At 37.4% G+C, this 72,089-nt stretch overlaps 4 protein-coding genes across 4 annotated transcripts in view; 1 reads left to right on the forward strand and 3 right to left on the reverse strand.

Moving 5' to 3' along the window:
- The first annotated feature begins 5,076 nt into the window (after positions 1 to 5,076).
- Positions 5,077 to 8,425, forward strand: LOC143565499 (putative Histone-lysine N-methyltransferase ATXR5). Its single transcript, XM_077052457.1, has 6 exons — positions 5,077 to 5,335; positions 5,415 to 5,495; positions 7,219 to 7,439; positions 7,576 to 7,676; positions 7,973 to 8,185; positions 8,266 to 8,425. Exons 1-6 carry the CDS (start codon positions 5,077 to 5,079, stop codon positions 8,423 to 8,425), a joined length of 1,035 nt encoding a protein of 344 aa, XP_076908572.1.
- Positions 8,426 to 10,029: 1,604 nt separating this feature from the next.
- On the reverse strand, positions 10,030 to 16,853 carry LOC143565509 (DNA gyrase subunit A, chloroplastic/mitochondrial-like). Its single transcript, XM_077052468.1, has 27 exons — positions 16,459 to 16,853; positions 15,703 to 15,772; positions 15,540 to 15,605; positions 15,277 to 15,378; positions 15,118 to 15,162; positions 14,941 to 15,039; positions 14,776 to 14,862; positions 14,360 to 14,430; positions 14,152 to 14,260; positions 13,980 to 14,042; positions 13,828 to 13,893; positions 13,644 to 13,732; positions 12,846 to 12,894; positions 12,570 to 12,656; positions 12,388 to 12,481; positions 12,238 to 12,308; positions 12,079 to 12,168; positions 11,873 to 11,998; positions 11,642 to 11,799; positions 11,470 to 11,551; positions 11,219 to 11,383; positions 11,041 to 11,142; positions 10,820 to 10,956; positions 10,621 to 10,738; positions 10,481 to 10,535; positions 10,298 to 10,397; positions 10,030 to 10,185 (listed from the first exon to the last, which is right to left on the reverse strand). The coding sequence occupies exons 1-27, from the start codon at positions 16,827 to 16,829 to the stop codon at positions 10,080 to 10,082; spliced, it is 2,778 nt and encodes a 925-aa protein (XP_076908583.1). The 5' UTR covers positions 16,830 to 16,853; the 3' UTR covers positions 10,030 to 10,079.
- Positions 16,854 to 32,502: 15,649 nt separating this feature from the next.
- Positions 32,503 to 38,365, reverse strand: LOC143565500 (uncharacterized). Its single transcript, XM_077052458.1, has 7 exons — positions 38,121 to 38,365; positions 37,409 to 37,491; positions 37,161 to 37,169; positions 36,512 to 36,600; positions 36,240 to 36,364; positions 35,330 to 35,406; positions 32,503 to 33,050 (listed from the first exon to the last, which is right to left on the reverse strand). The coding sequence occupies exons 1-7, from the start codon at positions 38,315 to 38,317 to the stop codon at positions 32,503 to 32,505; spliced, it is 1,128 nt and encodes a 375-aa protein (XP_076908573.1). The 5' UTR covers positions 38,318 to 38,365.
- Positions 38,366 to 71,516: 33,151 nt separating this feature from the next.
- The window catches only part of LOC143565501 (type I inositol polyphosphate 5-phosphatase 10-like), a 2,892-nt gene continuing 2,319 nt past the window's right edge, over positions 71,517 to 72,089 (reverse strand). The window contains exons 7-9 of the mRNA XM_077052459.1: positions 72,032 to 72,089; positions 71,684 to 71,806; positions 71,517 to 71,594 (exon numbers count right to left, since the gene is read on the reverse strand). The exon at positions 72,032 to 72,089 is cut by the window's right edge and continues 91 nt beyond it. Coding sequence (XP_076908574.1) covers positions 71,588 to 71,594; positions 71,684 to 71,806; positions 72,032 to 72,089 — 188 coding nt within the window. The 3' untranslated portion in view covers positions 71,517 to 71,587. The remainder of the gene's footprint in view (positions 71,595 to 71,683; positions 71,807 to 72,031) is intronic.

The following is a 72,089-nucleotide window of genomic DNA, read 5'->3' on the forward strand; positions in this document are numbered from 1 at the left end:
TTAGATCGGCCCATGTAAATACACAACAAGTTAGGGGTGTAAATGAATGTGCCGGCACTCGAGATTGGATTGCTAAAAGTTTGAATTAAGCCGTGATTAAATGGTAGAGTCCAAGCTCAAGCCTAAACTAAAGCTAAATAATAGGGTTGAGCTATGTATACCGAGTTTAACTAGGCTCGGAAGCATAAAGAAACCTAGCTACTAGATGTGTAAGCATAAAAATTTTCATTTAGTATTACATAATGAATATCATCGTACATATAATTACGACAAAAGTAACTAACTGACATAAATGTAGGTGTGTTTATAGTTGTAAATAACAAAAGAATTCAATAATCAGTAAATAATAAATGAACCGAGTTTGAGCTTAGGCAAGCTCACACTCGGCTCCATTACACCCAACATAAAGGAAATCAAGATCATGTGAACATAAACATAGCTTAACTTTCCAACTTGTAGCGGTTAGCCACTTATCGACATGTGTGCATGTTTAAATCAATGATCCAGACACGAATGCCTCCGAATGAAGATTGTATTCAAGGGAAACACAAATAACCTCTTCATTCTTCAAGTTATCAATTATTGACCTTCTGACCTTCATTCCCTTAGTGCTAGTATCCCATCACCATCATAAACATCTTGAAGGACATCACTAAACTGAAGTATCTCCACATTTTGAGGTTCATGTTGTTACTTGTTAGTGACCAATCACTTGTTTTTATTGCCATCGGCTAGACTCCGTTTGATCTGTAGACCCAAGCTAAAGCCTTGTTAAAAAGCAACCGGGTTTGGAAGTCATACACCATGGGGAACCATGCAAGTATGGCCATAGAGGTGAATATCATCACCTCCATAAGATACTCACATTCCCAACCCTTTCACTGCTGGCCTACATGCTTGTGCCATCTGTATTTACAAACATTTATTATCCACCTCATCCTTAACCAATCCAACTTCAAATTACCTTGTGTTTTTTGCACCTGTAAGATTGCCCATCCGGTCCGGAAGAAGTGTGATTACAAACAAGACAACTAGACAAGCATTGCCCATCCTTTCCAAACATTAATTGGAAATCTGCACTGAACTTCTTTCCACCCCGTGGCACATGCAAAAGCTTACATCAATTTAAGGGTCTTCCAGAAACCAAAAAAAAAATGAAATAACCGAACCCAAACAAAAAAAAAACGGTATGTGATGATGATTAGTGGAACAATGAAATCCAGCACACATAAACAAGATCATAGCTTATTTTGAAATGAGACATTCAGTTAGAAGTTATATTAATGTGCATGAAAGTAAAGTACACAGACATGCAACGACAAAAATAGCTATAAAAACATATAAATTTAAGAGAGAATTACATACCAGGTATGTTAGAGTGGGATAATTAACAAACACGGAGGTTTTCAACAATTGGATTATCTCTAACGTGTATGAATCTCCATTCATGTACATTAGTTGGACAGAAAACCATAATATCACCAAATACACATTCATTGTCTTGAACAAATTCCAGCCATCCAAAAGCAAACATATATTTTTGGTTAATAAACTGAATATCTACCTGCCATTGGTTGTTTAAGTGGTTCAAAAGAACTGTTTGAAGCATCGAAAAGGATCACAAAAATCATTAACCTGAAATTTAAACAATGATGCCTTTTAAAGGGATATAGCACATAAAATAAAATGTGTTCGTATGACTACGGTATGAAATTAGTAATTAAATACCAACTTACCATTTCCGTACGTTTATAAGAACTGATATCCAATTTCGCCTACTTCGCTTCCTATATTCAATTAGGAACCATCAATTTGCATAATTACTTTAAGCAACTACGGTAACTTGGTGATATGTCTATACCATAAAATTGATTACGTTATTTAAGTAGGAAAACAATAAAACTTTAATAAAAGTGGATATAGGGCCAATTGGCTCTATATTTGGGCCTCATAATCTTACTAAATGGTACAAATTTTACCTATCAAATTAGGCCAGAAGAAGACCAACACTTTTGCTATAAAATCATATTGAAACTAATCTTTGTATAACAATTCCTTTATTTTAACTTATAAATCAAACCCTCGAGGTAAGTTTTATATTTTATAAACCATATACTTACAAATCAAAAACTAACTAGTATTTTTACATGCCGCGGGACACCTTATCTGCACGAGAAAGTTTTGGACACAAACACAATAAGGTCACTAACAAACATCAACTCGAGAATGTTGCCGACAGATGTACTAAATACATGAGCCAAATTTAGTTACTACTTTAAGAGTGTAACATGTAGATTACGTAGTAAACATGCTCTTCTTTCCATGGAAAATGCACTTCTAGGATGAATAAAACTCATGAAGTTTCAAAAAACGATTGTAATCATCCAAAACAAATATGCATATTAGATTACCTTGGAAACAAGGCATAAGAATTATTTGTGGTAGCTTTGGTTTGCCTCAGCGTAACTTAACCCTTGTGGTCTCCGTAAAGTCCTGTTGTAAAACCAAGAATGTAGCATCAGTATGGAAATTCTCTTACCCGCATCGGTTTGTTTAGAGGTATTTTGGACAAACTAGATTAATAGGCAGATAAGCAATTGTTTGTTGTTTTCCCTTAATTGAAAATTGTTTGTTTTGTTCAATTTCTATGTAGAAATAGTCACGCGGGACAGTTTTGGCATTGGCTCATAAAAGTTTGGTTGTTGTTTATGTAGATTTAAGCACATAACATTTAAATGAGTTTAAAAGCACTTTTAAGGAAGGTTTGGGGGATGAAATTTGTTGCAATTGCATCCAGATAGTTTGACTTTGTGTCAAAAGCAATTTACAATTTTAAAATTGGGTTCGGTTCATATCAGCTAATTAACAACTAAGCAAGATAAGCAGGTGTAGTTTAAAAGGTTATTTGTGATAATACCACATTTACATTTATGCTTACAAATCAATGTCCTCTCTTTATTGCATTCAACTTCGCCTTCACCTTCATCTTGCTCTTGGTCTTTGTCTTGGCAATCCTCTGGCCCGTCTTAGCCTTCTTCTAAGAATTGGTGCATGTCTTGTACCTTATCTTGAGTGAATCATCTCTCGGTTTGCTCTTTGTCTCTCTGCCTTCTGCATTTGCATGCTTTCTTTCACCTTTACTTTAGATGTGGTGCTTGATGACAATGTTTAGTCATTACATTGACCCGAATCATGTTTCCACGTCACAAGATTTCCCGTTCATCCATGTTACCGTTGTCTACAAAGTAGCTTTCTTTAGACAATCACACGGTCTGTGTGGTTCCTCACATAGAAAACACCCTTTATTAGCGTACCTTTCTTTTTCATACATTGGTGGCCTTTGTGCTTCCTCTTTAAAGACATGGTTTATTTAACTAAGATGGCAATAGTTAGAGTTCATCCCACCTAGAATGAATTACGCCTTTTTAGTATCGTGTTGGTCTATAATTGTAACCCATTGAGAAAATTGAATAAGTAATCTTTGTTCATAAGATCTGATATCTCGAGAGTTAAGATCATAAACTATTCACACACTCTTGGTTTATCCCGTCTTGTTTGGGTTTAGGTAAGCAACGCTTTGCTTCATGCTTGGCATTAACTGAGTAGACTTGCTTCTTAAGCTCTCAAATAAACACATTCCAAGTTTATATGGTGCACGTACCTCGTTTGATGTCCATGTGTCAATGTTTCCACCACAATGCAGTGTGGTAGTCTTGATCTTGGTCACACCGTCCAAGATTCATACATTAAATCTCTAGCCTCTAGTTTTTTTATCTTGCCAAGCAATGGCAAAAGTTTGGGGACTTTGATCCTTGGAGTGATAAGTTTAGTATTATCACTTATGCTAACTATGGCTTTATTGCACTATTCACTTTGGCTTCTAATCCTAGGATGTTTTTATGGCCCTCCACTTGTTTCACAACTTAGTGATCTTAAATTCTTTTAACATCACTTTTTGTTTCCTACTCAACACATCAAATATAGCTTTTAAGGTGTCTCTTAGTAGTCATCCTAAATAAATTAGCGTACTCTAATGTCATTTCTCAGTCAGATATCTTTTCAGTTTTTCTACAAAACTTAGACACTCAAAGCTATCGCGTTGTTTCCACAAACAAACCTCCTAGCTTTAATTTACACTAATTATTAAGTATAAGTAGGGGTGAGCAACTTAACCGTCATAACCATTAAACCGAACCATAACCGACATAACCGAACCGATTTTAACCGATAACCGACATAACCAGTGGGTCGGTTACTGAATTTTTAAAACCGCCAAATACGGGTCGGTTTTGGTTAAAGATAATTCCAAAACCGGCATAATCGAACCGACCCATTTATTTAACCAACAATATGTTTGGGATTAACTTCCACCAAAGATATTGTTGGATTATATCATTTTAAAGTTTTTGGTTCAATGTTTGTAATCAAATTAAGTTGAATTTCATTGTTCGATTATATAATATCGTTCTTTTTTTGAATATTTAGTATTAATATTATGGATTATATACTTTGTAAGATTATGTCATGTCATTTTTTGTAATAATTGGTACCAAACCTTTAAGCCCAATTATATTTTCTTGGTTACGGTTAACCGATCCATAACCATACCTACAAAACCGATTAACCATAACCGCCATAGCGGGTCGATTATGGTTATCCATTAACCGACATATCGGTTATGGTTATGAGTTTAGCTCAAAACCGTCCCAAACCGACCCATACACACCCCTAAGTATAAGCGCATACTAATCATTGAGTATTGTTATTTAATGGCAATACCTAAAATACTACAACAATTTGGCAACCAAGCTAACCACTTTCCAATCTCCATATCCATATACCAATTAAGCAAAAACATCCAAATAAGCTCACGACCCGACCCATTTAGCTCTGCATGTATTGTACATTGACAATAGCCAACGGCTAAAACCCATCCCGAATATTCCGGCAATGGCATGATCAATCATTCGGCGCCACGTCACCACACCTTTGCCCTCGACTAATTCATTCCTCTTCTGCTGCCACCACCATTTTCCATTATTCCCAAAATACCCCTCCTCCGATCCCAAAATACCCATGAAGCGGAGAGTGAAGAAATACAAGTCGATCAATGACATCACCAACAACGTCATCAATCGCGCCGTCGTTGAGTACGATGACTACAAAGACACCTTCTGCGATGAATGTGGGTCAGGTGAGCGGGACCACCAGCTGCTGTTATGTGATAAATGTGATAAAGCGTTTCATATGACGTGTCTCCGGCCAATCGTTGCCCGTGTTCCGATTGGTCTTTGGTTTTGTCCCACATGCTCCGATCATCCTCCGCCGCCTAAAAGTATGGCTTTTTAATTGATTAATTTGAATGTATACATTGTATGATGAATGATGAATTTTTGGTATGTATATTGTTTTAGGCTTTACGCAGACGAAGATCTTTGATTTCTTCAAGATAAAGAAATGCACAGCTTCTGCTGTGAAACGAATCTCGCCACAAGGTCGGTTTTCGGTGGTGTTATTATTAGCTTAGGGTGGCTGCAGTTTCTTATACCCCTTGATTATACCTGTTTTTAGAATGTTATCAATAATTAGGGTTGTTAGTCCTTGTTAAAATTAGTTTTGTGAATTGGTGAATTGATGATTAGATCACATTTAATTAATCTTTTTTCTGTTTTTCGGTTGTGATTTATAAGCAAAAAGGACAAATTGTGTCTTCAGTTGAGTCGCAAAATCCGCTTATAAGCTTAATTTGCTGTCATGTGCATTTGTTAAATTGTATTAGAATCCTGAAGCCATATAGAAGTTTTCAACTAGTATGATATTGAACTCTATGGGCATCTTTTTATCCCTCGTGCGTGTATTAAACTCGCATTATAGAATACAACAAGCAATAGTTAGTTACATTTTCTGAAATTGTGCTGCGTTCTTTGTTGCGCGTTATGCAAGTTTTCTCATCTTGCAATTACTCCCAAGTTTTGATTTTCTTTTTGGATATCATAAAGTGCACTTAATGACACTAGTTTATAAGAGTCAAACAATTTCTGCATGTGTGGTTGTATGATAGAAGTTAAAAGATTTGTTACTATATACGATCTTTTTTAGTAATATATCGTCGTTTATATTCTGCCGTCTTCAAAACAATTTTAACGCCAATAGAATATGATCAGAGTACACATATGATCATGCATGTTGTATTATGTGGACCATAAGGTGAGAGATTCTTCCAATGTTTGTCCTTTTCTCTTTGTACAAGTTAATGATATAGTTTTGTTTTTCTTCATATTGTCGGTTAAGAGCCAGAACTCCAGCTAGGCAATGAAGCAGTAGACCTGTACGCAATTCCCGTCAAAGTTATTACTTTTGGTTATAGTCTCTAAGCCGAAAACACTTCTCATTCTGGGTCCAAAATGTTTTCATTCATCTTTTTTACTAACCATGTCAGCAAAACTTTCTATGCAATTTATCTTGCTCTTAATGTTATCTCTAGTTGTTGAAACATATTAATATCATTCACATAATCATGAAGATCTATTTTTGTTAGAATATGAAAAGCAAATAAATACTTTTATAATTATTAAATAACATTTCTAGCTTTATAAACAGCGCGGTTACTCTTATTAATGTTTAGCATTAACTACATTAGGTGATGATTCATCTCTCATTGCCTAGTTATTTGGCATTTCTTTTATAATTATTAACAAAGGATGGATCTCGATTCTCTATGTCAAACCATAATAGTATCCCGGTTGAAGGTTTAATCTATATTTTTAAGCCAAAAAACTATTCTTTAGGTTCATAAAGCATAGAAGAGATAAAAGCAGTTCCTGTTTTCATCCAAACAAAAATGTAAAATTTAACCCTTTTATGCATACATAAAGTCATCTGGGAAGTTTATCGTTTGCTTAAATGTTGTTATAGCATACAAATATTATTATCTGGGTATCAAAGTTTCTGAATTGCTTTAACATAATGTGGAAGGCAATGAACATTTCTTATAACTATCAAATCTTAATAATTTAATAAAGATGTGTTACAATACTATTGGCCAACTAGCTTTGTATGTAAGCTATTCAACAAACGTCGGTTACTGTTTAAATTTACACTTCTATGCATTATCAATTAGCCATGGCTGTTCACTCTATTTTCTCGTATCCCCAACATGTAAGATGTTTTTGCTTGTTTTATACTTCTTTTAATTTTGTATATTTTTGAAATTAGCAGATTCGAGGAAACGTAGGAGACGTATGGTGCATCATAAAAAAAGGAGGAGGTTATTACCATTTATTCCAAGTGAAGATACGGAACGTAGGCTAGAGCAAATGGGGTCTCTAGCTTCTGCTTTGACCTCACTCAATATGGAATATAGTGATGATCTCACTTACTCCTTTGATATGGCTCCAAGATCGGCTAATTTAGCTACCAGTGAAAAAGGAGGAATGCAGGTAAATAAACTCAAAACTAGCAATATAATTATATAAATTCATATGGTCACACAATCCTCAGTGAACTATCATTTTGTACTTTTAACATTATTTTTAACTTTGAGAAATAATTTTAAGTTCCATTATATCATTTAAGGTTCTTACAAAAGAAGACACAGAAACCTTGGAATATTGTAATACCATGTTGAGAAGAGGTGAATGCCCTCCACTGCGTGTCATCTTCGATTCTTGCGAAGGGTAAATAAGTAAATTTAATAAAACGAGCTTCTTATTCCGGTTAGAGGTGGTAATCTTGATCCCTTAATTTATAAATGGGTCGATCTGGGTAATGTTCTATTCCTAACGGGTCAAATTTGTCATATTGGTTGAAAGTCATCTAAAATGTATCCAAATGAATAAAAAGTGGATAAATATTGTTTTCGTATCACACGCTAAAATTGACCCGTTAGCTTTACATAATCTACCCGGACCACCCATTTTAACACCTCTAAATTGCCATTAAAGTATGGTAACAAAATCTTGTTTTGGTACAGTTATACTGTAGAAGCTGATGGTCCTATAAAGGACATGACGTTGATAACCGAATATGTTGGTGACGTGGACTACATTAAAAACCGTGAACATGATGACTGTGATAGCATGATGACTCTTCTATTAGCATCGAATCCCTCAAAGAGTCTCGTTATCTGCCCTGATAAACGTGGAAACATTGCCCGTTTTATTAACGGGATAAATAACTTTACCCCGTAAGCTTGCCAAAAATACTTCCATATTTGCTGAATTATATTATTTTTTATTAATAATAAGGTGGTTAACTATTTTGCAGTGAATCAAAGAAGAAGCAAAATCTAAAATGTGTGAGATACAGTGTAAATGGAGAATGCAGGGTCCTGTTGGTTGCAACTCGTGATATTGCAAAGGGTGAACGATTATACTATGATTATAACGGGTATGAACATGAGTACCCGACTCATCATTTCGTATAGGATCTCGAGGCATGCTAATGTAGTTTTAATTAACCTATTGATTTATATTCTGTTACTTTTTATGTCCCTTTTTTTCACTGAGCCAAAAGAGTTTTTCTGTAAACATTTTATGATATCTATTAATTATTATTTTAGGTATCAATAGAATCTGAAGTTTATAGATATTTTTGTTAATGTTGTGGAGCAACTGTCGCATAGGTCCTTGAAAACAGACTTGCTCAGGACCAGACCAGTTTTGCGCAAATTTGGACCCTGCCATACCTTCATTATTGATCATACCGCTCATTATTTTGCAAAGTGAAGTGTCAAATATCTCTAAAATCGATTATTGTGGCTATTGTGATGCATAGAATACTTTGTGGTGGTAAGATGGGCGGATCATGTTGCGAAAAGGGTTCGAATTGAACGAGTCTTTTGTTAGTGGGGAGTTTTGGCTCTTAACACTTTTATAGTCTTCCGTTTTTAGTTTTTTAAAATGATTACTGTGTTATGCTGTTGTTTATGATCACGACAACAATATCACTACAATGATATCCAAGTCCTTAAAGAATATGATTTAGGAGATTGTGTTTAAAAATGAACTTCAGATATCAACCCGTTCCACTTTAAGCTATTTGACATATTTAAGATAAAAACAGTCCAAATCTTTTCGTATGTCGGAATTATCACCTCTAAAACATGCTTATCACTTGAAGACGATCGTTAAGGGGGCGAAATGAACATTGTGACACATGGCTATCGAGTAAAACGAGTACCTTATGACTCATACCAAGGCCTCTTTCACATGTGCTATTAGTATCAGATGCTAATTAAACTTCATGGAAGTAATATTTTGCTCAAAATATTTGTCAAGAGTTATATTATTAAGAATAAGATTTTAGGGTGTAATAATACTGGAGTCTACGATAAAACTTCATGGAAGTAATATTTTGATCAAAATTGATTTCTTTGATTTTCCTTGATTTGATCATCTTGATCATAGTTGTTTGTAACACACTTGTGCTTTCCATTCAGTTCTTTAACACTCCCTCAACTTGGTAGTGGGATTTCACATACCTCACTTGATAAAATTGTGAAATGTCTTGCAACATACTGCTTTGGTTAATATGTTAGCCAACTGATCTTAAGATCAAACAAACGGTATGCTAATAATCCTTTGTCAAGTGTCCCTTTTATGAAATGCAGCCTGCCTCTTAACAGTTTTTGTTCCTTACATGTTGAACTGAGCGATTTATATTATCACAATAGTCAAATCATATGGTAGGCAACCTAATTATGTTTTTTAACTTTTTTATGCATTACATAAATGGACACAAAATGCAAAAGATCTTTCTCTCTTCAACACAATGAAGAATGTCAAAACTAATTTAATAAATGACATGAAATTGTCAACTCTTAATTAGATATATTAATGTCATCACACATGACTCAGTCATACAAAATACTTCCATGCTTGAACCAAACGCCATGAAAATACGCGCAATCCTACTATACCATTAGTGCTACAAAATAAACTCACAAAAAGAGACGAGACTGTTGCAGCGCATTTACAGAAGTTTCATGTTGCAAAATGCTCAATCATGATGGCCATATGCATCTCTCATGGTTAATCCTTTCACATGATCATGAACCATGATTAACTTGGTCTAAAATCCTAGACGGCTACAGCTTCAACCTCCTCGATCTCTTTTTCTGAAGCTGAAATCAAAGAAGCTGATTGAATCTTCCCAGCATGCTCAAGCCTCATCAGTATCACCCCCCTGGCATATAACTCACAATTAGAACCATGAAATTTTGCAACCAACAACCACAAAACGAACAATTATTCTAACAAAAATTATATAACTTCAACCACCACATATAGTTGGTTACCTTGCATAACGCGACTGTATAGGGATATCCCTCACTTTAATTCGGTTCACCGTACCGCTCTGGCTCACAAGAACAACCTGCTCATCACTTTCACCATCATCTGTAACACAAAAAAGGATTAACTAACTACATTACTGATGGTCCCGGTAAGTCAAAAGATTGAAACCTGAAAACCATATTTACCTGCTGAAGTAAAACCAACTACAAAAACAGCAGCCAGGCGGTCTTCAGATGAAAACTTAAAACAATATAAAAGAAATCTGTCAACAAATAAACTATAAAGCACGGTGAAGATCTTTGCCTTTAATACTAAACTTGCTTACCTTGTAACCAATTAAACCAACCCTATTCAAAGGAGACTGACGAAAGCGACTTAAAGGAACTCGTTTTCCAAAACCATTTTCAGACACGAACAATAACCATGGTCCATGTGGCCGCTTACTGCAGAGTATAAGTTTATTAGATGTAACTAAAGTTACATATATAACCAAGTATAGAATTTATCAAGGTTAGACAAATTACTGGGTGTGTTCAGGTCCAGGTACATGCTCTATACCATCCTGCTTAGCTGCAGGTATAATATCAACACATGCCATTCTATCCCCTTCTTTCAATCTCATTGCAACCGAACCTCGAGTATTTCTTCCAAGTGCTCGGATCTATAAATACCAAATTAACAAAAGTAGTTAAATCCAAGACATTTGATTTGATAACAATAATATAAGAAATAAAGTAATACTTACAATCTCACAAGAACTAAGAATAACAAAGCCATTTTGTGAAGCCATTGCAACATAATCTTCATTTGTACACCGACGTACCCATTTAAGCGAATCACCAGGAACCTACAAAAGAACAGCCAAAGTGAACCTCTAGAGTCGAGAGATCATATATTTTTTAATATAAAAGGCAAAGAAATACCAGTTGAAGTGCTATAATCCCAGATGACCTAATGGATGAAAAGTACATTAATGAAACTTTTTTAATGTAGCCATTCGCAGTGAGCATTAGAAGATACTGATCTTCAGCAAATTCACTAACAGGGATTATAGAAGTAACTTTTTCACCATCAGATAAGGACAAAATCTAGTTGAACACGAAAATAACTAGTCAGCAGATGAGTATAACTGTCAAATGCCTTGCAAATAGTGAAAGACATTAAGCAAACATACCTGTATCAAAGGTGTACCTGCAGCTGCACGAGAACATTCTGGAATTTTGTATGCTGGTGCAGAATACACAATACCCTTATCGCTATAAAAATATTTTTAAAAAATAAGTTATCATCTCAAGTTAACTATTGAGTTTAGTCATTACTAATAATATAAAAAATGTGTAAAGCACCTGAAATAGAGGAGACGATCATGTGCACGGCAAACGAGAAAGTCAGACATTGCATCATTGACTCTCAATTTTCCAACTGATTTACCAATCGTTCCACGGTTTTGTAAATTAAACGTGTTGGGTTTCATCCTTTTAACATAACCCTTTTCACTAATTGCCTGCAAGTGCAGTAAAAGGGTTTTTTAAATTAAAAAACCGCATAAATTGTATATTTAATTATTTTCTAAGTACCAGTAGCATTTCTTCATTGGGGATGACATCTATTTCATCAAGCGAGCCATTATCAGTATCCTCTAAAGTTGAACGTCTTGGAGTTGAAAACTTATTCTTTATCTCACTTGCTTCTTGTTCAATTAGCTATGTATAAACCACAACTTATAATTTATAAATTTATCATTTGCATTGAATAAAACTATTATATAACTTATAAGGTATACCTGCAATATTTGTTTTCTACTTGATAGAAGTTCCTCCAAATTAGAAATCTGTTCCATTAAGGATTTTCCTTCACTAATGTACTTACTTCTCTGCATAAGTAAGACAATTAAAATAAGTAGAATTTAATTATTTTGGCAAGAAAAAAGAATAGACTTCACCTCAAGCATTGTAAGCCTCCTTAAATTTATATCTAATATTGCTTCAGCTTGTTTTTCAGATAAATGAAACTCTGCAATATGCATCAAATTAAGCAAGTAAGAATTTAGAGCATGTCACGAAATAAATAATAAAAGGGCAGTGGGGCCTACTTTTCCTCAGATCTGCTGATGCTACTGAGTTGCTTGAAGCTTTTCTAATTACATCAATCACATCATCGATATTATCAAGCCCAATTATAATACCCTTGATTCAACCAAAAGAAAAAAAATGTTGACATTAGCTGGTCATTTGGCTCATTTCTTAGTGTGTTAAACAAAAACCTTAAGCACACCTCAACAATGTGATTCCGGTCTCGCGCATGTGCAAGCTTGAACCTTGCTCGTCTTTCAACCACTGAACATCTAAAGTCCAAGAAAGCCTGCATGAAGCAAAGAACGCAGATGTTTTACAAGTATGTATCAAAAGAAGCCATGTCAGCAACAAGAAGCTACTTATTCAAAAAGAAAACAGCAAGTTAACTAATGAGAATGTCATAGATGTATACGACTATATGAACCAAACCACTAATTGTGATCATTTAAACCTTATTAATAGAGTAAAGGGATACCTGAAGCAATTCCTTTAAGCCCATTTGTTTGGGTTGTCCATCAAGAATACTGCCAAACAATCAAACATGAGAAGTCCATCAATCTATATTTGTCTAAAAATATTATCAGGAAACCCATAAATAAATGAACAGATTTGTGTCACAAAAACCAAAGACATTTATTCATCACGAATGTTGTTGAAAATCAGGATTACACATTTATTCAACCTAGCCCGTAGTGATTTTGTTTTATATGCATAGCCATGCATGGTCCACCTTCTAACATACATATGCATGTGTACATGTACATCAGTACATGTATATGTATATGCATGCATAGATATGTACGTATGTACTGTACAGAAGAGGGTTCTGGGCAGAGCACGATTTTTAAGAGATCAAAAGAAACAAAATAAATCATTCAATTCTTGATTTAAAAAAAATACAAAAAAAATGGTTAAAGCACAATGTTTGTTCACCTCTTCTAATATTCTAAAAATAATATAAACAAAATTTGCTTGTTTGTAAAACCTGCCCAGGTGCAAAACAGGTGTAGGTTATGGATCACATGTGTAGGTAAACCTTTAAAAAACAAAAAAATAAAATATGAAAAAATAAGTTTAATAATTCTTTATATACATAACAGACATTTGTACGCAAGTAAAAGTTTTAAAAAATACGAACCACTAATAGAAAACATTTAATGATTTAGGTTTATTTTTTTTGTTCTTGCAGTAAGTGCTTCATAATCAGTATGTACATATACTTGTTTTTTTATCGATGACGTTACTAAACTATTTGCAGCAAGAAACCACTCACCCAACCATGTTACAGCTAAAACTTGACTGAAGAGCAGTGTAACGATAAAGATTATTCAGAACGATGGACGGGTCAGCCCCCCTCTTGAGCTGAAAAGTTTAAATAACAAACTTCAATCAGTATAAAAACAAGAAACCTCCCAAAAGAAGAAGATTTATGAAGAACTTCATAATAATAATATTACCTCAATAACAATCCGCATTCCCGATCGATCACTCTCATCACGAATATCACTTATTCCTTCCAAAGTCTTATCAAAACAAAAGAAGCATATATTCTGTATTAAAAATGTGACAAAAAATGGTATAACTGATGCATAAATGAAATGACTAACACCTTGTTTTGAATTAGCTCAGCAATTTTCATAACAAGAGAGGATTTGTTGGTCTGATAAGGAATCTGTTCCATATATTAAACAGAAAACCATAACAAGTTAATTAATCATTTGATCCAGCAACTTTACATCCTATATAATATGATAAATAGTCATAGAATAATAGAAATTAACCTCTTTTACTACAATTGATGTACTCTTTGTTCTGGAATCAGATACTTCAATCTCTGTCTTTCCTCTTACTACTACACGTCCTTTTCCAGTTCGATAAGCGTCCAAGATTCTGCATTATTAACAGTAGCTATTAATGAATCTTCAATTCTTTAAATAGAAACATGATTATCAACATATATTACATAAAGAATTAAAAGATAATAGATACCCGAGATTGCCCATTATGATTCCTCCTGTTGGAAAATCAGGTCCAGGCATATATTCTAGCAATTCTTGCAGCTGTTACAAAATCAAACAGATAACAATATTAAAACTAGGGCTGGCAATTCGTGTCTTAACAGGTGTAGCAGGTTTGAACCGGCGCGCTGAACAGAAGTATCAAACATGAATACAACTCGTTTAACTACTTTACATGTCATGACTATAAGACAGTTTTAAGTTTCATGTACCAATAAGGGAATATGATGGAATCTAGCCTACTAATTTCAATTATTTAAGAAAATTAAAAAATCGCATACCGTACTTTTTTTGCTTAACAGGTCTTACCGTGTATTTAACAGGTACCCAATTGCCAGCCCTAATTACAACTAAAATAAATTTGTTATGAGACAATAGAATAAATACCGTGGCATCTGGATTATGAATTAAGACGGATAAAGCATCAACCAACTCGCCAAGATTATGTGGAGGAATATTTGTTGCCATTCCAACCTAAAAAAAACTAAAAATTAAGATTTGTTTAGATACCTAATGTGTAAAAGTAAAAATGCAATATCTAGAAAAAGTCACCGCGATCCCAGAAGAACCGTTCAATAGTAAGTTCGGGATTCGTGCTGGAAGCAGTGATGGTTCTTTTAGAGAGTTGTCAAAGTTTGGCACAAAATCAACCTGTCAAAAATTGAATTCATTGCATGAGAATTATGTAATAATATTAAAAAAAAAACTTGTAGACCGAACAACACGTACTGTATCCAAATCCAAATCTGATAGAAGCATAGTTTCAGTAAGTGCCTGAAAAAATGGAGCGAAAATAATGATTACCTCTATATTCTTATTATTTATATTGAAAGAAAATCAATAAAAAACTAGAAACAACTAAAACTGATAAACGAAGCATAAACATACTTCCAATCTGCATTCTGTATATCGCATTGCTGCAGGATTATCTCCATCCAGTGAACCAAAATTCCCGTGACCACTAACAAGTGGACAACGCAATGAAAAATCCTGGAAAAAAAATTGTGTACTCAACAAGGGATGTCTGTATAAAGCAAACAGCGTATATCTGAAAATGAAACTTCAAAGCTAAAAACAATAGGCCGCCCTAACCCACAGTACCCCAAAAGTGTTAATTTACATATTTGCCCATGCAATGCATGTTTAACTACCTGTGCCATTCGAACCAGTGAATCATACACCGCATTATCACCATGTGGGTGGAACTTACCTAGAACCTGAGTAAGAAAAAACAGTCCAACTTACATATACAGTATGAAAATAAAAAAGAACTAGACAATAACAAATAAAGAACAGGTATAATCAGGTGATAACCTCTCCAACAACTCTAGCACATTTCTTATGAGGTTTACGCGATGAAAGCCCCAATTCATGCAACGCGTATCTGCAATTACAGTAAAAATGAGGTTAACCTGCAGCACCATTAATAACATCAGCCAACATGTCAATGCAATTTCCCCCAAACCACCACTTCATATGTTCATTAGTAAAAAATCAAACCTAAGTCTTTTAAAGATCAATGTTATAAGTAAAAACAGTAATAAAGTAACACAAATGGTCAAAATTTAACATTTATTCTCCAATTATCTCTAAAAAGTAAAAACACATGCAAACCGTTTATTATAAGCAAACAATGCAGTTAGTATCGGTGGGATATCGGTTATCGGTCCCCATGTGAAATATCGGTAAAAATATCGGTGATATTGACTGATATATCATCAATTTTCCAATATCAGTACCTTTCTTCTTAGTTCTTTCATTTGTCTTTCTTCTTATTGCTTATTAGTGTTTTAAGTCTTAATGGTCAATCGTTTAGTGTTTTAAGTCTTAATCAGTTCCTACTTGCTACATTGTTAGTGTTTTGTAAGTTACAGAAGGTTAATTTGTTAATGGTAGAAGAGTATACTGAATTGTTAGTGTTAAACTGCTATATATACAAAACCTATATCTCAAATATCGGTCCTTGTCCTTGGCCGATATCGGACTTTTTAAAAACAATGACTTAACAAATACAACAAGTCAGCAACTATATTTCAAGCCAATAACAATTCAATTAACAAAAATGCTCACAATATCCGTCGGTGAACAGGCTTCAACCCATCCCGAACATCCGGCAACGCCCGGCCTAGCAACACGGACATCGCATACGACATATACGCTTCTGTAGCCTCTTTATGCAGCTCCGTCGGCACAATCCTTCCATCGCCGTTACCTCCGTTAGCCGCCGTTACTAAACCCCCATTTCCGCCGGCGTCCAGACTCTCGGTAGCCGAAACCGGTCGCCGCTTCGAGTTCGCCGGTGTAAGACGATTAGACCGTGACGTGGCGGACAGGAACCGGAGGTTAGTGAGGGTGGTGTGTGTGGGTAATCGGACGGCGGAGAGTGGTAATGGGAGGTGAGTGTAGCATGGGAAGAAGCGAAAGCCGGTGGTGAATGACATTGGTGAAGTGGTTGGTGTGTAGGATGATGATGATGATGATGATGATGATGATGATGATGATGATGATGAGAGGTTCATGCCATTAGAGTGTATGTGTGTGTAAGGGTTTATGGTTATCGGGTTACTGGATATTTGGGAGATTCTTAAACCCTAATTTCAGGGTTTCTTTCTGCGCGCCAAGTTGTTTTGTGTATTTGGTGAAATAGACTTGGGCCCCACGTGGCAAGTGGGTGTAAACTTACGGACGGAACGTATTTGACGAGCCATTCGTGAACTGTTCGGACAGGACGTTCGTATGTAATCTAATTCTAATAAATAAACAAAATGAACACGAACAGGGCTCATGTTTGTTCAGTTGTATCCATGAACGTTCGGTAATGTTTCATTGTTTCAAAATAAGAGAGGGCGAGGGTGGGTGTAGCTTTTGGAATGATTTTGTTGTGTCGATTGAAAACACGGGCATTATGTATGAAGTGTATTACTAGTCTGCTACTGCTAAGGATCACGATAAGTGTAATATATGAGAGAAACGAAATGTGTGAATACACTATCACAACAAATATTATTATCTGTAGATTTCAAGTTACCAAAAAGGCTAGTCAAAAGAGTTGAAAGGCCGAAAGAGTGAAAATGGCAAGCAGCAGTCAACCCGTGCATTAATCATGATCTAGCGACCCTTTAATAAAGTTATCATGATTCTTCAATCGTCATGATAAGTACGTAACTGATTTTAAGCTTTTTCTCAAGCGTTAAACACCGAGAAGATCGATTGTAATTAAATGGATTGAGGGGGTGTTTAGGTGAGCTACTAGAATTTGCTTATTTGCTTTTTAAAAAGCAAAATGTATTTAGCAAAGCTCATTCAGAAACTTCAAATTAGAGTTTTTCAAGAGTATTTTTGTTTTTCAAAAAACAAATAAGTAAATTTTAGAAGCTCATCCAAACACCCCCGAATATAAAAAATAAAAGACAAACAATAGTTGGTTTTGCTAAACATCTTTCTTACAATAAATAATATGAACTTGTCCCTTTTTACTTGGGTTAATCCTTTCGTTTAAACCATTTACTTTTTACTTTGTAACTTTGAGTTTACTTCTAAAAAGATATTGTTCCACTAATCATTCTTTTGAAATATCCAGTAACTTTTATTAATAATAAAAAAAACTTGGTTGTAATAAGTATGTCCAGAAGTTTAATTTCCATTTTGGTTTTATAGAAGTGTTTAAAATCTTGAACATATAATAAACATTTTGTTTTACTAAACTCTTATGAATTTACAAGACTTTGTTTTGAACACATTATATTTTTATAAAACTTTGTTTAAGACTTATGAGACTCCATTAAGCAATAATTATGATATACCTTTTGGCTTTTATTATTTTCGCACTTTATCATTTGATATCTTACTTTGTCTTTATATCGAGACATGTGAAAATAAGACTGATTTATTGGTTTTTAATAATCTCTATTGATTGCTATTAGCCGATAATTATCCCTACTCATTTTATCACCACTATCGATCCCAAATTTCAAAAAAGTTGCCCCCCCCAGTAGTTCCCCGTTAAAAATGACTTAACGACGTTATACTTAATTCCGAATTTCAAACTAATATTTTAGGGCTTTTGATCCGAATGAGGATACGAGTCGACTGATGTAAAACTTAGTTCGAAACGGTGCTCCAAACGACTTGATTTTTGTTAATTGGAAGTTCAAACACACGAATTGAAGCAAAAATCAAGTCGTTTGGATCACCGTTTCGAGTTAAGTTTTACATAAATCAATCCGAATCCTCCTTCCGATCAAAAGCCCTAAAAATTTAGTTTGAAATTCGGAAAAAATTATAACGCCGTTAAGTTCTTTTTAACAAGGGACCATTGGGGGCTAACTTTTTGAAATTTGGGACCACCAGTGATGATAAAATGAATAGGGATTATTATCGGCCAATACCAGTCAATAGGGATTATTAAAATCCAATAAACCTAAATAAAAGAGAATTTATTGTTATGTGTGTGTCGTTCGTTTAATTGTGTGCGTGTTTATAAGGCCATTTCCCCATCCTTTCACCATTTTCTTCACACAACACACACACGCACACCCTAGAACACACACACATACTCTCTCTAAAGACCGAACCCAAATCCGGGTTAAAGTAAGGAAGATTTTGTGTGCAAGAGTCTTCAAATAGCAAGAACACGTCTAGATCTACGTATTGTCCAGATCTGAACTCGAACCCGCAAGCAAAAGGTGGGTTTTGGTTTAAAATGTTAAGTTTTGTGGTAGAATCGACATGCAAAAAGATATAATGATAGATCGGGTTGTGAAATGTAAGAAAAACATAAACGTGGTGAGTTTAACCCCACGGGTGTGTTTTAAAACAAAAGGTGATGTTCGAACCTCATAGAACTCGGGTATACAAAGTTGGTACAACCCAAAAACCCATAAAAAAGAGTAGAATCGGGTCTTAAGAAAGAATATCGGAGGAAAAATGGCCTTAAAATGGTAAAACGAAGTAAAAAGGGGTTTTTTGCATTAAAAAGGGCTTCGCATCGCATGCCATGCGAAATCCAAGAATTTCGCATCGCACACCATGCGAAGCGAAATCAGCATGCGAAGCGAAATTCTCATGCGAAATTCCATGCAAAATTTCATGCGAAATTCCAAGCAAAATGGCCATGCGAAATTTCATGAAATCCATTTTCTTATGCGTTTTTGATGAAGGACCTGTTAACAAAAATAAAAATTTTCCGAGCTGACCTGGCAGCTCAACCCCAGCCAGAGGCTCTGCCTCTTGGACCCTGTTAGGGGATGCCGCCCCTAGACCCCGCTACCAGGGGCGCTGCCCCCGGACCCCCGTTAGTTGAGGGTTCAGTAATGTAGATGTTTGAGGTAGTGGTGATAAATAATTGACACTCGTTATGTGTTGCACAGTCAGCCGCGCACAACTAAGGAAGGGCATTATCATTAACGGTGAGAGAAACCGGCTTCAGGTGAGTTCTAGCCCTATTTCTCTTGAATTGTTTTCGGGGCTGTGTGCATACTTGTAAGACTAGTATCATATATACTTATATGATTAATGCAAGAATGAAAGAAAAATGTTAGAACTTGTATGTTTTAGTTGTCTAACTTAACATGATTGTAAGAGTCTAGAAAGAATATAACGTAAGAGTCAAGGTTGTAACACCCCGACCGATGGCGGATTATACATCGGGGCGCCACGTATTGTTTCATTACTCGCGACACTATTTGGGTGTCAATATTTAATAAATACATTTCATTGCGCACGCGCAGAACACGACATAAAGTAACATAAATCATATTATAACTCAAAATATTCAAATAACATAAACTTGTCTTGTTACATTTTAAACTAGGTCCAAAAGAAAAGAAAACATCCTATGTGTCCTCAAGCTTCCAAAAACAGCTACAGCAAACCTGAACATGTGTTAAAATAAACGTCAAACACTTGCGTGTTGGTGAGAAATCAAGTTTAATAGATATAATTAGATAACATTAAATCTGCGCGCAACACATGTTAATCTGGTATTTAACAAGGGTGAAATCAGATTGTGACCAAGCCTTAGATTCATAGCTCATAGTTCAATCCGTGCTCCCAATTGAGCACAAAAACAAGAAATCAACTGTGCAAGTGTAAACAAAAGAAAACCGTAAACGATAGGTCTCCCGTGTTCATCTAATGGATCCATGAAAACTGCGGAATAGGCCGAACACAGCGGTTAATGATTCACACATACAAATAACAGCCAAGTAAACATCCATAACACATGGGATACTGCGCGACTAAAGTTCATAAACAAGTTTAAGACTCAAGTTTGTACGAACACATGAACATCCCAAAGCATTAAAAATAAAAAGGGATTAGGTATGAGATAACTCACTTGATAGAGATGCGAAGAAAGGTAATGCAAGAACCAACTCTTAAACAAGCAAAGTTAACCTATAAATAAGATTATTGTTTTAACGATTTGTTTTAAGGCTTGAATATAAGTTAGCATAATTAATAAGTATCTTAAATAAATTATTATAAACTATATATATAACCGGAAATCTGGGCAGGACAAGGGAAAAGACGGAGGCAGAGAGAGGAGGAAGGAGACGGCTGGAGAGATCACGGCAGAGAGCAAAGAGAGGATTTAAGTGTTTGTGTGTGTAGTGTTAACAACCAAGAAAAACAATATTATTTATAGGGAAACCCTAGGAAACATAATCCCTAGAAAAGAGGAAAAGATCTCAAAAAGCAAAAGATTCCAAAAGCAAAAGATACCAAAAGCAAAAGCAAAAGATACGGCAGCAGGAAAAAGGCTGACAGGGTATAGACAAAAGCAAAGGAGGTGTCAGGTAAAGGTTCTGGAAAAGCAGATCTCAAAAGATAATGTCAGTCACTTTTTCTGCCAACCAATAGGGTTGGTGCGCATGCTGCGCCGAAAGTGGCTTTTCAGACATAGGGCAGGTTAGGTCAACAGCACAGAAGATAAGATATCACAAAGCAAACAGGCTGGATAAAACAGAAGAAAAGACTTGAGGTCTAGCGCGTGAAGATTCGAGCGTACGCGCGAGGGCGAAAGCAGACAGAGAACAATCCTTAGCGCGCCGCGGGAAGAACTAAAATCCTCAGCGCGCCGCGGGAAGAACTACCATTCTTAGCGCGCTGCGAGAAGAACTACAATTCTTAGCGCGTCGCGGGAAGAACTACCGTTCTTAGCGCGCTGCGAGAAGAACTACAATTCTTAGCGCGTCGCGGGAAGAACTACCGTTCTTAGCGCGCTGCGAGAAGAACTACAATTCTTAGCGCGCTGCGAGAACAGTTCGCCTCGCGTATCGCAGGAACAACTGGTCTTCGCGCAGGCTTCCTTGTAAGGAGTCTGGCGCGTGGAGCTGCGCAGACATCCTTAGGCGGGAAGAACCAAAGGACAAGCAAAGAGTTAAGAGAAAAAGGGTTTCAGGGCTCAAGGGTTAAGCAGAGGGGCGGGACGGCGACAAGAGAGAAAAAGGGCGGGACGGCGACAAGAAAGAGAAAGAGGGCGGGACGGCGACAAGAAAGAGAAAGAGGCGGGATGGCGACAAGAAAGAGAAAATATTATTGTTAGCAAGTAAAAATATATATTTTAAATGTTAAGTTTACAAAGATTAATAATCAAATTTTAAATCATAAAAAGAATCGGATTCGAAAACGGGTACCTGGGTCGGGTCGGATAGGGCAGTTGTCACAGTCTCCCCTACTTTAAGAAATTTCGTCCCGAAATTTATCTCGAAGTAGGTTGCGCAGAGAAAAGGTGCGGGTACTTGATCTTCATCTGATCTTCCCTTTCCCAAGTGAACTCGGCTCCGCGCTTGGACTGCCAACGAACTTTAACAATTGGGATGCGACTGCGCTTGGTTTGCTTTACCTCGCGATCCATAATCTCAACAGGCTTCTCAACGAAATGCATAGACTCATCAACTTGAACTTCATCAAGTGGTATGTGAAGGTCCTCGTCAGCTAGACATTTCTTGAGATTGGATACATGGAACGTTGGATGCACATTGCTGAGCGCGGGCGGCAGGCCAAGTTTGTAGGCAACTTTTCCTACGCGCGCGAGAATCTTGAACGGACCAACATAACGAGGCGCAAGCTTACCTTTCTTCCCAAAGCGGACAACACCCTTCCAGGGCGACACTTTGAGGAGAACAAGATCACCAACTTGAAATTCGAGAGGCTTCCGCCTGCGATCTGCGTAACTCTTCTGTCGGCTTCTGGCAGTCAGCAGATGATCACGGATCTTGGCGATTTTATCGGTTGTCTCTTGAACTAGTTCGGGTCCTGTGATTTGAACTTCACCCACTTCGCTCCAACAAATCGGTGAGCGGCACTTTCGACCGTAAAGTGCTTCAAATGGGGCCATACCAATGCTGGAATGATAGCTGTTATTATAAGAGAACTCGATCAGAGGTAGGTGTGAATCCCAATTACCTCCAAAATCAAGAACACAAGATCGAAGCATATCCTCAAGGGTTTGGATGGTTCGCTCAGACTGTCCGTCAGTCTGAGGATGATATGCAGTACTCATGTCCAAACGAGTTCCTAACGCAGATTGGAGAGATTTCCAAAAGCGAGATATAAAACGGCCATCGCGATCGGATATGATGCTCAAGGGAGTACCATGACGGCAGACAATTTCCTTGACATAGAGCTGCGCAAGATGCTCAACACGGTAAGTTTCACGAATGGGCAGAAAGTGGGCAGACTTGGTCAATCGATCCACTATTACCCAAATGCTATCATGTTTGCTTGCGGTCAAGGGTAACTTGGTGATAAAGTCCATTGCTATACTTTCCCACTTCCACGTAGGAATTTCAGGTTGTTCGAGCAAACCAGATGGGCGTTGATGTTCAGCTTTTACCTTAGAACAAGTCAGGCATTTAGCTACGAACATAGCAATATCCTTTTTCATACCAGGCCACCAATAAGTAATGCGCAAATCCTTGTACATTTTATCAGCACCAGGATGAACGGAATACCGAGTTTTGTGCGCTTCTCTCAGTATGACAGAGCGAAGATTCTCATCATTGGGGATCCAGATGCGATTGAGATAACAGAGAATTCCATTCAGGTTAGGGACTAGATGTACTTCTGCACCACACGCTAACTCGGCGCGAAGGTTGCCATTGCTGATGGATGCGCGCTGCGCGTCACGAATGCATGATTCAAGATTGCTTTGAATCGGCGCGAAGTGAAGCTGCGTGCGCGGCAAGATGCAGTTAAGTTGGCTGGGTTTTCGGCTGAGCGCATCAGCTACTACATTAGCCTTTCCAGGGTGATATCGGATCTCACAATCGTAATCGCTGATGAGTTCGTTCCATCGGCGTTGTCTCATGTTAAGTTCCTTTTGATCAAAAATATGCTGAAGGCTTTTATGGTCGGTGTAAATGATACACTTAGTCCCATAGAGGTAGTGTCTCCAGATTTTTAAGGCAAATACAACTGCACCAAGTTCGAGGTCGTGAGTCGTATAATTCTTTTCATGAATTTTAAGTTGCCTTGACGCGTAAGCGATAACCTTGCCTCGTTGCATAAGTACACAACCGAGACCTTGGTTGGAGGCATCACAATAAACGACAAAATCATCATTACCCTCAGGTAGCGCTAGAACAGGAGCTTCGCACAGCAATCGCTTGAGCGTCAGAAAGGCTTCTTCTTGCTTCGAGCCCCAAATATACGGTTTGCCTTTGTGCGTTAAAGCTGTTAAAGGAAAAGCGATCTTCAAGAAGTTCGAAATAAATCGCCGGTAGTAACCAGCTAAGCCCAAAAAGGAACGGATTTCGGTAGGAGTAGATGGCGTGATCCAATTCTTGATTGCTTCAATCTTGGATGGGTCGACATGGATACCCATCTTGTTTACAACATGGCCAAGAAACTGTACTTCATCAGACCAAAATTCACACTTGGAGAGTTTGGCAAAGAGTTGCTCGGTTCGAAGCTTTTGTAACACCAACTGAAGATGTTGCTCATGCTCGGCCTTGGTTTTGGAATAAATCAGAACGTCATCAATAAACACAATCACGAATTTATCCAAGAAAGGCCTACACACCCGATTCATTAGATCCATGAAAACAGCGGGTGCGTTGGTTAAACCGAAGGACATGACCAAGAATTCAAAATGGCCATAGCGGGTTCGAAAGGCAGTCTTAGGAATATCCTCTTCGCGGATGCGCAACTGGTGATAGCCAGAACGGAGATCGATCTTGGAGAAACAAGAGGCACCTTGGAGTTGATCAAAGAGGTCGTCAATACGCGGTAAGGGATACCGGTTCTTAATGGTGAGCTTGTTCAGCTCGCGGTAATCAATACACATGCGAAACGAACCATCTTTCTTTTTAACGAACAACACCGGAGCACCCCAGGGCGAAGAGCTAGGGCGAATGAATCCTTTAGCTGTCAACTCTTGAAGTTGGCTTGCTAATTCTTGCATCTCGGCGGGCGCAAGACGATAAGGAGATTTGGCTACGTGGGAAGCACCAGGGACAAGATCAATACGAAACTCGACTTCCCGAACGGGAGGTAAACCAGAAAGATCATCGGGAAAGACTTCAGGAAAGTCACGCACGATGGGAATTTCAGAAAGTTTCTTCTTTCCTTCATCAGGTTTGACCACATGGGCTAAAAATGCCACACAATTCTTCCGCAAGAGTCTTCGGGCTTCAGCGCAAGACATAAGTTTATGACCGTTAGACGGTTTCTCGCCGTAGATATGAAGATCACCATTTTCTCGAGGGATGCGAATCAACTTCTTGGCGCAAATAACTTCAGCGCGGTTTTGCGAGAGCCAATCCATACCAATAATAACATCAAAACTTCCAAGCGGCATGGGAATGAGGTCGATTAGAAAATCGTTTTCGTTAAGGTTAAGCGTGCAATCTTTAATCACGGAGTTTATCAAAACAGTTTCACCATTAGCCAATTCAACTGAAAAGTTTTCGTTTAAGTTTACTCGCGGTCGCGCGAGTTTTTGTTCAAATGCGCGAGAAATAAAACTTCTATCGGCGCCAGTATCAAAAGCATAGATGCATATTGTCCGTTAAGTAAAAATGTACCATTTACTACGTCATTATTCGCTTGCGCTTGGTGCGCGGTTATATTAAAAGCTCGTCCGCGCGCCGCTTGGTTCGAAATTTGGTTAACTGGGTTCGCTTGCGTAATCTGAACTTGTAGTCTCGGGCACGCGTTCCGGAAATGACTGGGATCACCGCAGTTATAGCACGACCTGGGTCGTGGATTAGGGTACGTTGGTTGTGGGTTCTGCAGGTAGGCTGGTGGTGTTTGCGCGATTGGGTTGGCGGGAGGGACTCTACAGTACTCAGCAGAGTGGCCAACGCGGCCACATCGGTCACATTGTCGACACGGGGTGTGAGTTGGGTGGTGAAGTCTACAGGTTGGGCAAAACGGTTGGTTTCCTGTGTAGGGTTTCTTAGTTGGCGGGGCAGGGAGTGCCGGATTGGTTAAGGCATAGTTATGGACTACAGGGGGTGTTGGGTAGGTTGACAGTGGGTTAAGAGTGTGTACTAGGGGTTGGTAGGTGGGTTGCTGGACAATGGGCGGGCTGGTAAGCGCATAGGCTTTGCGCCTGCGCTTGAGGTTGTTACGGTTTGAGGGTTCTGGTTTGGTTTCTGTTGGTTCTGGGACAGTCTTGATGGGTTTGGTCTTCTCAGATCCCCGCAGGAACAGGGTTCCTGCTCTGACATGGTTGTCGCTGAGCACAGCGGCCAACTCGATGGCGTCAGAGAGGGTTACTGGGTTTCTGGCCCATACAGAATCTTGAATTTCCATGGGAAGACCCCCAAGAAACTTCTCGATGGCTCGGCGGGAAGGGGTAACTAGGTGTGGGACAAGCAAGCTTAATTCATGGAAGCTCGTCGCGTACTCGCGCGCTTCGCCACTGTACTGTTTCAGGTTCCAAAACTCTTCCTCCAGGCGCTTTACTTCGTTGGGAGGGCAAAATTCTCGCTTCAAAATTTCCTTGAATTCCTCCCAGAGCATGCTAGAAGCAGCCTCTGCGCCACGCGCATGAGCTACTCCGTTCCACCAAGTAAGCGCCCTTGATTCCAGGACACTAGAGGCATATAAGGTTCGTCGGTCTGGAGGGCATTGGGTATGGAGGAAAGTGTTTTCAATTTTCTCGAGCCACTGGAGCATTACGGTGGCTCCTTCAAGTCCGGTGAATTTCGGAGGGTTACCCGCATTGAAGGATTTAATACTGTATCCGGAGGGGTTGGTATTAGTTTGGTTTAAGGCTTGGGCTATCGCGGCGGCCATTTCCTGGGAACGTTGCTGCCTACGTCTGCGCGCGGCTTCTCTCCTCTGATGACGGCGAGATAGCGGAGGCATTCTATAAAAGTTTTAGTTTTGTTAATATCTTGGTTTTAGCTCAAAGTACAACCTTGTAAAGCTTAATCTTGCGGGGTTAGTTGCTATCAAATGAAAATCATGAAAATTAAATGCAGACTAATACAGGTAACGAATCCGAATTGAAAATCGACAATTCATGTATCACCATGACTTTCCGAATTCTCAATTTAAAATAACGAGTAAACGAGCATTGGAGTTTTGACAATTCATGTATCACCATGACTTTTCAAACCTTCAATGTAAAATATATAAGTAAATAAGCATTGGAGATTGACAATTCATGTATCACCATGACTTTTCAATCTTCAATTAAAAGCATAAAGTAAATGGGAATTGAAAGTCAACTATTCATGTATCACCATGACTTTTCGGATTTTCAATTCCAACAAACGAATGTGAATAAAAATCGAAAGATCGCGGAATAAAACATAAAATCATACGCTGCGCAGGCGCAAGCATATTTATAAATAATGAGTAATTAACAATAAGCGCGCGAACATGAGATTTTTCTCATGCGCGAGAAGGGACTCTTAGGTATTCTAGGCCGTTACGTCTAACCACCTATCCTAAAGTCACGGAGCTCTGATACCAATCTGTAACACCCCGACCGATGGCGGATTATACATCGGGGCGCCACGTATTGTTTCATTACTCGCGACACTATTTGGGTGTCAATATTTAATAAATACATTTCATTGCGCACGCGCAGAACACGACATAAAGTAACATAAATCATATTATAACTCAAAATATTCAAATAACATAAACTTGTCTTGTTACATTTTAAACTAGGTCCAAAAGAAAAGAAAACATCCTATGTGTCCTCAAGCTTCCAAAAACAGCTACAGCAAACCTGAACATGTGTTAAAATAAACGTCAAACACTTGCGTGTTGGTGAGAAATCAAGTTTAATAGATATAATTAGATAACATTAAATCTGCGCGCAACACATGTTAATCTGGTATTTAACAAGGGTGAAATCAGATTGTGACCAAGCCTTAGATTCATAGCTCATAGTTCAATCCGTGCTCCCAATTGAGCACAAAAACAAGAAATCAACTGTGCAAGTGTAAACAAAAGAAAACCGTAAACGATAGGTCTCCCGTGTTCATCTAATGGATCCATGAAAACTGCGGAATAGGCCGAACACAGCGGTTAATGATTCACACATACAAATAACAGCCAAGTAAACATCCATAACACATGGGATACTGCGCGACTAAAGTTCATAAACAAGTTTAAGACTCAAGTTTGTACGAACACATGAACATCCCAAAGCATTAAAAATAAAAAGGGATTAGGTATGAGATAACTCACTTGATAGAGATGCGAAGAAAGGTAATGCAAGAACCAACTCTTAAACAAGCAAAATTAACCTATAAATAAGATTATTGTTTTAACGATTTGTTTTAAGACTTGAATATAAGTTAGCATAATTAATAAGTATCTTAAATAAATTATTATAAACTATATATATTACCGGAAATCTGGGCAGGACAAGGGAAAAGACGGAGGCAGAGAGAGGAGGAAGGAGACGGCTGGAGAGATCACGGCAGAGAGCAAAGAGAGGATTTAAGTGTTTGTGGGTGTAGTGTTAACAACCAAGAAAAACAATATTATTTATAGGGAAACCCTAGGAAACATAATCCCTAGAAAAGAGGAAAAGATCTCAAAAAGCAAAAGATTCCAAAAGCAAAAGATACCAAAAGCAAAAGCAAAAGATACGGCAGCAGGAAAAAGGCTGACAGGGTATAGACAAAAGCAAAGGAGGTGTCAGGTAAAGGTTCTGGAAAAGCAGATCTCAAAAGATAATGTCAGTCACTTTTTCTGCCAACCAATAGGGTTGGTGCGCATGCTGCGCCGAAAGTGGCTTTTCAGACATAGGGCAGGTTAGGTCAACAGCACAGAAGATAAGATATCACAAAGCAAACAGGCTGGATAAAACAGAAGAAAAGACTTGAGGTCTAGCGCGAGAAGATTCGAGCGTACGCCCGAGGGCGAAGGCAGACAGAGAACAATCCTTAGCGCGCCGCGGGAAGAACTAAAATCCTCAGCGCGCCGCGGGAAGAACTACCATTCTTAGCGCGCTGCGAGAAGAACTACAATTCTTAGCGCGTCGCGGGAAGAACTACCGTTCTTAGCGCGCTGCGAGAAGAACTACAATTCTTAGCGCGTCGCGGGAAGAACTACTGTTCTTAGCGCGCTGCGAGAAGAACTACAATTCTTAGCGCGCTGCGAGAACAGTTCGCCTCGCGTATCGCAGGAACAACTGGTCTTCGCGCAGGCTTCCTTGTAAGGAGTCTGGCGTGTGGAGCTGCGCAGACATCCTTAGGCGGGAAGAACCAAAGGACAAGCAAAGAGTTAAGAGAAAAAGGGTTTCAGGGCTCAAGGGTTAAGCAGAGGGGCGGGACGGCGACAAGAGAGAAAAAGGGCGGGACGGTGACAAGAAAGAGAAAGAGGGCGGGACGGCGACAAGAAAGAGAAAGAGGCGGGATGGCGACAAGAAAGAGAAAGAGGCGAGATGGCGACAAGAAAGAGAAAATATTATTATTAGCAAGTAAAAATATATATTTTAAATGTTAAGTTTACAAAGATTAATAATCAAATTTTAAATCATAAAAAGAATCGGATTCGAAAACGGGTACCTGGGTCGGGTCGGATAGGGCAGTTGTCACAAAGGTGACAGACCCTTATAGTACCTGGGCAAGAATAGAGTGGCCGACTTTATGATATCGGTGCAAGAGGTCGGGTGGCAGACCCTTATAATATCTGTGCAAGAATGTAAGAATAATTGTATGATCGTAAGAAAGTATAAAAATAATGTAAGAATAGTGCAAGAAATGTTGTTTGTAAATAAAAGAACGTGTAAGAATAACCCTGTAGCTTGTTAAACTAGAACTCACTCAGCGTAGCTGACTTTTAGTATGCACGCAGGTGAGTAGGATGAGACATGTTGCTTGAGGTGGGACACGTGGCAAATGGATGGAGACTGGCATCGAAGACGGAAGATTCACGTGTCGTTTATGTTATTGTTTAAGACTTAATGTATTTTGTTAAGACAAGTACTTATGTTATGTAAGAATGTTTAAAATTAAGTACTCCGCGAAAAGTTTTTAATTAACTCTGATTTTAGAACTGTGTTTATGAGTAAATCCAACACCAAAGTAGGGTTACTGGGGACGAGACCTTACAATTAGTATACTTTTTCTAGAATATATCAATTATGATGAGTTTTTCTTTTTTTTTTCTCTTTTTTTTTTGGAATGATATCTGTACAACCAGTCAACCACGCTATCAGAAACATTAACAAGTGGTTGAGTGTATTGAGAATTTTGTATTGTTAACCACATTTATTCTTAAACTGTATGCTTTTATGCATACTTGATATTGGAAAATGTTATGCACTTGCATTATCAAACTAGGCTCTCATTTCAATATACTTGGTCCATTTTGGCATGTATTATATTGGGTTATTCAAAATATAAGTGTTCTTATTTAAGCACAATATACAATTAAGTGGTTGTTATACAGTTAGTTTAACCATCTAATCAACTCTAATCAATGGAATGATGAATTGACGCCCATTTCTTCATGATTAACACACTTAAAAGTAGATTTGAGTTTGGATGTGTTGCTCATTTTTAAGTGCAACCTAAGTACCCAACTCATTCATCACCAAAACAATTAGTGTGAGCTGGCTGCATTCCACACCAGTTTATAAGTTGGAAAACACTTTTGAAAGGATTCTAGAGACTCTAAAATCATTATTGATCAATTTTAATAGTGAACCGAGGAAGCCATTGTCTGTGTACTTAGCTAAATTATAGAGGTTAAATCCTTTCAAATCTAATACAGCTTAGTAAAGAAAAGCTCACTTTTGTTCACAAGAACAAGAGCTATTGGTTTGTTCATATGATGAAAGTGAGTTAAATAATTTAGATAAAAGTATTAAGTTGTTTGAGATCTTTTGGGGCAATTTTTTTTAAAGGGACGCAATAACAGAGTTGTTTATTAGACTATACGGTCAGGAAGCCGTTTTGCCGGTGATGTGCTGAGGTGGCGGCGGGGCTGGTGGCAAACACCGCCCTAACGTTGTTGGTGCCGCCCAGCGGCGAGTTTTTTGTGGAATATTCACCATTGAAATCACCGGTCAACATCAACCTTTTTCAATAAAAAAATTCCAATTTTTCAATGTGCTCTTCAGTTTATTATTTCAAGTGGAAGAAAGTCGTTCGAAAACAAGAACAAAGAATAGAGAAAGAGGAAGATGGTTTCATGATAGACTATTTTATGGTTTTATTCTTTTTAAGCCCAATTTTAGAATCTGGGCCAATGTTAGGCTATTTAAAAGTCTGTTTTTTTCTTTTTGAAGCCATGATTTAGGTCTTGAAGCCCAAATTCAAGTTTGATTAATTTTAATGAAAATAATTTTATTTTTGTTAACTTTTAATTTGTTATAAGTTAATTAGTTTTAGATATTAATTTAAGTTTAGTTATATAAATATTATTATTTTATTTAAAAATAGAGAGAAGTGGTCAATTGGTGACCATTTTCATGGTATCATAGAAGATAGTGAAGTGAAGTGGGGTATTATGTGGCACTGACGTGACACCATAAAGTTAGAAGCAAAATGGCATCCACACTTTTTAGGTGCTGTTTGTTTTTTAAGACAAAAACTGTCTGTAATATGATTTCATCTGATTTTATGTCTACAACTGAAGATGTGGTCTGAAGGTCTGCAATTTGAAAATATAATATTGTTTGTTTTATAAACTGAATATCGTCTGCTTAAGCTGAGAATTAGTTACCTATCATACATATCACAATAGATAGAAGTCATTTAACGTCTGTAGACTGCTAAAATAATTGGTGGTGGTGTACGAACTGTGGAAGTGGGTGGTGGCAGACGATTGTGGTGGGTGGTGGCAGACGATTGTGGTGGGTGGTGAACGGAGGTAGTGATGGACGGTTGTGGTGGGTGGTGGTGGTGGACGGTGGTGGTGGCGGACAGTGGGTGGTGGTAGTGGACGATGGTTGTGGCCAACGGTGGGTGGTGGTGGTGATGACGGTGGTGGTGGTGGATGGTGGACGGTGTTGGTCGTCGATGGTGGGTGGTGGTGGTGGTGGACGGTGGTTGTGGCCGGTGGTGGGTGGTGGACGATGGTGGTGGCGCACGGTGGGTGGTGGTAGTGTTGATCTGTTGGACATTGGGTGTTGATACGATGTTAAGAAGTGTAAAGAAGTTGAACAATAACTTATTTTTTAAGATCATAAAATCATTTTTCAGATTAAAAAAAAAACAGTCTTCAAAAGTTTATGTCTACACGCCCGCAAACATAAGCCCCTTACAGACATGAACCCCTTGCGGTCTTAGCAAACATAAGTCCCTTACAAACATAAACCCCTTGTAGTCTTTAGAAGCTTAGTAGCCCAAAAATGAGGTGAGATATGCAACAAGACTATAAGAAAGTTGTTTGTTAGTAGCCCAAAAATGAGGCGCAAACCGAAGAAAATACGTCCATGGGCTGATGGGCCATTTCATTTTTATCTTCTTTCATTTGCAGTTTGCTTTTACCACCCAAAGACACATAAAGAGGGATTATGGAAAACGCTACTTACAACCCACAACATCATATCTTTGAAATAAAAATAACAATTAAAGCTCAAGCTATTTAATGGTATTTCATTAGAGAAAAAGTACAACGAAAGATGTAAAAAACACAAAGCAAAAACACGACACCATCCCCTGATCAAAGGGCTAAGCCTCCTACTCAATAATGTGAAAGGGGACAAGGGAGCGAATTTGTTATAGAGGACGATGACAATGATGACGAAGATGAAGGTGAAGTAGTACACGTGTGTACTTTCCCCGTGTCATTTTCCAACAAGCTCTCAAACATAATGTCAATATTATCCTCGAAGCCCGTATCGTCAAACAAGTCAAGCAGCTCACCTGATTTGTCAAAAGTAAAGTGTGGAAGCGGCAGGAAACTTGAATCCAAACACAAGCTCCACGGGTGTTCTTCTTCCACCGTTGGTGGGAAGTCAAGGTTATGAATCTCGGGCATTACCTCTTCTTTTTCTTCTAATGCGATCTGTTGTTTTTGTTGCGGTGATTGTTTTATATCTTGACGAACCTCTTCATTTTGCTCGTGTTTTGGTGAAGCGACAACTTCGGTAGACTCAGGGGTGGTTTGGGTTTGTGACATATTTTTCAATCGATCGGCATATATGCTAATATCAAAATTGGTCACTGCTTTCGCGCCTCGATACTCGATGGCTGCTAAGTCGTATGCTGCAGCCGCTTCCTCTTGTGTGCCTTCAAAAGAGTGCATCAATCAGGCCATTTGTAATAACAAATTAATAATAGCTTTTCCTAATTTAATACATAATTTTAATTGATAAATGAATTTAAACTTTTAAGTAAAAATATCAGAAAACAAGGGGTCACGTGAGCTGTTAGAGTATATACTGAATAAGGTCTTTAAAGTTACTTTTATTCTTCTTCTTTTATTTTTCATTATTGAAGTAAAAATATCGAGCCGGGGGTCTCACCGGAAGCAGCCTCTCTATTCCTACGGGGCAGAGGTAAGGTTGTCTACATCTTATACATCTTACCCTACTCAGACCCTACCATAGCTTTACTATTGGTGGGATTTACTGAGTACGATGAAGATGATGAAGAGGTAAAAATATCATTAATTAATTAATCAAACCATTTTTAGATAAAGATTAAAGGTATAATCTAAATCAAATGAGCCAAACATCATATGATGCTTACTAATAAACAAAATAGTAAAAAGTTTAAATATAATATAAACATATCAGAGAATATCTTTAACCAGATCTTAAGGATAGTATTAAACATAAATATAATTTACAAAATACTATCATGATTAAAAATTTTGCATTTTTAAAACAGAAGAGAGTAGAATCATGGAGTAATTTTTTGGACAAAAAATAAAAAAAAAAACATGCACACCTTTTCATGGTAATTGTATATTTGTTGTGAGATTGGATCTATGTGATTGGATATGTAAAGTCTGTTTTGTACGGCTGATAAGAATCCCACAAAATGCAAAGTCAATATCTTATTACCCTATGATCGGTGTTTTTATTCAGTCAAATACGATCTTGACCGAATATATATTCTATGTATGATTATACTAAAGTTACAAACTTACAACTGATATCATAAATGTTTATGAACAATGGGTTTAAATTACAATTTTTTGGACATTTATTCTTTATTGACTATTAAGTTTTGATATAAAATAAGTAGTAATTACCTATGTTTAACATACAATACCTTTAATAAAGTTTATTATAAAAACAACACGGTAATGAAAAGTGTTAACCCAGGACGGATCTGTTTTATAAATGTGTTCAGGCTAAATCCAAACCCTTTAGGAACTAGAAGCAAGTGCAAGTTGCATGTATATTATAATTCATAAGTGTTACAATTGGAAGTGTTATATGTTTTAGCCATCATCATTAAAAGAAAAGAAATCAAATAAAGTCAGTCAGTATGTGTCACGTCATAATTAGTCACACATATTAGCACAGAGTATTTATGCTTAAGTGTGATTATGACCCTTGAAGTATAGAAGCTTAAAATTTGCCTCCCTAACCATGTTTGACCGCCCTTTCGATTCACCTGTTCGGTTACAATCAGTTGAACCAGTCCAACCGGTAATCAACGCGTTCAAAAAGGCTTTATCGGACAGGTTATACGTATTTATTTCGCGGTCACGGAAACATTGGTTTAAGGACAACACTCACACTCAACTATTTTAAGCCCCACCCAAGTCAACTTTTATGCCAATTGAGTCAAAAGGATGATGAAAGTTTAAGTGTATGATTTATAAGTTTTGTCGTTAATCTATAAAACTGAAAGGATTTAGCAACATTTGAGTGGTTATTATATATAATTCACTTTGCCTGGAAACTGTAAATGTGCTTTAATTTAATTTTTAAGTTGGTAGTTGAGCACACTAATTTGGAAAAAGGGCATTCAAAGTACAAAATTGTGTTCTTAAAAGCAATTCCTAGATGTTGACAGAAATCACACGTTCAAAATATCTAATAGCAACAACTAACAAATTGTTCCATTCTAGTTTGAGTTTCGCTCTTTTTTAATGTAATTATGTTTAATGTTTCTAGCCAATTGGTTATCGGTTTAATATGAAGAGTCAAGCATCTAACAGCAACAGCTACCGAATTGTTCAATTCTAGTTCTTTTTAATATAATTATATTCTAATGTTTTTAGCCAATCGATTATCGGTTAAATACGAAGAGTCGTGTGTTCTCATGTCAACCATTGCTGGATTATGGCTAACCATCTGAATTTAAATAGCCTAAATCACTTACTAGTTCAACGATGGATGGTTGATTTTTAAGCGTGTTTGTTACTTTGTCCTACGCAATGGATGCTTTTATTAATCTGCTAGCGACCCTAATCCCCAAGTATGATGGACTACAAACATTATATAAATCTTGCAAGATTAAATATATTTATCAACAAAAAAGGTTATGTAAAAGAAGACAAAAACATGCATATACACAAAATATATCGAAGAGTGAGAATTGGTGTGTACCATAAGTTCCCAGGTATAGGTATTTGTTTCCAAGAACTCGGCCAATCCGTGCCTCCCATCTTCCGTTATGATGGTGCCTGTAGAAGTGAAACAGTGTACGTTAGCGTCATGTTTTCTTTATTGGAAAACTCATCGGGCCCACTAATACCATGCTAACCAATAGAATCATGTAAAATTCAACTTGTGCTAAGCGAGTGCAGCGATTCTTTGGTGATTCTAATGCCAGGTGATCTAAAAGTCCAAAATGGTCAACATTTGGAACAAAAAGAAGTCTACATCACAACAATTCAAGTCGCTATAAGAAAATTTTAGTGGAATAGTTTTGTAAATCCATTATGTATCACATACTTTTTACCGACCAAGTGTCTTGTTTAGGGTATAACCAACAACCCATCTTTTGGTTCTTTTTTGGGGGTGTTTGGGATTCCTTATTTATCTCTTAATAACTTTTCATTAAGTTAATAAGTTACAACTTATGAAATTTTTCCTCTCACAATATAAACAATCTCAAACACCTTATTTCTTTTTAAAAAGTTAATAAGTTATAAGTTGGTGAAAATAAGCAATCCCAAACACCCCCTCATAACTAAACTTAAGACAAATGAAATAACAAAAGTATATACTATAGAAGACGCATATGTAAAATATTAAAATCAACTTCACGTATACAAACACATGTTTGCAACAACATTTCACAATTCACATGTTACACACAAAAAACATGACCTCCCACAACTCACACCATGTCCTAATCACTTAATATTTTTATGTTTATAAATTAATCTTTTTAATTTTAATCATGCATGCCCAAGTTTTACTTGAAAAACAATCTTAATAATTTTGAGAAAAAAAATCAACTCGCCATAGTAAATTCTAAATGGATATTATCAGCTCAATGATGGTCAGTTACCTTGCTACTCCTCTGTATTTTGAAACACCTCTCGAAAATCCACTGCTCCTTCGCCTTAACGAGGCTAAATATTCATCCTTAGATAACTTTTCCATTTCTTCAATATCCTTTTGGTATGCATCTATCTGCAATACATACATAAATGATGCATGAACAAAAATACTTATCAATTGCAATTTCCCCTCAGACTATGATAAAATATGAAATGCACAATGTTCAAAAAGATAGATGAGCAAATGCGTGACAGAATATGAAATATTTTTTGTAAATACCTCAAAATTGAGTGTTGTGTCAGGTCCCCAATATTTAAGGGCAGCAAGATCATATGTGCGAGCAGCAGCCTCTTCGCTATCATATGCCCCTACACGAATGCAACATTTAAATATTTTGGTCAACCACATTGTCTCCTAAAGGCCAAAACCCAATGTTTTTCGGCTCTACAATATCGAATTCACTCTAGTATGCATAGTTCACTTGGAACACAAAAACAACAAATTAATATAAGTAATACAGTTGATCTAACTCTCGTAGATCAGTAAAATTATCATAACTACATGTCAAATACCCAAATATCATCAAATGTCACATTTGATGATGATTTTGACACCATACAGATATAACTTTTTTTAAGAGAGATGATTTGTACACGATGAAAACTATTGTGCGCGCAACAAACTTTTCTTATAACATTTTTGTCCTCTTTTCTAAATTTGTTGTGTAAACAATAAAAGGTTGAATTTATTATTTATCTTTAAAAAGAATAGCATAAAATCCTAAATTAAATTTTATACTGACAATTGTAATCAATTTATAATTTTATTATACCCTAGTTGAAAGCTGAGTAGCCCATTTAAATTGTTAAAGTAAAATGAAAAAAAAAAAGTAATGAGAAAAGGCAAGGAAAAGTGAGAGAATACTTACCCAAATAAACTATAAAATCAGAAACCATAGTGGCCACAATCAGCAACAGGAGATCACACCAAACCAGAACAACCAAAAAAACAGAGTCAGAACTGTAATTAAATAATTTAATTAACAAATTAACTGAAACTATCACTAAATTAACACCGCAGATCTATGCCATTTATTTTTATTATATTAATAATAAAAATAATTAAACAAAAAACAATATTAAAAAATAAAAACAGAGAGGAAAAGATGGTATTCACTTTGTTTTCCTTTCTTGTTTTGGATGTTTTTCCATGTACCCTTGTCCCACATATGTGCTTCAAATCTTCCAGTCCATCTATGCCTGTTAAAGATCAGCATAAATTCGTTTCATTTCTTTGCATGCAACTTTCATTTTTTATAATAAATTAAGATCAATTCCTGCATGCAACCTGGAATCAATACTCTCTGTTCTTCAAAAACAGAGTATAATTTGATAATTTTGCAAAAAAAAATAATGTAAGCAATTGGAAGCTTTGAGGTTAAGCTTTTAACAAATTTTGAACCTTTTTTCACCGATTGCCCCCAAATATTACATGATCGACTGATCAATTTCATGCATGTAACCCAGAAACTGTATACTCTGTTCTTCAACAGTCAGAGTTTAATTTGAGAAATTTCAAGAAATTAACTGAAATTTGCAGAAATAGATCTTGTAAAAAGTTGAAAGATTGAATCTTTACAATGGAATTAATCTAATTGATTCCACTTTATAATGATTTAGCAGAAAATTTTATGAACATTCAATGCATGTAACCCACAACCACCCTCCCCTGTTTTCACCCAAATTTATGAAAAATTAAAAATTTGTAAATTTTTTACAAATTTCAACAAATTGGAGAAATGGGTTTGTGATTTCAACTTAATTTCAGCTTAATTTAAAAAAAAAGTTCGATTTTTTTTTTTTTTTGAAGAAAGTTGTAATTAATGTACCTTGTGACACCTCTGTAAATGGAGCTTCTTCTTGTAGTATCAGCAGCATTTTGATTTTGATTTGAGTTCTGAGTGTTGATCTTGCTTTTGGGTCTACTGGGTCTTTTTGATTTTGGAACCTGGGGTTCATTAATGCATGAAGATGAAGAAGATGAGCATGAAGATGATGAAGTTGGTGACAGCCTTCTTCTTTTCATTTTCTCTCTCTAGATTTTTTATGGGTGGTTTAGAGAGAGATGGTGAAGGGGGGTTTTGGGGAATTAAATGGGGTGTGAGAGGAGGTAGATATATATGGGTGAGTTTGGCTAGAATACCTGCCAACAAAGTTGCTTACCAAAAAGTAAGAAATTTAATCACACAAGGATTTTAGGGAAGAAAATTGATTTTGGGCTAAATTTTGGAAATTTCTTAAATTAAAGTAATTCTGTTTTTGTTATTTTAGAAAAATATCAGAATTTCATTTCAATTCTTGGTTGTCTTCTTTAACTTTTTAAATATTTTTTTATAAAACTTATATCAGCATTCATATTTGAATCTCTATATCATTTCAAACTATTTAATTTAAGCGTTTTATCATATTTTGTATTATATTTAATTCTTCAAAATATGGTATAGATATATATCAATTGAATATATATATATATATGTATATATATATATATATGGATTACTGTTCGCTCCATGTATTTGTTGTGACTGGAAAAGTACAAAATATAATAAAAAAAGAAATAAATAAATATTGTTTAATTGAATAAAGGTAAATATGAGAATTAAGAAGTACGAATTATAATAAATGAATAAATTTTATGAATAAACATGTTTTTTTAGCTAAATTATAGTGATGAAAATAAAGATTCTAATGTGAATGATCTTACATTCTTATGTGAGATATAATGTTTATTACTTTTTAGCTGTTATTTTTGTTGTAATAAATATAAAGTGGTTGGATGTTAATCTTTATCTTCTTTGACCTTTGTCGTCGGTCATGGCAAAAGCTTACCACCGCGACTAAAGTCTTACTCTATCGTCACCACCTTTGTATTTCGTCACCATCGCCATTAGTTTTCCAACGCCCGAGCCATATCCTCATTAATGAAACTAACCGTAAATATTCATTATATTTCAAATGGAAATATAAATATAAGATTGTAGCAAAACATTTATAAAACTTTAATTGTTAAAACAATATACAGTTTTCTACAAAATAATGATCGGTTTATACTTCATTTAAGTACAGTTCTAATTATAACAAAGAGACAGGTGTGTGGGCTACAAGTTGCATCGCAACCGTCTTTTGAATGGCGAAACCAATCTTAATAAAAACAAAGCTACTGCTCTTCAGCGTCAATAAGTTACTATGCACGATTCGCTTAACTCTTTTCAGAAACCAAAAAGAATGAAAACTTGTTGGTTCTCATCACTGGCTATTTCCATGCTTAGCAACTTTTCCAGATTATATCTTTAACTCGGTTTGCTTAGCAACAAACCCGTTGTTCCTGAGCCTGACAAGAGAGACATTTCCAAAAAATCCACACAAACGTGTTTTCCTCCACCTATCTAGACAAAATTAATCCGTAAAATAGAGATTAACTTCTTATTAGTATGAGATCGCCCAACCAACATTGAATACCGTAGTTATAAAATAAATTTGTTTAGGAAAGTATTCCTCACTAGATTTTAGCCCACCTTTAGTAAAAGGAAAATGGTTCAAACCAACTCATTTTTGTTTTTTAGTTGCTCTTTCCTTCAAGTTCAATGTTCAGTATTAAGAAATTTAGTTTTTCAGTTCTAAAAAACATTTTTATTATTCTGTGAAAAAAAAGGTAAAATAAGGTGACAATTTAAAATAGATTCTAAAATCGTGGAAAATTATTATTATTATTATTATTATTATTATTATTATTATTAGTTGATAGAAATTTAAGAGCAAATATCATAAATATGAAGTAACAAAGTATATATATTAATTACTAGCTTTTAGTCTATGTATAATGTATTACTGGGTTTTTTTTTTATATTTGTCATTTCTAATATTATGAATATAGTTTTTTTTAGATTTTAGTTAAAAATAAAAGATTAAATAACTTGGTTAAACAATTACACATATTTATTGGTTTCGTTGGGGTGGTGGGAGTCCCCCCCCCCCTCAATCCATCTTTCACCATCTCTCTCTTCTACATTAGCGACACACATTCTGCGTCAATCCATCTTTTAAACGCGGAAATGTTCATCTATCATCCCCAATCCATCTTTTATCCATTAATATTTTTAATTTATCGATATACATATATGTGTGTGTGCACGCGCAAAGTATAGAATGAAAACCCATTTGAGTTGTAAAAACTATAGAAACTCATTCTCAACCACATGTTTTAATTAAAGTTTAAATCTTGTGGTTCACAATTAAAGTGAATAAAAAATATAAATATAAATATAACTTTTTCTCTTTCCTAAAAACATATATAAAAATTAGTAAAAAAATGTTAAAAAGTAGCAAAACATTTTTTTTTATTTTTCGATGTTTTGTATTAAATGTAACAACATATATTACGTGTGCAAAAAAAAACAAAAAAAAATGATGTTACATAGGGTTTTCACAACTCAAATGGGTTTTCATTATATACTTCCCCTATATATATATATAGGGGAGGGATATTTTAAGAACCATGTTGAGTTTTAAGAACTTAAGAACTCAATTCTAGGCCACACATTTAATTAAATGGATTGGAATATGTGGTTGAGATTAAATCTGGCAAAAAAGTCAAAGTAGGAGAATATGTAAGTGGTTACACTAACTGTGGTTACACTAACTTTTACTTCCGTTACACATGTGTAAAAAGTCGACTCGATGCGTAAAAAATTCTGTAATTTTTTTACGTGTATGTAACTTACATATATTACGCATGTGTAAAAAAAATTTGAAAAAAAAAATCGTTACACTGAGTTTTTACACATGTGTAACGAACGTAAAAGTTAGTGTAACAACTTACATCTTTATTTTTTCTTCTACCTTAACTTTTTTGCCAGATTTAATCTTAACCACATATTCTAATCTATTTAATTAAATGTGTGACCTAGAATGGAGTTCTTAAGTTCTTACAACTCAACATGGTTCTCAAAAGATTCATCCCCTATATATATATATATATAATAGAGAGATTGAGAGAGAGAGAGAGAGAGAGAGAGACTTCGGGGTGATCTAGATTAGGGGTGTGCAAAAAATCCGAATCTAAAATATTAAAAAATTTAGATATTCGAATTTTTGGATTCAGATAATAGAATTAACTATCCGAAATTTCGAATATCGGACTTTGAACGCCGTTAATCTAGATTGCTACCCCATTCGGGGAGTTTATTATTTGGCAAATAGAGCATTGTGTTCTTAGACTTTTACGTTAACAATGTTGGATTGTTTTGTTAGGGCTTTTTGACCTACAAGTAAATCAAAAACGTTTAGGGAAGGTTGAGGTGGCCACCAACGGATGGCCGCCACGAAAACTTTGGTCTTAACCCACGGATTATTCTCTGTTTCATTCTTGAAACACTGTTTTTGGCATGCTGAGATTTCTCTACACAAATTTTTAGTACTATGAAAGTATTATGGAATCGTTATCTCCTCCTGGCTAATCGACAACAACTCGTTTTCAATAAGCTGGAGCTTTGTGTCCTTTCTCCTTGAGAACAAAGAGGCTAGTGTGTTCTGTGATTGCTTTGGGGTTTCTAGATCACTGATTCGATCCCAAGTGATCTTCTTTGATTGTGGCTTTTAGAAGGAACATGGCGCGTCCTGCCTTGATCTTCCACTTATTTATCGCATGTGTCGATTCTTGGTATCGTGACATAAACCTCTATTGGTTACTTCCCACGGATCCAAACCCTGTAGATAATACATTATACAAGTGGATCATAAGTTGTAGTTCGTGTTGTTGAGTTTCTTGATTCCACCGATTAATTGCATCTCTGTAATCCTGTTCGGTTTTTTTTTGCGATCAGATACTTAGAACGTTTGATCCGCGAAACAGGCGGGAAGACTTTAAATGAACAAGCCTACAAACATGTAGGCTCTAATACCACTTATTGAATTATTATATGAATTTCACAACCCGATAACACAAAGTACTTGAACAAACTTGTTCGACTCTTATTAATTCAAATGAAATTAAATACAATGAAAAATAAATCATATGCCTTATTTATAGGCAGCTAAAAACTTAAGCAACGAGTAAACTTAAATTAGATAACACAATCATACCACACCTTTAATTTAAGATATTTGCATACAAATTATAACTTAAATATAAGTTATTTACTTTGGTCCGTGAATTTTAGACGCATTTATACCGGCATTGAGATCTTATGTGCCACCATTCGCTTATTCAATATTGCCAATTTAATAATTATTTCATATCTATCTATTTATCTATCTATTAAAAATCCTATGTGTCACTCTTTGGTTGCTCCTCATACCCTCTCAAGCCACCAGATTGCTTGATTTGTGATTTGAGGCTTTTCATACGCTTGAATCGAATTCCCGGGTATGAGTCTCACCAAACCCGAATAGTCCTTAAATGGGTACACGTCATTTATTTTTGACACTCTTTCATAACCAAACAATATTTTCACGGGTCATGAGTCTCACCAAACCGGGATAACCCTTAAACGGGTTATAACATCTCATTTATTTGTAAATGAACCCCTAATCATCAAACAATAATTGTCGCTAGTCATGGGTCTCACCAAAGCCAGATAACCCTAAAACGTGTTATAACATCTCATTTATTTTGTGAAACGCTTTCATCATCAAATCCTAATTTAATGTATCTCCTTTACACATTATTCGTCGCTGGCCCATCCTCTCCATCGCTTGTCAACTTCTGATTACCACACACCATCGTCAACCTCCCCTCTCATGCATCAACCACCATCGTCGCCTACGTCAGCCGTCATTTTCATAAGACAAATATTTGTGTTCATGTTTGTTCGTTTTAAAAAATCAACATATTTGTGTTCGTGTATGTCCGTTCGTTAAAAATCTAAAAACCTACACATCTCAACTGAAAAAACCCAAACGTTAAAATATAATTAATGTAACAAACTAATATCTATTTATTAAATCAAAACAAAACTACGTTAAAAAATAAAACAAATCATTACAAAATATAAAATAACAAAGCGATTAAAAACAAAACCTAAATAAATTCCCGTAACACAGGTGACTCAAACTAGTTTCATATAAATCGATGATGGGTATATTTATATAGAAAATATACTTTGTTTACTGTAGTAACTGAAGTGTAGAAAACAATTCTATTAAAAAAGTAAATTTTATACAAAGCCCAAGCTGTTTTCCTTAAGCATAAATATTTTCAATCGTGGGTAAACAATTAATTTACAACATAACTAAAAGAAAAAAACAAATGTTAGTATTTATAAATTAAAAGAAGAAAGAAGGTAGGCTTACAAATCTAGGAAAAGAGAATAAAAAACAAGTGATAAAATCTTACAATTAATAAAAAGTGTTTGTTATGATAACTTATTATACTTAAAAGTTAAATTATTATTAGACGGGTTGGGGTGGTCTCGACAAACCCCTTCTGGGTTGATATAGTTAAGCGGTTATACTGTCGTCACCTGCCATCCATTCGGGTAGGCCGGGCGGGTAGCTCTCACGGCTGCATCCCGTCAAAGAAATATGCGTGGGTTTGATGGAAATGAGTTGTTACCAAAGGCTGTGTAGCTGTTAATGTTGTGAATATTTGATGTATTTGGTGAATTAAGTAGTTGCTGAAAAGTAAGTTGGCTGGAAATTTGTAACCATTGGTCGGAGAAGAGAAAATGAAAGCTGCAAACCCCAAATCTATCTATCTATATATCTAAATGCCTACCAAAAATCTTATGTGTCACTCTCTGGTTGCTCTCTATCCCCTCTCAAGCCATCATATTGCTTGATTTGTGATTTAAAGCTTCTCATGCGTGATACCCGAATTCGCGGGTATGAGTCTCACTAAACCCGGATAGTCATTAAATGAGTTATAAGCTATATCATCTCATTTATTTATGAAACCATTTCATAATCAAATAATAATTTTAGCGGGTCATGGGTCTCACCAAACCCGGATAGCCCTTAAAATAGGTCATAATATCTCATTTTTATTTTATTTATGAAATAACCTCTCAATCATCAAACAATAATTTTCACGAGTCATGGGTCTCATAAAACCTGGATAGCCATAAAATATGTTATAACATCTCATTTATTTGTTAAACCCTTTCATCATCAAACCCTAATTTAAAACGGGTCTATCCTATCCATCACCGGTTACTTCCGATTACCACCCACCATCGTTAACCTCTCCTCTCATGCATCAACTACTATTATCACCTACATCAACCAATCGTTTTTCATAAGACAAAGCGTTTGTTGAAAATCTAAAAAACCTACGCATCTCAATTGAAAGAACCCAAATGCTAAGAAATACAATGAACGTAACAAACTAATATATACGTATTAAATCAAAACAAAACTACGTTAAAAAATAAAATAAATCATTACAAAATATAAAATAAAAAAACATTAAAAACAAAAATCTAAATAAACCCCCATAACACGAATCATAAACCACCATACATGAAAAATTATATACTCACAATAATTTAATAAAAAAATAAAAGTAACCCGTGAAAACGCTGGGATAATATATATATATATATATATATATATATATAGATTAAGGTTATAATAAAAACACATTGTTTTATAGGAATGGTAGGAATAAATAGTAACCATTAGATCAACCAATCTAATGGTTGAGATTGAAAACCATTAAAAAGCATGGTGTTTCTTAACTTTATCCTTCCTGATGTGAGTATTAGGGGTAGTTTTATCAATTTATTCTATTGTTAAATGAACCACCATTTTTTTAAATTGTTGTATAGGTAGAGAACGCAGCTATGATTCTGGCTATAATATGGTGTTTTGAAAAAAAACTTATCATTTAATTAAAAGATACTTTTTTGTTTAATACGTAAAAGTAACGAACAATGACATGATGTTAATTAAATGGAAATAATAACCCTTGAACGAAGTCATCAAAATATTTAATGGAAAACACCACTTCTGCAAACGTAAGAATTTAATTGGAATTACAAAAGCTACTTTGTATTTCCATCGAAAAATTGGTTATAAATCATATAATCAACAACAATCATAAACATTAAATAAGATATTTACCTTTTTCACTATCCATCATCGAATTCATGTTTTTTAGGGTTTTGACAGCATAATCACGTAACAAGAGTTGAGAGAAGGGTTGACAGTTACAAGGTCGTCTACTAATCCCATAAAAATAGGAATAAAACCGGTTTAACTATTTTTTTAATTATAATTTAAAGGATTGTTCAATTACCTAACTACCCTTTATTGTAAATTCAAAGCAATACCATGTGTCAATACTTTATTGGCTCTTACCATTCTTACAAAACTATTTATTTTTATTTAAACCCTTTTCTATATATATATATATATATATATATAAGTTTATTTTACTGTTTTTTTAATTCTGATTTGGTTATCTTTATATTCAAATTATGTTTATTATTTTAATAAGTTTTGGGATATATATATATATATATGATTAGGTTCATTTCAGAAGTGATTCTTATAACGAGAAGTGATCTCAACCATTAGATTATTAATCAATGGTTGAAAATGTATTGCATTTATTGTAATTAATGAAATTTGAGAAAAAATAAAATAAATAAATAAAAGGGTAGTATAGGTAGATTAAAATAATTCGTCATTTAATTTTTTTTAATCTATCCCCAAATAAAAGTCTAAATCATTAATAGTAAGACTTTATGATTTGTAAGTTTCAATTTATTTATACCACTAGATGTCCTTTAGTTAGTATGAATTTATTTTTATTTATTTTTTCACTAGTTCCATTTACCATGAAATAATTGATGCATTTTGAATACCAGTTTATCAACAAATATGACCAAGTAACAAACTACGTTCTGTTTTAAATTGTTTTTTTTAATCTATGATTAATTCGTTTGTCATAATATTTCAAATTCAACCATATCTAGAAATATTTTCAACTTTATACCGAATTCGTAAAACCATCTACATATTACATTAAATGATCCTACACACGATAAAATTTACATGTATATAATTCGAGATACCACATACCCAGTACATATATGAACCTACACACACTAAAATTTACACATGCATAATTTAAAATACCATTTACATAGTATATATATGAACCTATAGAAGATACAAATTACGAATACACAATTCGAAATGTTATCTACACAACCATATATGAACCCACATAACACATAATGATCCTACATGTTATAAAATTTACACGTACAAAGTTCGAAATACCATCTACACAATACACATATGAACTTACACATAACAAAATTTATACGTACAAAATTCGAAATACCACCTTCACAGTACATATATGAAGCTACACACAATAAAGTTTACGCATACACAATTCAAAATACCACTCACACAGTACAAATTAAACTCTTTTTTGTATTAAACTACATATAATAAATAGCGGATTATGCTAATAACTTATAATTATAAAATTTTCACGTACACTAACGTCTAGCTTAATGAAAGAAATGTAATAGTAAAAATTATATATGACACTATGACCATTGATTAAGCATAAAAAAATGAAACCGTTAAATAACACTTACACAGTACAAAATAAACTCTTTATATATATATATTAAACTACATATAATAAATAGCGGATCAAGCTAATAATATACAATTATAAAAGTTTCACATACATTAATGTCTAGCTTAATGAAAGAAATAAAATAGTAAAATTATATATGACACTCTGACCATTGATTAAACATAAAAAATGAAACCACTAAATGCATTAATATCTAGCTTAAAAGGGGCTACATCACAAAAGACATATGCACCCTTTTTAATTAAAAATATGTCATAAACATGTGTTTGTATTTACGAATTTGCCATTTCTTTTGTTGGCCATTGATTAAACAAATCAATGGTTCAGATTCACTTCTTGCACTTCTCGCTATAATATCACTTCTCGCAAGATCCATCCCCTATATATATATATATACGATGAATCTAATGCACAATTTTTTCCATTTGATGGTTTTTTTAGTTTAAATTATGTAATTTTAATTCCTAATGAAAGTTTAATTCTAATTTTGTTTTTAAAAGTATAATTTATATTTTATTTTAAAAAATGGTCTAGCGTAGTTGAAAGATGAGTGAAAAAGATAAGTTTCTAGACTAGTTAATGGGTAAAAGTAGAATAACACGGTTAGATTGACGGAGTTTTCGTTCAGGTTATTTCACAGCACCACCCGTAATGCCTTTACAATTATATAGAAAAGTAATTATATTCTTTTATGCTACTCTAAACAAATTAATATATTTGTGCAATTCCAGCTTTCTTTTTTTAATATATTTGTGAACATATATTTTATTATTTTTACCTTTGTTAACAATACTTAACATGAGCTAAGACTTTGAGTTAGAAGCGAAGGGAGAAGCGTTAGATTTTAAGCCACTTGAGTTATTCAAGCTCAAAACACTTGGCTCAAGTGTCAGCCATGCCACCAATCGCCTTTCTTCTCTCTCCTACACTGGAATCTCACTTTTCTTATGTTTACATATCTTATCATTTCGACCTTGAACATTTTATTCTTTTCAAAATATACCCCTTTAAAGTAACAAAATGTATTTTTATTCCCATTATATTAAATGAATCCTTCAAATAAAATAATTCGATCAATTATGAATAAAAAATGAATTTCTGATTTATATTCAATATTAAATTTCAATCAGTTGTCTACAAAATTACACAAGGGATACTATTTTAATCTTAAACTTTTTAGAACACATTAGTAGTTATAGTTTACAAATATATGCTTGTATTTATTTACATGCCTTTAAGACAAACATATCAAATTAACATATTTAAGTACATAATCTAAAATGAACTATTCATGTTATGTTATTATTATTAGCCAAGAAAAAGTTTCTGGAGTATAAGGTTATCGAAATTGGTTTAAAATGATAACTCCACACAAAATATTAAATAGATATATTTAGTGATTATTAAAGATGCACTAATGAAATTTGAGAGAGAATTTGTGTTAGACAAGGTAAAAAAATATAACTTTTAAATTAGCTTTAAGCCTCTTAATCTTTTAAGACTTATAGATTTACTTTAAAACTGTAATAAATCTTGACTTCTTGACAAATCTAACTAATCTTTACATAAACTATTACAGGCTTTTAAATTATGTTAAACTAACTAGAGCTCGAATCCCATATTTCAACTTGTTTTTGTGATGTATGTTTGAGCTCAACTCAATAAATAGTAGAGTTTCATTTAAGTTCATAAATGGCGTTAGCTAAATTAAATCCTACTATACCTTTTTATATATGTCCTAATTCAACTCATAATATTTAAGTTGAATTAAAATTCACATAATATTAAACTAAATTCAAACTCAAATCTTATTCCCTCATTTTTGTAACATGAGCTCAGACCTAATGATATATATTTAACTTTAGTTAAAGTTCATAGATGATATTTGACTAAAGTCAAACTAGACTATACTTGTTACTCTTTGGTGTAGGTTTTCAACCAAATAAATATCTTAGATTTAAGTTTAATTCAAATCCACACGTGATATTAGACTAGATTTAATTCTCTCACTTGTCTCTATCGCATAGGCTTAAGCTCGACAATAAATACTTAAGCTCAAGTCAATTTTATTAATGACATTAGACTAAAATCAAACACCACTATGTACACCTTTTAATGCAGGTTTTATTTGAACTCAATAAATATATGATATCTGAGCTCGACTCAAGATAATAAAAGTTGTCATATAAAAAATAATATAACTAATGAAAAAAAATATATAAAAACTATGTGCACCAGAAAAAAAGGTAGATTCACTCACATTCCACCCAAAACTATGAACACATAGAGGAAGGAGCAGGAGTGTCAGTTTTGAAGAAATAATGAAAACTGAGGGACTGAAAGTGGCAGAAAGTGGTGGGGTTAAAATTTGAAAGTAAATGAATACTTGTCACTTAGAGTTGTGGGGATGACTGTAGAAGCACCAAATAAATTACAACTATGAAATAAAGTGTGGGCGTGAGGATGTTGGAGACACGTGTGAAGAACTTGCCTCAAGGCTCAGGATCTACCCCTCAAGTTGGCTGTAACTACGAGTCTAACCCGAAGCCAGCTAGTCAATTTTGTATTGATTTTGTGGGCATGCAAAATCTAGCCATGAGTCCAAGACCGTCCAAAAGGCAAGAAAATGATACAACATATTTTAAATATGTTTAGAAGTTAAATAGTTAATGCTATACACTGTTTCATAAATTGATGTGCTTGTGAATCATAGACACCGACCAGATAGAATGTCGGAGAGTCCATTTGTTTGAAGTATGTAGATCAACTAACATGTTTTATGTGAGCTCGGCCTGTAATTTGGCTTAAAAGGAAGGAAATGATGTTATTGTAAATCTTGTGTAAGTACATGGGGCACGTATTTTGTCGTACATACAAAATCTAGGGGTTTTGAGTTAATTTTCTCATAGTTTAGTCTAATGAGGATTGTTGATTTAGGATTAGATGATTTTATAAATAGGGTTTTGTAAGCATAATCGATTATCACAAATTAATACAAGAGAGTTTTAGATTAATCAATTCTTGATGGTGATTAAACTTGTAAACGATACCATTATCTAGAGGTGCATGGGCCGGTTTGGCCGTTTGGGGTTTGCACTCATAACTCATTATATTCGGTATATGTATACGTGCAGATATATCAGAGTAACACAAGATTTAGTTCACACATTTGTAAATTAAAGATGAAGAGGTATGTACCCGCCTCAACACCGAGCGAGGCGGGTCAACCCACAAGATATAGACAAGAGGCTTGAAATCAAGACATTATGAAGGCACAAAGCCAAAACCTATGCGCATGGCGCATATCACATATCCTCACGCATATCACACATGCTCATGCATCACATGCTCAGGCATCACATATGCTCAGGCATCACATGTGCTCACGCATATCACATCTGCGCGTGGCGCATCCGCGCGTGGCGCATATCACATGCTTGTGCATATCACATCTGCGCATGAAACATCTGCGCGTGAGAATAAAGAGAAGACCTCGCGCATCCTCAGGATGGGCGCATATCACACATGCACATAATCAACCTCGTCCTTATCCAAATTAGGGTAAGGACAACCTTGATTGTGCACATCAGACAACCTTCCAGAATGTATCTTTTTAAGGAATAAGAATATGCTGATGTTGACAGCTGCCAATGAAAGGTGGACAACTCAGCAAAACCCACGTGCAACTAACCTATGAAAAAACACCATGTGTCCCAAGGACACGTGGCGCGAAGCTATAGGAGGAGGCCAAAAAGGCCCTAATTGGGTCTGAGCCCAATCATTGGAAACCCTAGCACTATAAATACCACATCAACTCCACAAGGAGAGACACACCCTATTACACAGTATTCAGCTATATTAAGCAATACACTCCAATTTCCTTACTGTCAGATTATTATCTTCTCCTACAAACACTTATTCTCACACCGGAGGGTTACCCCAAAGAGGACCCCTCTGTCCCTTTCTGAGGGGTAAGTTTACGGTGCTGTTCATTTTGTAGGTGGAAGAATCCAGATCCCAGAGAACCATCGGTGAGAGAGCATAATCACCCCGAGGAAAGTAGATCGTCTACCAGTGAGTCGATCCACGTTTCTTCAGTATCATCAGTTCGCTTCGTTTATTACCTAGTGTGGTTTCAAGAACTATATTGGTGACACCTCCCTTTTTAATTATCAGCAAAGCATGCAAATTGCATGCTTGTTGCTTTATGTAGATGATATAGTCCTCATTAAAGGTGGCAAAACAAACCTAAATGGGTTGTTTTGGGTCAATATAGATAACTTTTAAAATTGAAATAAGTCAGGATGAATAAAAAGAATTTTGCAAAAAGGTCAAGATAGGTTTGTTAGAATAGACTAAAACAAACTCCATTCAATTTTATATAAAATAAAACCCACGAAACCGAATAGAAACCGAGAAATCAAAACTGAAATTATTGAAACCAAAAAGATACCAAAACCGACCTAAATGGAAAAAAAAAAGCAAAACCGAACCGAAAAAAACGAAAAATCGAACTTGAACCGAGACAAAACCGGTTTTTTTAATGAACGAGGACGACTGGGGAAATATTTTAGTTATTTTACATTTGCGTTTTTGATATATATTTTGAGTTATTATTTTTCTTTTTTTGAGGGGTTTTTGTAACCCTTTGTTTTTTAACCTCTACTTGGGGTCAAGATGGGTTAACTTTACCCATCTTAACCCATACCCATCCTAACCATTTATTTTAAAAATCCATCATGACCCAAACCCATTCTAACCTATCACTCAAATTCAACCCAACTCATTCATATTGCCACATCTAGTCCTCACTACTTCTATCACCACCTTGATCTAACAAACAATTGGCATCTTACCAAAGGAATTTGACACGACCGATTTAGGCGACTTACATTAGTTTTCGGACATCAATGTTGAGAAGAAACACTAGGGTTACATGACTACCTATCATCTGCTTACCACTCTGGTTGGTACGCACTCCAAATTAAGTGCTAATAGTTGTTGATGGTTCGTTATATCGTAGTTTGATCTTCGCATTCGGTACTTGACTTTTACATGATCTGATATTTCCTATGTTATTCAACAGGTTTGTTTTTTCATGCATGATCTCGGTGAACCTCACATGGCATTCCTCAAGTGTATCCTTCATTACTTAATATGCACGACTGAATTTTGTCTTCACATTTATCCTTTCAAATCTACACATCATATGACTTATTTTGATGCAGCTTTGAGGGCACCGAGATGCTCGGATTCCCAACACTCTACGTCATGTTATTGTGTTTTCCTATGTAATATCATGGTTGTCTAAGTGACAAGCACTTCACGTTCTAGTGTCGAAGCTGAACATCGAGGAGTAGCTAACGCAGTTGCAGAAACCAATTGGATCCGCAATATTTTACTGGAACTTGGTGTTCCTACACGTTCTGCTAACATCAATTACCGTGACAATGTTCGAGGCCATCTCTGAGAAAGTGGAAGACATTGAGAGCCCTGTGCGAGTAGAAAAAATGGGTCCCGGTATATAAAATTGTGTTTTAAAAAGAAACCAAAAAACAACCCCTGATAAGTTTGTTTAAGCTAAAATTCAGGTACGTTTTATTCTTTAAACTATCTGAAACTTAATACACTATTATTGCACAATTTTTTAGTTGGGTTTTAAATTTAGTTACGAGCCTTGGTTTAAAAAAAGCTATATATATATTTAAAAATCTTAATATATACAAAAAAAATTATATAAATATGCATATATAATAATATGGGCCTCAACTAATAAAAAGGAAAATAAATTTTGGTGCAAAAGAAAAGAAAAGTGATTGAACCTGCCATCAACTAATTTGACGGAGAGTTGTATTAACAAGGCTTCGAAACCTAAGTTTTAGTTAATTCAACTTGCAAACTTCACACAGTTGCTCCAAATCTCCAATCGACTGAGCTGCATGAAGTTATTTGCTATTTTGTGTTTGTGTTAGATTTATCTATGTAAAGCAGGAATTTTTTTATTTCTTTTTTTTACCCCTAAAATTATTGGGCCAGGTGCGCTGCCTAGCCCGCAAAGGTTATGGGTCGGTCCTAACAATGTGTCTATAGTTTACTTATCAGGAAATATCATTTGACATTAGCATACTATACTCGCTGAAATTGACGTACATTTTGTTTGTAAAAAGGTCCAGTTGTCTACACATTTCATTAGAGTTTACGCATATGTTTTCGCAAAGGATTACTCAAGGAGTTATTTACTTGATCGATCCAGTCTGTGTGTCTGACCTCCTTCTATCGCTCTGACTGCGACTACTAAACTAACGTTTACAAGAAGAATATATATTGCAGTTGTGATTTCGCTCAAATCAAGCAACTTATGTGAATATGTGAAATGCTTGTTTTTAATTTGTAGTTTTTATTATCATGTTTTATCATGGGTTAGCAGTTAGCTTTTCCAATTTGAGCTAGCTTTAAATAGAGATCATGTTGTGATATATAAAAATGTTTAGCGATAAATGCTTGTCAGAGTATAAAATTGAATATGATGCAAACATGTTTATCAGTTAACTATTAGATCCTGATTTTTATGTAACATTTAATTGAGAACGAGAAATGTTTTTAAATTATAAAAATACTAGATTTTATCCCTCGTATTACGGGGTTTTTCTACATTATTCGTTTTTAATATTTAAATATGTATATTTGGATTTTAATTTTATTTATTGTAAGAAAGCTAATAATTAATATACTTGAGGTTTCATGATAAAATGGTCTCACAAATAAATGATATGTTATAATCCGGTTTAAAAACTATCTGGGTTTGGTGATACCCATTACCCGATTATTTTCTTTATTATAAAATTGTCTCTTAATTATAAATAATATCTTTTTTTAATAAAATAGGATATTAATTTTTAGTGTATTCCTATTTTATAGAATTTTCATATCAAATATTTTATGAGATTAATTTTTAATATAATGAGATGTTATAACTCGTTTAAGAGCTATCTGGGTTTGGTGAGACATTTACCCGTGAATTTGGGTCAAATGCGTGAGAAACCTTCATTTACAAATAAAGCAATTTGATGGCTTGATAGAATGGTTGTTTTATATTTTTCGATTTTTAAAATTTATTTTTTGGATTTTAATTTTTTTTATTGTAAGAAACTTAATAATATACTTAGGGTTTGACGATGAAAGGGTTTCATAAATAAATGATATGTTATAACCCGTTTAAAAGCTATCTGGATTTGGTGACCCATGACCCGCTTATGTTTTTACTATAAAATTGTTTATTAATTATAATTAATATATTTTTCTTTTTAAATTGGATATTAAATTTTAGTATATCCATATTTTATAGGATTTTCATATCAAATAATTGGCAAAATTAATTTTTAATTTAATGAGATGTTATAATCCGTTTAAGAGCTATCTGGTTTTGGTAAGACCCATACCCATGAATTTGGGTTAAATCAATGAGAGACCTTCATTTAAAAATCAAGCAATCTAATGGCTTTTATAAAAGGAGGAGCGACCACATCACGACATGTAGGATTTTAGGGGTTTCGTTTATATATATTATAGATTCTTATTCTTATTTCTTTAGTGTTGGGTAAATTGTGCAAATTATTGTTATATGTTTTACCTAAAAGACCAACTTTAACTTGCGTTTAATTGTAAGTGTGATGATTGCCTTTAGACACTTATCCATTTCATAGGGGTGGCTAATCATTTTACAGGTTTAAACCAAAAAAGAAATTTACAACAACTATGAAATAGTTTAGTCTAATGAGGATTGTTGATTTAGGATTAGATGATTTTATAAATAGGGTTTTGTAAGCATAATCGATTATCACGAATTCATATAAGAGAGTTTTAGATTAATTAATTCTTGATGGTGATTAAATTTGTAAACGATACCATTATCTAGAGGTGAGTGGGCCGGTTTGGCCATTTGTGGTTAAAGCAAATCAATACTAAAAGCTCATTTTTTGGTTTTTGGTTTTATTATGGCTATGGCTTGATTAAAGGCCGGTTTTTGGTTTTATGTGTGCACTTGAAATGTTTGTGAAAAAATGTTCAGAAAACTGAATTTTAGTGCAAACCTTTGACTAGAATATTTGCCAACTTATTTATTAATATATTTTGGGCAAAATAATGAGTTTATGCCATAAATTCAACTTGATCTTTCGTGTCTTTTGAAGAAACGTGGATCGACTCACTGGTAGACGATCTACTTTCCTCGGGGTGATTATGCTCTCTCACCGATGGTTCTCTGGGATCTGGATTCTTCCACCTACAAAATGAACAGCACCGTAAACTTACCCCTCAGAAAGGGACAGAGGGGTCCTCTTTGGGGTAACCCTCCGGTGTGAGAATAAGTGTTTGTAGGAGAAGATAATAATCTGACAGTAAGGAAATTGGAGTGTATTGCTTAATATAGCTGAATACTGTGTAATAGGGTGTGTCTCTCCTTGTGGAGTTGATGTGGTATTTATAGTGCTAGGGTTTCCAATGATTGGGCTCAGACCCAATTAGGGCCTTTTTGGCCTCCTCCTATAGCTTCGCGCCACGTGTCCTTGGGACACATGGTGCTTTTTCATAGGTTAGTTGCACGTGGGTTTTGCTGAGTTGTCCACCTTTCATTGGCAGCTGTCAACATCAGCATATTCTTATTCCTTAAAAAGATACCTTCTGGAAGGTTGTCTGATGTGCACAATCAAGGTTGTCCTTACCCTAATTTGGATAAGGACGAGGTTGATTATGTGCATGTGTGATATGCGCCCATCCTGAGGATGCGCGAGGTCTTCTCTTTATTCTCACGCGCAGATGTTTCATGCGCAGATGTGATATGCACAAGCATGTGATATGCGCCATGCGCGGATGCGCCACGCGCAGATGTGATATGCATGAGCATGTGATACGCGTGAGCATATGTGATGCGTGAGCACATGTGATGCCTGAGCATATGTGATGCCTGAGCATGTGATGCATGAGCATGTGTGATATGCGTGAGCATATGTGATATGCGTCATGCGCATAGGTTTTGGCTTTGTGCCTTCATAATGTCTTGATTTCAAGCCTCTTGTCTATATCTTGTGGGTTGACCCGCCTCGCTCGGTGTTGAGGCGGGTACATACCTCTTCAAGCCCCCCCAGTCTAATGTGTGCCTTGTCTCGCGCGGGCAAGGTAAGATAGATATTAGACTTAATAGTTTGCTCTTTTAGTAGTGCTTTGTCTTTTCTTCTTATTACTCATCGTTGCGCGAAATTCTATCCTTTTGGTTGAAAACGAATCGTCCCTGTACGTGGTTGGTTGTTGCTGACATGCGTCAGTGATGGAGACGTGTCAGACTTTTCGTGTGCTCGAGGTGCTACAGTTGCCTTTCATGTCCTCTCACATATTGTCAGGAACACGTGTCGCGCTCGCGTTGGTCCGTTCCTGCGAGTGGTGGCGCGTGAACTCTGGCAGCCCCTGTATCGTTTCTTTTCGTGTCCCCTCACACAGTGTGAGGGACACGTGTCGCGCTCGCGTTGGCTTACACCTGCGAGTGGGGGCGCGTGACGTCCGATCAGCACCAATTTTTCTCTCTCCTGGGCCTATAAAAGCCAGCCCTTTTGAGTTTTTTATCCTTCATCTTCTTTGTTGTTTATTCAGAGCTTTCCTTTCTATTCCGATTGTCTATCTTCCAGATTTCCGTTCTTCAGAAGCAACTTGTGCCTGACTCCGTTGTATGTCTGATAGCCCAGACAACACAATCTCCCCCATCCATCGCCGTGTGAAATCTTTAGTAATGTCTATGTTGAAGAAGACCGGCAAGGGGAAGAGGGCTGCTGAGGCCTCATCGGAGGAGGTAGGGAAGACCAAGACCGTAAAGAAGTGGGATGAGATCCCCTGTAAACTGAGGCAGTCCGATTTTGACAGCCTTATTGCCTCTCAGGGTTTTCTTCCTGAGTATGGCTGCATGCGGCCGGCGGCCGGGCAAACGGCGGCGGACCCGCAAACCGGCTATATATCCCTTTATTGCCATTTTTTCACCCACTGCAACCTTCGTCTCCCGATGACAAGGTTTGTGGGTGCGCTGCTTAGGTTTTATGGGATTCATATATCCCAAGTCCATCCGTTTGGACTCGTGCGCATGACTCACTTTGAGTTCATGTGCAAATCTCAGCGCGAGGAGCCCACCCCTCGGCGCTTTCAATTTTTTTATAAGCTAAAGATCCAAGATTCTTGGTTCTCCTTCATTCCTCGCAGTCAGAAGGTCAAGTGCTGCACTGTTTCCTTCAAGAGCCTTCATGACTGGTCTGAGAGATTTTTTTACATTAAGGCTGGTGTGATCCCCATCCGCATGACCATGCGCGCGATCTCTTCTGCGCCTGTCGGCTGACTTTTTGTGTTTGACCATTTCATTGTACTTGTCCATTAGACGTCTTTGCTCGTTTATGAGCTATTCCTTAGGGTCATTGGTTTCATCTTCTGGACCCATTGGTCCTTTTTGTTTCGCGCCGGCAAGATTTTGGAACGTGAGATCGTCTGGAGGAGTTTCAGTCTGGCTATGAGGAGTTGTGATGAAGGGATGGTTACTGGTGGTGCGCGTAGAATCACGCGGCTCCCTCAGAAACTGCTGTCCCCCATTAACATCCTCACGCTCAATATCCTCCAGAACTTGATCGACGTTATGAACACCAGAAACCATGGTGAGAATTTTTTTTTTTTTAGAGAACTGGAGATTTTGTTGCCGTTGTAACAGTGGATGGCGCCAATGAAGAAACGTGGATCGACTCACTGGTAGACGATCTACTTTCCTCGGGGTGATTATGCTCTCTCACCGATGGTTCTCTGGGATCTGGATTCTTCCACCTACAAAATGAACAGCACCGTAAACTTACCCCTCAGAAAGGGACAGAGGGGTCCTCTTTGGGGTAACCCTCCGGTGTGAGAATAAGTGTTTGTAGGAGAAGATAATAATCTGACAGTAAGGAAATTGGAGTGTATTGCTTAATATAGCTGAATACTGTGTAATATGGTGTGTCTCTCCTTGTGGAGTTGATGTGGTATTTATAGTGCTAGGGTTTCCAATGATTGGGCTCAGACCCAATTAGGGCCTTTTTGGCCTCCTCCTATAGCTTCGCGCCACGTGTCCTTGGGACACATGGTGTTTTTTCATAGGTTAGTTGCACGTGGGTTTTGCTGAGTTGTCCACCTTTCATTGGCAGCTGTCAACATCAGCATATTCTTATTCCTTAAAAAGATACCTTCTGGAAGGTTGTCTGATGTGCACAATCAAGGTTGTCCTTACCCTAATTTGGATAAGGACGAGGTTGATTATGTGCATGTGTGATATGCGCCCATCCTGAGGATGCGCGAGGTCTTCTTTTTATTTTCACGCGCAGATGTTTCATGCGCAGATGTGATATGCACAAGCATGTGATATGCACAAGCATGTGATATGCGCCACGCGCGGATGCGCCACGCGCAGATGTGATATGCGTGAGCATGTGATACGCGTGAGCATATGTGATGCGTGAGCACATGTGATGCCTGAGCATATGTGATGCCTGAGCATGTGATGCATGAGCATGTGTGATATGCGTGAGCATATGTGATATGCGCCATGCGCATAGGTTTTGGCTTTGTGCCTTCATAATGTCTTGATTTCAAGCCTCTTGTCTATATCTTGTGGGTTGACCCGCCTCGCTCGGTGTTGAGGCGGGTACATACCTCTTCAGATACCATGCCCGAGGTGCATGTTTAAGACATCATAAAGACTTCTTTAGTTTACAAACGTAGTCCGGATGAGCTGGGTCCATGAAACCAGGTGGTTGAAGCATAAAAAGTTTTTGGGAGGTAAAAAAAACATTTTTTACATCTAGCTGATGAATGAGCCTAGCTCAAGAGATGACAAGCTTTGGAAAAGTCCAAATGGTGACACAGGTTTAACTACTGGACTAAACATCTCATCACAGCTGAGTCCGGCTTGTTGAGTCTTACCATTAGTAACCAAGCGTGCTTGGTGCCATTGCAACGAGTGATTTGCATGAAATTTATAATGGGGCAACTACATACAATAAATTATATGAGCATTAGCCGTTCAAGGTACAAGATTCCAAGTCTCATTGTGTAATAAAGGACTGTATTCGTCAAGCATGGCATCTTTCCAATTAGGGTAGGTTAAGGCTTGAGTATGGGATTTAGGAAAAGGTGATATAATGGTCTCAGGTTGGATGTGTAGATCAAGAACGACACGAGGTTTGGATATTTTGTGTTTAGAACTAGTCACCATAGGTTGGGAATTTGTAGGAGGGGTTGGTGGTTTGGGGCTAGGTGGGGCAGTAAGTGGGTTAGTTATAGTTGCGAACAGGTTGGGTATAGAATTGGTGGGCTGGGCTTCGGACTTGTAAGTATAAAGTTGGGGCAGAGATGCGAAGGTTGTAGGCTAGGCTTGTGAGGAAGTGGAAGAGGATAGGGAGGACAATGAGGCGAGAGGGGAATATATATCAGAAGAAGATGTGGAATCAGTGGGCTACTTTGGGCCGGTTGTGGTGGGGGTGATGGTTGCGGGCTGTTGGAATATGAGGGGAGATGGGTCGAGGTGTTATTAGGGGAGGAAGAGGGAAAGTTTTTTTTAATAAAACGTGACATGACGGGACAAGATGACATTACCCTTGCCCTTGGCAAGGTCAAGATATCGATATCCCCGATCGTTAGCTGGGTAAGCGAGAAAAACGCACAAGGATGACCCAATGAGAACCAGAGACATCCTTAATTCTATATGACATTATTCAGATTCCGAATACTTTTAAGCGTTTTTAGCTTTCTCCATCTTTGATACTAATAACATACAATTTTTTATACTGTGGTAAAATGTAAGCTACAAATTATTAATACGATATTACCACTTTCATGGAATCATAGACCTATCACAAAGAGTAAACTTATTTCCAAGAATTGGAGTCCCATATTTTGTATTAAACATAAGGATGAAGTTAAAATACAAAGGACAACAAAAATAAAAAGGATGAGAAGGAATGTAATCAATTGATCTTAGATTTGAATATTGAAGATTAATTCAAAAGAAAAAATTGATGGGAATGACATAAAGGTAATAACGCACTTTTGTTGAATTTCTCTTTCCACATGCAATACGCATGTCAATTTTTCCACAATTTTAAAATATCCATAACCTTTTCATTGAACATTCTTTTTAAAAAAATTTTCACCATAATAACAGCATTTTTTTATCTTTAATATGAGTATCATATTCTTATATAAAATAATAAAAAAATTAGTGGGTTTTTATATTGTGTTATTAGTTGTTCATTGTATTTTTTAATTGGGTTTTTCTATGCACACTGTGTTATAGATTTTGGTCATTGTGTTATCAATTGGTACTCGTATTAAAGATAAAAATTAAAATAAAGATTACGTCATTTGTCTTTGTGCTCATCATTTATCTTTCTACTTATCGTCGCGTTTTAGTCATTGTGTAATGCGTTCATTGTCTTTTGTTCAGGATTGACATGCGGCATTCACTTAAATTGAGAAAAAAAGTATTACGTTTATGTCATTGTGTAATATGTAGTTTTCATTGTGTTTTACGTTTCAGGTCATTGTGTTATATGTATTCACCACTGTGTTTTGTGTATTAGATAATTTATTGTTATTTTATCATTATATTTACGTATTATTATTAAACAACGGTATTATTAACATTAAAAAAAACACAATGACAGAAAAACAAAATGACAAGCAGATACACAATGGTGAAAAAAAACACAATGACAATTAAAAGAACACAATGACGTAATTTTTGTTTTAATTTTTATATAACAAAGTCATATTCATAATATTAAAGATAAAAAAAAACAATTGTTATTATGGTGATGTTTTTTTTTTAAATTATCATATGAAAAAGTTATAGACGTTTTAAAATCATGGGGGAATTGACATGTGACTTGCATGTGAAGAGATAAAATATGTACTATTACTTTTATAGCATTTTTTCTTTGGTACCCACTTGACACATATTAATTAATTATGGCTTCTCACACTTCTTATTTTTATTGACATTTGTAGGATAACTCAACTCTGAAACATAAAATCATAAATATTCCCGTTTTTTGGGTTTTATTTGAAATTTTAAAAAATTCATTCAATATCATCATCACAAAAATTTTATAATTATATCAAGTAGACCTGCATAACGGGCTCCAGTCTAGCGTCAATGTGCCGTAGAGTCATGCCTGATAACGGGCCCGAGCCCAAGCCCATGGCAGACCATAACCATTTAATAATTCAACAAACCAAATCTCAATTTCAGAAATTCAGGGGGCTCAATTCAAATAATTAATAGAATCAAAATAAATTAAATAATTTAAATAAAACAACTAAAGTAAATAATAGAGTAAAGATCTAGGCATCTAGTCACGTAATAGGATTAAAGTAGCTAAAAGAAAAGATGATGATAACTGAAGAGGTATGTACCCGCCTCAACATCGAGCGGGGCGGGTCAACCCACAAGATATATACAAGACATTAGAAATCAAAGATATTATCAAGGCACAAAGCCAAAACTTATGCGCACAGCGCATATCGCATATGCTCAAGCATCACATGCTTGCACATATCACATATGCTCAAGCATCACATATGCTCATGCATCACATATGCTCGCGCGTATCACATGCTCAAGCATCATATATGCTTATGCATATCACATCGTGCGTGGCGCATCCGCGCGCGGCGCATATCACATACTCGCGCATCATACATGCCCACCCATATCACAGTTGCGCATGGCGCAGCTGCGCGTGGGGCATTCGCGCGTGACGTGTATTACATGCTTGTGCGTATCACATCTGCGCATAAAATATCTGCGCGTGAGAATAAAGAGAAGACCTTGCACATCCTCAGGATGGGCGCATATCACACATGCACATAATCAACCTCGTCCTTATCCAAATCAGGATTAGGGCAACCTTGATTGTGCACGTCAGACAACCTTCCAGAAGGCATCTTTTTAAGGAATAAGGATATGCTGTTGTTGACAGCTGCTAAATGAAAGGTGGACAGCCCAGCATGACTCATGGGTTACCACGTGATTATAACCAATGAAAAAGCACCAGGTGTCTCCAAGGACACGTGGCGCAAATCGATTGGAGGAGGCCAACAAAACCCTAATTTGGTCCCAGCTCAATCAGTGGAAACCCTAGCACTATAAATACAGCATCAACTCCACAAGGAAAGATATACAAACACACAGTCACACAATCATACAGTATTCAGCTATTAAGCAATACTCTCCAGATTCCCTTACTCTCACATTATTATCTTCTCCTACATATACTCATTCTCACGCCGGAGGGTTACCCCAAAGAGGACCCCTCTGTCCCTTTCTGAGGGGTAAGTTAACGGCGTTGTTCATTTTGTAGGTGGAAGAACACAGATCCAGAAGAACCATCGGTGAAATAGTACAATCAAAACCCGAGGAAAGTAGATCTGCTACCAGTGAGTAGATCCACGTTTTCTTGGTGTAATGGTCACTAAGGATGGTTTCAAGGTGAACCCTGAAAAGGTGGAAGCCATCCTTGACATGCCTTCACCATCCACCATGAAAGAGGTTCAGAAGCTGAATGGTAGATTGGTGTCAATCAACAGGTTCCTAGCGAACCACGCCAGCAAATCTACTGCATTCGTTAACACTTTGAGGAACTGCTAGAAGAAGAGCCAATTCAAGTGGACGCCTGAGGCTGAGCAAGCTTTCAGTGAGATAAAAGAATGTCTCATAAAGCTGCCCGCGCTCACAGCTCCACTTCCTGGCGAAACCCTTACATTGTACTTGTCAGCTGGAGACCGCGCCATCGGCGCAGTATTATTGGTGGATCGCAAAGGGATCCAAACGCCAATATACTATGTGAGTCGGGTGCTGACAGACCCTGAGACGCGCTATTCCATCATGGAAAAGTTAGTTTTGTCACTAACACACGCGTCGCGAAAGCTTCATAGATACTTCAATGGTCATCCTATTGAAGTTCTGACAGGTTACAACATCCAGCAAGTCTTGCGACGCCCCGCGCTCTCCGGAAGGCTGACAAAGTGGGCGCTGGAATTAGGTGAACACACGATCACCTATAAGCCCCGTCCAGCAATAAAAGGTCAAGTTTTAGCGGATTTCATCACGGAAATCCCAGAGGGAAAGATTGAAGAAGCTCAGCGCGAGGTAGACCCTCCGCGAGCAAATGATGAAGAAGATGTTTGGAGGCTATTCACTGATGGAGCCTCCAACAGCGAAGGGTCCGGCGCAGGCCTCAAACTGGTGGACCCTGATAATCATGAATATACTTATGCTATTAGGTTGGACTTCAAGAGTACCAACAATGAGGCTGAGTATGAAGCCCTGCTGGCTGGTCTGCGCATTGCGCGCAAGTTTGGAGTTAAAAGGCTAGAGGCCCATGTTGATTCTTACTTGGTAGCTGCACAGGTCAATGGCCTTTATGATGCCAAGGAGAACACCATGCCTCTATATCTAGAGCAGGCAAAAAAGCTCGTTGAGCAGTTTGACTTCTTCAAAATCATACACATCTCGCGCAGCGAAAACAAGTCCGCTGACGCGTTGAGTAAGATGGCATCAACTAATTTTGATCACCTTGACAAAGATGTCAAGGTGATCGTGATGAGCAACCCGTCAGTGCAAACGCAATCTGTCCTTGTAATTCATACAACCCCTTCATCCTGAATAACTCCAATAATGGAATTCCTGAAGGAGGGGAAGTTACCGGACGATCGCGCACAGGCGAGAAAGATAAGACACAAGGCGCAGAACTATGAACTACTTGATGGTACATTATATCGACGCTCTTATCTTGGACCGCTCATGAAATGCCTGGATGCTGAAGAAGTAAGCTATGTGATTAGGGAGATTCACGAAGGAATCTGCGGAATACACGCTGGCCCGCGCATGGTGGTTGCCAAGGCAATGAGCTCAGGCTACTATTGGCCAGGCATGTACTTGGATGCGCTAAAAGAAATCCAAAAATGCAAGGCATGTCAGAGCTACGCGCCAAACACCATGCGGCCAAAGAACAACTTGATTCCAGTGACCTCCGCATGGCCTTTCCACAAATGGGCCATTGATATTGTGGGGCCCCTGCCGCAAGCGCAAGGGCGAGTGAAATTTTTGGTAGTGGCGGTAGACTATTTCACAAAATGGGTTGAGGCCAAGCCACTAGCAAAAATCACAGCTGAGGCGATGAAACAATTTATCTGGAGCCACATCATTTGCCGTTTTGGCCTTCCTATGGAAATTGTGAGCGACAATGGCAAACAATTCACTGACAGGAAGATATCCAGCTGGCTCAAAGAATTGCACATCAACCAAATCTTCACTTCGGTCTACCACCCTCAGGGGAATGGCCAAGTGGAGCGCGCGAATCAAAGTTTGTTAAATGGGCTGAAGAAAAGGTTGGAGGGAGAATCCCATTCTTGGGTCGAAGAGTTACCTAATGTCCTGTGGGCGCACAGGACATTAAGCAAAACTAGCAATGGCGAATCCCCGTTCAGCCTAACCTATGGGATAGAGGCTATGATCCCAGCAGAAATTGGATGCCCATCCCATAGGGTACTCATGATGAGCAAGACTGATAACGAGCGCGAAAGAAGATTGGACCTCAACTTGCTTGAAGGGCGCAGAGAAGCGGCTATCATCAATGAAGCCAAATACAAGAAAAAGCTGGAAAAATATTATAATCAGCGCATTAAAGAATGCCACTTCAAGAAAAATGATTTTGTCCTTCGAAACAATGAAGCTAGCCGCGCAATACCCCCAGGAAAAATGTCCCCCAATTGGGAAGGACCTTATCAAATCTCAGAAGAATTGGGGAAAGGCTCGTACACTTTAAAAGATTTGAATGGAAAAAAGATACCGCGCGCGTGGAACGCAGCACAGCTTAGAAAATGCTTCATGTAAAAATTCAAATATGTAATCAAGGCTTTTAAGCCATCATGAATGATGATTCGCGCTATCTTTCAATATTTGTTCTATTACCTTTGCATACATGTTTCACACTTCCTTTATTAATTTGGAGCAATATGACAACACTATATTGACTTCAAAACAAAATAAAACGAAGTAAAACATACATGCGCGAGCCTTAGCTCAAACGCGTTAACGAGTCTTAACTCTAAAACGTCATGGCCTTAGCCCAAACCTACGAGCCTTAGCTCAAACACGTTAACGAGTCTTAACTCTAAAAACGTCAGGGCCTTAGCCCAAAACAAAGAGCCTTAGCTCAAAACACTCACAAACATCCATCTTACATCCCGCGCAGCCTGATCATAAAAATCCCTAAACACAACTAAGGCAAAGTACATGCCAAATCATAGTTGTTAAGGTCTCAGGTCGAGGTCGCGCGCGGAATCATAGTGGATATCTGAGTAACACATGCTGACATGTAATGGCTAAAACTCATAATTCCATATAAAAAACGCGCGACAACGACGCGCAAAAAAGGAATAGTGAAAAGTCATCGCGCGTGTCAGCATAAACAAGATACTGTGAAACCACTTACAAAATAGGACTATGGTTAAGTAAATAATTTCCTTACAACCTTGTTCTTATTTTAACGTGCAAGCATATCTTATATCTATACAAGCAAACATGAAGAGATGAATGGAAATGCGCAAGATGTGAAAAAGGGAAAACAAATTTCATTCCATAGCATTGAAATTTACAAGTGTGATGAGTTACAAATTACAAGTATAACAAAAAACAAAAAAAAAAAATTAGAAAGATGAAGGGCTTCTCAAGTCTCCACGTCGACGTCAGCCACTTCATCACCCTCATCATCTCCCGCAGCATCTGGCGCGGCCCGCTCCTCATCTCCAAACTGACCATAGTCAAGTTCTTCCTCCTCAATGGAGTCTTCTATCACGACGGTGTCAAAAGCAGATTCTTTCGCCGCGCCAGAGCCGCTGGCAGGGGCAACATCCGCCGCGCCACCATCATCGCCACCAGCCACCTCGCATTCATCGAGCAACTTCTTTAGCGCGCCGAGGTCGGGCTGGTCAGCAAGCGCAGCTATCTGCAAATCATTAGAAAAGTATTGAGTACAAAACACTTGGAAAATTAATCAAGAAAAACTCATTAAGGTCAAGGTACCTGCACAAGGATGGGGATGGGAGTATTCATATACTTCTCCCCCACCGCGGCCATGTCCGCGCAGGCCGCGTCGCTCTTGTAAGGGTACTCGGATGGGTTCTTCTTCAACATGCCATATTCATAGCCATCCGTAAACCCTTCAGCTCGACCCACCAAGCGCGCGGCAGCATTGCAGTCCATCACAAGGGCCTGAAACTCGCCAGAATATTTCATCGCCAAAGCGCAACGAGTCATGCCCTGTGACACCAGCCATTGGCGATCCTGCGCGAGGCCAGCAACAGACGTCTCGAGGGCAGGAACCTGGGAGTTTAATAACTCAACAGTTTCCTTGGTCTTTTTTAGCTCCTCTTTATCAGACGCTGCTGCCGCCAAAATTTTTCCTTTCTCCGCCAAAGCAGCATCAAGTGCTTCCTGGCTAGACGCTGCCGTCGCCAAGGCCTCATCTCTATCGGCCTGCGCGGCCGCCAACTCCTTCTTCAGGCGCGCAACCTCACTCTCCAGTGATGATTTCTCAGTGATACTCTGGACGATAGCTTGGTCACGCGCCTCCGCCTCCAGTTCCAAGTCACGCACTCTCCGCGCGTACTTGGCAACTTCGGCATCCGCCACCTGCTGCTTCTCCCGCGCAGCTTGGAGCTCATGCCCGCGCTTAATAAATGCGGTGTTGGCACTTTCTCGGTTTTCGCTGAGCTCCGCCTGGAGTTTCTCAGCTCGTGCGCGAGCATCAGAAAGGTTCCAGGCAGCCACCTTAGCCTCTTGCTGGGCTTCCACAAGAGCATCGCGTACTTTAATATAATCACGATGAAGCTCTTGGGAGGCAGCAAAGAAAGCCGACCCAGCGAAAATGTGATCGTTGAGCAAGTCAGCGCGGGTGCGCCCCTCCTGATACCTCCTTTCAGTAGGAGGCACGGCATGAGCCCAGAAGTCCTCGCATACACCCATGGATTGGAAGGAACTGTCTTCGTTAATATTCCATCTCGGGCGGTAAACGTGGTCACCTTCCTGCAAAACACAAGAAATGTTCCAAGTCATAAAAACATACTTATATGGAAGTACGCGCAGCGGAGCAACAAATTAAAACATACCTGCGGGGATGAAGCAGAAAAGTCAGCGCCAGCCTCACCAGAAGTATGCGCTGCGAAGTCTTGTGGCATCGCAGGGCTGGCACGGACTCCGAAGGAGTCTTCAGCTTGAGCTCCCTCATCATCCTCATCTTCTTCAATCGGCCTCTTCTCCTGCGACCTGGAGGGCTCCAAACCAGCCTCGCGGAGAGGGCTGCGCGTAGGAGGAGGCGAGGGAGGTCTCGACGCCGCCAGTTCGGCGCGCAATACGGCTTCCTGCTCCTTTGTAATCCCAATAAGGGGAGACTCAGCACTAGCAGGAGCAGGAGCAGAACCAGCGGCGCCGGCAACGGCGCCAGGAGTGTCACCAGCAGCTTGTACGCCAGCTACAACTCCTATGAACAAATCAACAACAAAAAATGGTTTATGATTTGATCAAAACAAAAAATTCAGAAGACAATGGCGCAAAACATACTTTCGCGCAATTCTGTTCGCGCGGCGAACATCGCCATAAAGTTCATTCTACCCTTTTCTGAGGGTAGAACAGGGGACTTCGAAGCAGCCCCCGGCGCAGCCTCAGCACCTTGTTGCGCCTGCGGCTGATCTGCTACCGTCGCCGGTCCTGCAAACATTCAAATGCGAAAAGATTTAATAATAATTCAATCAGAATCGCCCTCATTGAACCATTATGGGTAAGCAAAGTATACCTTTCGCAGGCGCGACACTGCTTCTCTCTTCAGCCGCGCGAAGGGAGGAGGTCACGCCACCATACCTCAAGTGGACAGGAGGTCTGCCCACTTTCACAGGCAGGGAAGCTAAAGAAACCTTGGTGGTAAACACCTGGGTTTCCTCAGGTCCCTTCGTTTGAGCATGGGGATGAGCGACAGGGGTGTCATCTTTCTTCTGTTTCTTACTGCCCCCTGCGCCAGATTTCCCCTTAGCTTTGCGCTTTAGTAGGGGCGCCTCCTCTTCCTCCTCCTCCTCCTCCTCCTCCTCTTCCGCGAGCTCCAGCTCGTAGTTTTCGAGCGCATCTGCAAATACAAGCAACAGAACTGTTAATAAACTTTGGTATTCTAAAGGAATAAGCATAAGTGCGAAGGCTTACCAGGCGCGTCGCTATCAAAGTCAAATTCCAGATCCACAGGGATGAACATGTCATCGAAGCGATCTGGGAAGCCCACCTCCCCAGCGCCCAGCGGGACGGAGCCACCCTCCACTTGATCGTCGTATGCGGCGTGGAAAAACTCCTTGGTTACTGCGCAAAAACAAGACAACTAATATCAGCAAAATTTTATTAGCGCGGAAATAAAGCAATGCGATAACTTACGCAAGCCGTCCACTTGGATGACAGGCTCCGCCGCGCTGTCGGCCCACAGCTTACTCATGCCGACCCCCACCAGCGCCTCCTCGTGAATTTTCTTGGCGGGGGATGGTTCGGCGGTCAGTTTCTTAACCCAGGCGCCGGTTGGGTTCTTAATAACATCCGCATCCGCGGGCGCAGAATCGATCGCGCACATCGTCATGCGGATGGGGATTACACCAGCCCTGACGTAGAAGAACCTCTCAGACCAGTCATGAAGGCTCTTGAATGACACGGTGCTGCACTTAACCTTCTGACTGCGAGGAATAAAGGAGATCCAAGAATCTTGGATCTTGGGCTTGTAAAAAAATTGAAAGCGCCGAGGGGTGGGCTCCTCGCGCTGTGATTTGCATATGAACTCGAAATGAGTCATGCGCACAAGTCCAAACGGATGGACTTGGGATATATGAATCCCGAAAAACCGTAACACCGGGCCTACAAACCTTGTCATCGGAAGACGAAGGTTGCAGTGGGTGAAAAAATGGGTGTACAGTGAAATATAGCCGGGAGGCGGGTCCGCCGCCGTTTGCCCGGCCACAGGCAACATGCAGCCAAACACAGGGAGAAAACCCTGTGACGAGATGAGGCTGTCGAGATCGGCCTGCCTCAGTTTGCAGGGGATTTCATTCCACCTTTTCGTGGCCTTGGTCCTCCCTACTTCCTCCGATGTGGTCTCAACAACCCTCTTCCCCTTGCCCTTTTGCTTCAATGTCGACATCACCACAGATTTCACACGGCGTCTTCGAGAGGCAATAGAGGTGATTGAGGGGTTAGAGGAGTCTGAGCTATCAGACATACAATAACAACAGCAACAGATAACAGGGTATCTGGAAGCAATAACCAGAAAATCGGAAAGATAGAAGTTTTGGAGTACACAACAATGAAGATGAAGATAAAAATTTTTCCTAAGGGCCTGCTTTTATAGGCCCAGGAGAGAGAAAATTGGCAACTGATCGGATTTCACGCGCCCCCACTCGCAGGTGTAAGCCAACGCGGGCGCGGCACGTGTCCCTAACACTGTTGAGGGGACATAAAAACGTAACGGAACTGCCACGGAGCAGAGACGCGCCCCCACTCGCAGGTGCAAACCAATGCGAGCGCGACACGTGTTCCAGACAGCTGTGCGAGGGGACATGAAAGGCAACTGTAGCACCTCGAGCACACGAAACGTCTGACACGTTTCCGGCGCACGTCACCACCAACCAACCACGTGTTTGGACCCTTCGTTTCAACCAAATGGATAGAACTTCGCGCAACGATGGAAACAACCAAGAAAACGACAAAACCCCATTAAAAAGACCAAATCAGTAAGTCTAATATCTATCTTATCGCGCTAGCGCGAGATAAGACACACGTTAGACTGGGGGGGCTTGAAGATGTATGTACCCGCCTCAACATCGAGCGGGGCGGGTCAACCCACAAGATATATACAAGACATTAGAAATCAAAGATATTATCAAGGCACAAAGCCAAAACTTATGCGCACAGCGCATATCGCATATGCTCAAGCATCACATGCTTGCACATATCACATATGCTCAAGCATCACATATGCTCATGCATCACATATGCTCGCGCGTATCACATGCTCACGCATCATATATGCTTATGCATATCACATCGTGCGTGGCGCATCCGCGCGCGGCGCATATCACATACTCGCGCATCATACATGCCCACCCATATCACAGTTGCGCATGGCGCAGCTGCGCGTGGGGCATCCGCGCGTGACGTGTATTACATGCTTGTGCGTATCACATCTGCGCATAAAATATCTGCGCGTGAGAATAAAGAGAAGACCTCGCGCATCCTCAGGATGGGCGCATATCACACATGCACATAATCAACCTCGTCCTTATCCAAATCAGGATTAGGGCAACCTTGATTGTGCACGTCAGACAACCTTCCAGAAGGCATCTTTTTAAGGAATAAGGATATGCTGTTGTTGACAGCTGCTAAATGAAAGGTGGACAGCTCAGCATGACTCATGGGTTACCACGTGATTATAACCAATGAAAAAGCACCAGGTGTCTCCAAGGACACGTGGCGCAAATCGATTGGAGGAGGCCAACAAAACCCTAATTTGGTCCCAGCTCAATCAGTGGAAACCCTAGCACTATAAATACAGCATCAACTCCACAAGGAAAGATATACAAACACACAGTCACACAATCATACAGTATTCAGCTATTAAGCAATACTCTCCAGATTCCCTTACTCTCACATTATTATCTTCTCCTACATATACTCATTCTCACGCCGGAGGGTTACCCCAAAGAGGACCCCTCTGTCCCTTTCTGAGGGGTAAGTTAACGGCGTTGTTCATTTTGTAGGTGGAAGAACACAGATCCAGAAGAACCATCGGTGAAATAGTACAATCAAAACCCGAGAAAAGTAGATCTGCTACCAGTGAGTAGATCCACGTTTCTTCAATAACATCCTAAGTCATTAAATATATTAGACATTTATCATGCTTATATGTTGTTTTCTTCATCTTTGATACAGAATAAATTTGATATTTATTACGTTTATGTCGTGATTTTTCTCTCTTCATATTGCGTTGAGATACTAACAACGAGATATACATGCCTAAGAAAGTTGATGAATTCTAGTAGAAAAAACTAGGTTGTTATTTATTAGTGTGCATCTTCTTAGTTATGTAAGTCAACTAACTTTTATTTATTGAACTAATACATACATACACCTTCTAATCCTACTTAGATCTTAAACCCTCACTTTCATAAGGATGAATGCCATTTTATTTTTACATGCCTTGATATGGATACATTTAGACACGTGTTAAAAGAACATCTTTAAGTTGTGATTCAGCTGTTCAAAAAAAAGGAAAAAAGAAAAAAGAAAGTTGTAATTCAACCTACATATGTTTATTAAGGTGTAGAATATAAAATCACCATCCAAGTTTCTGAGAAGTTTTAAACATGTCACATACTATATATAGTTTAACATGACACTCTTAATTAAGTGTAACATTGTTGTCCTTGACCTCTTGTAGTTTACCATATATAGTAAGTCTGTAATTAACAGAGTTGACTTTATATAAGTCAAATATAAATTACTGCAAGAATTCCGCTGCTATATTATACACCCTTCTATCCATTGGCCGGTCAAAACTTGTAAGCATCCGTCATTAATCAGCACCACAATCTACCTTCTCAGTTCCTGCACGAAAGAATGTGTTTTAGACTTGATTTAGATCATGGTAATTTAGGTCAAAACTAACACTGATGGAAATTTCTCATATTACTCACCTTCCATTGTATAAAAATATTAAAAATGTTGCACAAACAGGACGGTGGTCCGAGAACCGTGACTCCCAACGCGTATATGACTTCTGATGAATCCCCTCCCCATACCACAGTATTCTGTCACACCTGCAATTTTGGGTTCTCAATTCGATCCGCTTTGACCCGAAAAAAGTCAAATTCAACCCATTGATGATAACTTTAACCCGCTTACTTATAAGCTGGATAATTTAATTTATGTTTTTATCTTTAATAATGGGTCAGATTTATTAAAGAGAAACTATTTATAAAATTTCAGGACAACTTATATAAGCAGTTTTAACCCGAAAAGAAGTCAAACTCTCAGTTGATTACCATGCTGGCGTTCTCCTTTTGCTCTTTGATTTTGTGGTGTCACCTAGATACAAATCTG

This window comes from Bidens hawaiensis, unplaced genomic scaffold (assembly GCF_021521415.1).
Source record: "Bidens hawaiensis isolate Kalapana, Puna unplaced genomic scaffold, B.hawaiensis_p1.1 tig00022382_1, whole genome shotgun sequence".
Lineage (NCBI taxonomy): Eukaryota > Viridiplantae > Streptophyta > Magnoliopsida > Asterales > Asteraceae > Bidens > Bidens hawaiensis.

Bases quoted from the DNA above. Each gene is read 5' to 3' on its own strand.
- LOC143565499 (XM_077052457.1), top strand. From the start codon at position 5,077: ATGAAGCGGAGAGTGAAGAAATACAAGTCGATCAATGACATCACCAAC. The intron at 5,496-7,218 runs GTCGGTTTTCGG...TGAAATTAGCAG, and splicing joins GAAACGAATCTCGCCACAAG to ATTCGAGGAAACGTAGGAGA. The intron at 8,186-8,265 runs GTAAGCTTGCCA...ACTATTTTGCAG, and splicing joins GGGATAAATAACTTTACCCC to TGAATCAAAGAAGAAGCAAA.
- LOC143565500 (XM_077052458.1), bottom strand. From the start codon at position 38,317: ATGAAAAGAAGAAGGCTGTCACCAACTTCATCATCTTCATGCTCATCT. The intron at 37,492-38,120 runs GTACATTAATTA...GATCTTTAACAG, and splicing joins ATTTACAGAGGTGTCACAAG to GCATAGATGGACTGGAAGAT. The intron at 36,365-36,511 runs GTATTTACAAAA...TATGTATTGCAG, and splicing joins ACACAACACTCAATTTTGAG to ATAGATGCATACCAAAAGGA.
- LOC143565509 (XM_077052468.1), bottom strand. From the start codon at position 16,829: ATGTCATTCACCACCGGCTTTCGCTTCTTCCCATGCTACACTCACCTC. The intron at 14,431-14,775 runs GTATTTATTCTA...ATTTTGTAACAG, and splicing joins TTCATAATCCAGATGCCACG to CTGCAAGAATTGCTAGAATA. The intron at 10,186-10,297 runs GTAACCAACTAT...GTTATATGCCAG, and splicing joins ATACAGTCGCGTTATGCAAG to GGGGGTGATACTGATGAGGC.